Source organism: Lepidochelys kempii, chromosome 3 (genome assembly GCF_965140265.1).
Source record: "Lepidochelys kempii isolate rLepKem1 chromosome 3, rLepKem1.hap2, whole genome shotgun sequence".
Taxonomy (NCBI): domain Eukaryota; kingdom Metazoa; phylum Chordata; order Testudines; family Cheloniidae; genus Lepidochelys; species Lepidochelys kempii.
The window spans coordinates 124,090,281-124,162,369 of NC_133258.1; the positions used below are offsets into that span (position 1 = coordinate 124,090,281).

General features: G+C 43.7%; 2 long non-coding RNA genes across 2 annotated transcripts; both read left to right on the forward strand.

Moving 5' to 3' along the window:
- The first annotated feature begins 14,436 nt into the window (after nt 1-14,436).
- Nucleotides 14,437-42,268, forward strand: LOC140908278 (uncharacterized). Its single transcript, XR_012157822.1, has 4 exons — nt 14,437-14,489; nt 40,528-40,848; nt 40,945-41,004; nt 42,088-42,268. It is a non-coding gene; the product is annotated as an uncharacterized lncRNA (long non-coding RNA).
- Nucleotides 42,269-51,159: 8,891 nt separating this feature from the next.
- Nucleotides 51,160-56,146, forward strand: LOC140908279 (uncharacterized). The gene is made up of 3 exons (XR_012157823.1): nt 51,160-51,240; nt 51,508-51,604; nt 56,028-56,146. It is a non-coding gene; the product is annotated as an uncharacterized lncRNA (long non-coding RNA).
- Nucleotides 56,147-72,089: the final 15,943 nt, after the last annotated feature.

Here is a 72,089-nt window from a genome sequence, read left to right on the forward strand (position 1 = left end):
TTCATTCTTGTCTGAGGTTTAAACTTGCTGCTGCTTGGGATTTTTCCTGACCGGCCCATTCCCCCTCTATCTCCTTCTAGCCTCTATCCCTCACCAAAACATCAAGAGTAGGAAAAACCCACACAGGCACCTTGTTGCCTGCACACTCTTTGTTCTGCACCTGCAAGCACCAAGAGTGGAAAATAGGCAGGTGGAAGCTGCTGTAGTGATCCATATGAAGCTCTATGCTGTGTGGCAATATGCTGAACTGTAGCTATCTGAGGAAAGAGCAGGGCTCTTTTTGGCATCCTTCCCCAAAGAGCGTGCCTTTACTTAGCACTGGTGGCCCAGTGATGGCAAGCGAGAATTCTCTTGCCTTGTTCCCTCCTCAGCATGGCAGGTTAATGTGCTTGGAATCTACCAAGGATGATCTTTGAAGCCTGGAATGTGTTGAGGTTTTCAAGATTTCCAGAGGAAAGCTTCAAATGTTCTTGTCAAGTTTTTCGCTGGCCTTTCTCCTTCCATTTCCCCATCTGTTGTTTCCATGGTTTTGGCTCAGGCTTGGGGCAAAAAGACTGGCAGCTCTTTAAACCAAACCAAACGCCTTTCTAGCTCTATCTTTGAACCGCATGAATGTGCTCTGTGTTGAGCTGCTATGCCTTCTTTCTTTCTTTGCAGACGGAGTTCGGAGGAGTCTGAGTTGCCTTGGATAAAATTTGTGTTTTAGATTGATTGAGTACCCTCCGCTCACTTCCTCATTTGTCATGACATTTGGAACTGCAGGTCAAGAAATCTTGGTCCCTCTGGTTTCCGGCTCTCCCAGCTGCTGGTTCCACCACCCAGTTCAACAACTGGAGTTCTGACACTCCCCAGCTCTCACTGCCCTATAGCTGCCTTGCTCCACTCAGTTCCTGCTTCGTCTCAGAAGCTTCTGCTATGGTGGCCCAGGTTAGGAGACCCCTCCCAGTCCTCCTTCCCCTTTCCTCCCCATACAAACATGGTGCCCCCCACCCCCCCGGTAGTTAGTTCTGAACTCCCACCCCTTGCCTTGGGGTGAAGAAACCTCCTCTTGCCATTGGGGAGGCAGGCATTCATCCAGAAATCACTTGAACACCACCCTGTCACTAATAAACAGGCACTTTTATCAGCAAACAGTCCCAGTGCTTCTGCAACATCAGTCCCTTAGTCAAAGCTCCAGGTGCCTCCTTCCCTTTGGCCTCTCACTGATTCCTGCATGCTCTACAGTACAGGCTCCTAGTGGCCATGCAGTCAGGTTGCTCCCTCGGCCTTCCCCGAGCTCAGCCTTTCAGCTTGCTGTGTCCCTGCAGTCCTTACTTGAATGGCACTGCCATCCTCCAATAGGAGGAGAGAGAGCAGCAGGAAGCAGGGTAGAATTTCTTCCCAGATCCCTAGCCAAATAGGCCCCTGGGGCCATTTGGACTAGCCCTTTCGTGCTGCTGATTGTGGAGTGGTGACTCCATATGAAGAAGCCTGTTGGCTGTAGCAGTAGCCCCAGGACCCCTCACCTTCTTGGTAGCTCTCTGGTCTGGCCATGCTGTGAAGGACCTGGATCTCGCTCCTGGATGAGGCAGAAGGTGGCTGAGCTGATCCCTCATCTGCTGTGGATCACGAACTATCAGCCTTTGTTTCCTGGTTAAATGGGGTCTGGCCCCAATGTCACGTGTCTGCAGCCTGGTAGCAGAACCAAATTGGGCGGTAAGTAAACAAACAAAAAAGTGTATCTGTCTGTCTCTCTTTGTATACTCACGCACACACACACATACTCTCTCTCTCTCTCTCTCTCTCTCTCTCTCTCTCTCTCTCACTTACGCACGTGTTCACTCACTCTCAAGAAAATTATTTTACTGCTCAGAAGCCTCCTGGATTTTTAGACTGCAGTAATAAACGGACATAGCTCTAGTGAAGTCAGTGGAGCAATATTGATTCACACCAGCTGACGGTCTAATCTGTAGATTATATTACGAAAATTTTAAGTACTGAATTTTACTTAACTAAAGGAACTTGGTTATATGAAGTATACAATGTTTCCTTAAGTCTGTAGATCATTTTAGAATGCATCTGTGCTAGGCAAAATAAGAACATAAGAACGACCATATAGGGTCAGACCGTCTACCCAAGTGTTCTGTCTTCCAACAGTGGCCAGTGCCAGATGCTTTAGAGGGAATGAACAGAACAGGGCAATTATCAAGTGATCCCTCCCCTGTCGTCCAGTCTCAGCATCTGGCAATCAGAATTTGAGACACCCAGAGCTTAGGGTTGCATCGCTGATCATCCTGGCTAAAAGTCATTGATCAACCTATTCTCCATGAACGTATCTATTTCTTTTTTGAACTGTTATTGTCGTGGACTTCACAACATCCTCTGGCAAAGAGTTCCACAGGTTGACTGTGCATTGTGTGAAGAAATATTTGCTTCCATTTGTTTTAAACCTGCTGCCTATTAATTTCATTGGGTGACCCCTAGTTCTTGTGTTATGAGAAGGAGTTAATAACACTTTCTTATTTACTTTCTTCACACCAGTCATGATTTTACAGACTTCTATCATATCCCCCCTTAGTCGTCTCTTTTCCAAGATGAAAAGTCTTATTAACCTCTTGCATATGGAAGCTGTTCCATACCCCTAATAATTTTGTTGTCCTTTTCTTTAACTTTTCCAGTTCCAATATATTTTTTCTGAAATGGGACCACCACATCTGCATGCAGTATTCAAGATGTGGGCATACCATGGATATATAGAGAGGCAATATGATATTTTCTGTCTTATTGTCTATCCCTTTCCTAATGATTCCCAACATTCTGTTTGCTTTTTTGACTGCTGCTGCACATTTTGTGGGTCTTTTCAGAGAACTATCCACAATGACTCCAGATCTCTTTCTCGAGTGGTAACAGATAATTTAGACCCCCCCCCTCACTTTATATGTATAGTTGACCTTATGTTTTCCAATGTGCATTACTTTGCATTTATCAACATTGAATCTGATCTGTCATTTTGTTGCCCAGTCACCGAGTTTTGTGAGAGGTCTCTGTCTTGCAAATGGTTGCTGCCAAACATAGCGCTTACTATCATGAGTAGTCCTGTTGAAGTTAATAGGACCAGCTATGGCAGCAATGCACTTAATAATAATTGTTTGCAGGATGACTGAGTCCTAAAATTCTATTGCAGTACTGTTAAAAGAAAAGAAATCTGAAATATCTTGTAATTGGAATAAAGGAGGGGGGGTGGAAGAGGAGACAGAGAATTGTATATTTGTTCCTAAGTGTCACAAATAACTATTAAAATCTAACAAAGAGGATAGACTATAGGAATCCTAAATATAAATAGTGATTCTATGTACCTAGTGAGTTTATGTAAAATCACTGACCTTGATCTGAGGATAGACCTCTTTAACACAATCAATACAGGTGCAATCTGATAAGAACATTCTACTGTTTTATTAAAGTGCATCTAATTCAAAACTCAATAACTCTCACAAATCCTTAATCAGAGAAGACATCCTGGGAGGTATTTAGGTGAGTGATCTTATAATTCTTGCTCTCTCCTTGTTAGGATGGCTTTTTACAGATATACATGTCTGTTTCCTCTTTGCTGTATCTGCAATAATTCTCTCCCTTTATCTGCATGGTTTTGTTGACTGTAATGCGTTTAGCAAGCTTTTCTTTATTTAGAGAGGCTGAGTCAAGTATCAGTCTTTGCTCACCTCATCCCCCAGCACGGCCAAGCTTGTAAAGGGCAGATCTATTTTCCTTAATGGCATACCGGGGCCTACAGACTCATACACAGTATATGAGTATTGCTCTGGAGGAGGGACTCCATTCACACTTCCCTTCTCACCCAGGGTGAGCAGGGCTTAATAAAAATAATCTCTCCAGGTGCCGCATTATGTGACGGTTTAAATAAAATGAAAGCAGAAAGCAATTATTGTGTTTCTGGAAATGATTTTAAATCAAAATGATACATATTGAATAAGACAAAATAAGCACAAGGTGGAGAGCTCCACTTGCACTGTTTACTCTGAGGTAATTATTATCCTTTCCAGGTGATCCTCAGCATGCTCCACGATAACGTAAAAGAAATTGCCATTTGGAACAGTTGAACTGAGTGTTGATTTATAGTCACCGACGTTCACATAAGGCAGATTGAGGGCATTAGGTCTTTGGTTTAAGTGCAAACAACTGCAGACAGTTAGCTATATGCATGGCTCACGGCTTTAGCCCATACAGCACTCCCGGCTTTTGGGTATAGATCATATTTTTTAAAAAATCTAATAGGTTTTCAGATTTAACCTCAAACTATAGGCTATGCACAGTCACAGAGACTCAGGCAGCTCCATGGTCACTATCGCAGCTTTAGGACGGCTGTAGCCTCCACAACAGTTGTGCCCACTCCGGGTGTTTGGCCAGTAGGTTCCCTCCCCCCCCGCCACACACACTACAGCGGTAATTGGGTAAAATTCTATGACCTGTGTTATACAGGAGGTCAGATTAGATGATCTAATGGTCCCTTCTGGTCTTAAACTCCATAAATCTGTGAATCCTCTGCGAGGACTATCGATTTGCAAATAAAAATGGATTAGGATAATTTAGCAATAGAGGCCCTGAATCTGATTTTACTGGTGTAACTTCATTGTGCTAAGATCATAAATGAGGTTGCAGCCAGGTCCAATATAAAAAGTATAAAACCCTGTAAGTAAATTCTTCTCATTGTCACCATCTTCTTCATACTGGTCGTGGATTGTTCCTCACCTAGCAGGTCTGAATGGTGCTTATGGCAATCCAGTACTGTGCAACCCAGTCTTCAGTGGAAAAAATATGTTATCCTTACAGATCTCAAAGCACTCAAATTTGAATCACTGAGGTGTAATTTAAAAACAGCCCCTTCTGGGGTGGAACAGAGCAACTGTTTAGCAGTACCCCTGGTCCTACACAACAGTTTAGGGTAGGATGGGGAAAGCACCATTTTCAAATTGCAATAGACTGAAAGATGGTTGGGAAGGGAGAACAGCATTCCAGATGGTTTATTTTGTCCACAACTACATACGACAAAAAGAAAAGGAGGACTAGTGGCACCTTAGAGACTAACAAATTTATTTGAGCATAAGCTTTCATGAGCTACAGCTCACTTCATCGGATGCATTCAGTGGAAAATACAGTGCGGAGATTTATATACATAGAGAACATGAAACAATGGGTGTTACCATACACTCTCGTTACAATGTGTATGGTAACACCCATTGTTTCATGTTCTCTATGTATATAAATCTCTCCACTGTATTTTCCACTGCATGCATCCAATGAAGTGAGCTGTAGTTCACGAAAGCTTGTGCTCAAATAAGTTTGTTAGTCTCTAAGGTGCCACAAGTCCTCCATTTCTTTTTGCGAATACAGACTAACACGGCTGCTCCTCTAAAATCTACATAAGACAGTTTTATATTAATCTAATACAGCCATGGTCTGTGAACAAGTTCTGCGCTTATGCCAGAGTGGTTTGGCTCTAAAGAATTCCCACCCTGGCTGGAAAATAAGGATACTAGAGATCTAATTAAAAATGGGAGTTTGAGATACACAACAAGACTTTAAACTCCTCTGGCATTTAATGGAATTTGCTGTGGTGCTAAAATAGTATTTCACCCCCCCCTCTCCCCCCGTCATTTTGACATGAAAAACATTAGAGAATATTTGATTTTACTGTGGAACAAATTAGGGTAATAACGAGTCTTTGAGAGAAAAAATCTGCACAAACTGGTACAATCGCATTTAAAATGTGCCTGTTAAAATAGAGCACATACATGAGGAAATGGCTGTTACTTAATCAACAGATTTTTAGTTTATGAGCTGTGGGCCCTTTCAGTGTTGTGTTTGACAATTCTTTTTAACATTAGCTATCTAAACCCCACTCCTATTGTGTGCACTATCAGTCTATATATGTTATGGGTGTGAGGAACATGTGAACAGTTGGACTGCAACTCCTGTTAGACAATCAAGAATTCAAGGTGGTTCCAGAGCTCATTGGGCAGATAACTTCCCCCTATATTTGCTGTTTGACAGGACGGCAGATTGGTGATCTCCATACCACCTGGCAACTAACTACTTTGTTTTTAAGATCTGCTAGATTTTTTAATTTACAAGGCTGAGTTCATTTAATTTCATAGACTCATTCATTGCTAATGGCTAAATTCTGCCCCAGATTGCATGAAGGGTCTCAATTGATTGGGCCCTAAAATATTTATTTGATGATTAGATTTGTAATGTACCCATTGCTCAGATGCGTGTTGTTACTCCATCAGTATTATAAATAAGAGAGATGCTCTGTTGCATGCTTTTAATTCAAGCCTAGATGAGAACAGCTGATGAGAAAATGGCAAGAACTAGTGGTCTCAGCACTAGACTGAAAGCCAGGAACTCCCATATTCCAGTTCTGACCATGACTCTTTCTGTGACCTTGGGCAAGTCATTTAACTTGTCTGCTTCCATTCCTCTGCTTGTAAAATAGAAAGAATCATACGTATCTCGCAGGAGCGTTGTGAGATTCAGTTTGTGGGACAGATTCAGTGACAATAGGGCCTGCTCCAGCTCCCACTGAAATCAATGGAAAAACTCTCAGTGGGGTAGAATCAGACCCGTAATGCTGGGAGGTGTGCATTACACTTCCTTGCACCACCAAGCCCTTTTTGCTACAAGGAAGCTTCACTGTGAGGGAATGGAGGTGGTTTCTCTCTGGCTACAGCAGCTTTAGTTAATGGCCAAAACTTCATAAGTGCCCTACCAGGGAAGTCTGCTGAAGGAATGGATTGAATCAGTGCACTCCTGCTCCTCAGGCCACAGCCCTTTTTTAGGTAGCCCTGACGACTTTTTGGACTGTGCTGGTCCTTATATCTCTCCCCCCCACTCCAGTGCAAGTTAGGCAGTGGCCCTTTCTGCAGCTATAAACTCCCCCTCATCAGACTTTCTTATTCTTTGGTCCTCCACTAGTATTTACCTTCATAAAACCCAAGGGTGAATTTGTCCCAGCCTTTGTAAAGCACTATAGAAGTCTTAAGCACTATTGTTATTTGTCACCTGCTGATTGTGGATGATAATTATGGAAGGTTCTACTTAAGGAAAAAAGTTCACTGAGATTTTGATCAGTTGTAAACAGTCACAACAAATCATATATGCAGTGTTGTTGTAGCCGTGTTCGTCCAAGGATATCAGAGAGACAAGGTGGGTGAGGTAATATCTTTTATTGGACCAACTTGTGGTGGTGAGAGAGACAAGTTTCGAGTTTACACAGAGCTCTTCTTTAGAACTCTTTGTAAGCTCAAAAGCTCATCTCTCTCACCACCAGAAGTTGGTCCAATAAAAGATATTACCTCACTCACCTTATCTCTCGAACAAATCATATGGTCCTTTAAAGTCTGAATTAAGTATGTAATTATGGGTCTTTTTTGTGAATTGGGTCACTTTACATTAAACAGGAATATATGTAAGACAAGTGCAGCAGGTCCTTTTAAGAAAAATCATACCTCCCCGCCCCAGAATGAGAGTGGGAGATATGCCATTTTATTTGGCTAATCAGTGATATATTAATATAAACTAATTAACTGCAAATGTTTGAGCAGTGAACACCAAATGAGAGGGCTTGTTTCATGGCTTGTTCATGGCTGGGATGGCTTGTTTTTATAAAAGCATCTAAAAATAAAAATCAAGAAGTGTGTGTGTGCGCACACTTGCATTTTCCAGTAGTGTTTTATATAAGTATACTACTCTGACTAATTAAACACAGAAATTCAGGCTGTGAACATCTGACAAATTTTTCTGCACTAAACAAGCCTATCATTTAAAAGTCCCATATAAAATCATTATGACTGATACAGTCAATGGCCTTGTGTTTAAATAGATTTCGGTTTGGAATGTGGGTCACTGTGGTGTAGGCTCGCAGGCTTACATAGCATGCAAATGGCAGGCAAAAGAAAACAGTAAATGTGAGCTGCCAGGAGATCTTATAAAGAATTTGCAGAAAATCTTACTCATAAATAGAATGGGGAAGGCAGACACCTTAGTGCAACCTTTGATTATATAGTCACGGTTAGCAGCTGTTCCAGCCAAAAATGCAGGAAGCATTTAATGTAATCTTTCTGTGTAATGTAATCAGACTGTGTCTGAGGGATATCTTAGAATACTCTGATAGTCAACGATTAAGTGTGGTCAAGGACAGTCAAATTGTTTTATTGCACATAACTAGGCTTGGCAGAATTCAATTTTTTAAAATTATTTGGATGGATAATATCGATGTTTATTTGTAAACTTTTTTATTTTTATCAAATTAAATTTTCACAGTTGTGTGAAATTATGAGGGGTCAAGATCACAGATATAAAATATACAGAGTAAATATCTTTAAATCAAACTCTAATAAATTCACAGCCAGCATTTTTCTTACTTTGCCTATCTATACATTTCTATTATCATCACTGGAAATATTTGTTGTCAGTTTGTATGTGTACTGTGAAATCGATGTTTACTGACATTTACCAATACAAATTTAATCCTTCCAAGCCTAGACATAACTTGGCGAAGACCAAGGAAAATGTATGTGAACTTAATGGCTCAAAGCTTTTATTACTTACCCAACAGGTGATTTTTAAAATGTACTTGCTTGCCTTTCTGTCAAATGCAAAGAGAAATAGGTGGCTTTAAATATTATTAGTTGGAAACAGCAAGAGAAAGAACAGCAGTCCTCTGATGTCAGCCTGCAAATTGGTCTAAAGAGGACCTGAAGGCAAACAGAGAGACTTCTAGAAATCCCAGGAGTGCTGTAAAAGATGAGACTAGGAATAGTGTCATTTCATGTAGGACAGCATTCAAATTACGTGACAAATCTATGCAAAGGATAATAACCACACTGTTGAAGAATGCAAATCTGCCCTTTAAGAATATGTGCCTTCCAGTGGGGTCTCAGGAGAAATCCATCTTAGATAACCAAGAGCTGAGGATGCTGCAGATCCCCTGCCTGACTTGTTTAATCTCTCTCTAGTAGAGAAGTCCACAGGAATGACTAAGGAGATTGAGGGATTTGGAAGATGAGCGCACTTGATTTGGGACAGAATTAGTGGGCACTTCTGAAATATGTTTTCTGTCTAAGGGATGGAAGCAGTTTCCAGAACCATCATCTGTTCATCAATCAAAGGGAAGCTAGGATTACATTTTCTATTTCAATTACAGAGTCCAGGGTGTAATGAAAGTGAGCGGAAGCTCTAGCAAGGAATTTTAGTTTCTGTTACAATTCTGCTGACAGAAAAGTGTCCTAGAATAATAATATATTGAGTTTAGATGCTGCATTCCAAAGGATCGCAAAGCACTTTACAGATGGTCTATTGTATATACAGGGTAGCACATCACCGCTGCTGACATACAGTCACCTCTGGAGTGGCCCACAGCAGTTGTTTGGCAACACTCCATGAGAGTAAAAGAAAGAAAGTGAAAAAGAATATGAGGTCCATTTGAAACCGCGGGGAAATGTCAGTGGACAGAATGTATCCATCGAAACTGGAATTTGACCAGGACACTGCAGCTAACACATTACTCTTGTGAAAGTGCCATGCAATGACCAGAAATAGTCAGGACCCTGATTTTTACTCTCCTTGGAAAGACCTCCACCATTACAGTGCATCAAAAGAAGAGCTTTAGCAGGGGCTCAGTAACTGACTGAGAGGAAAGAGTGCCACCTACCGGAGCATCAGCACCACACCTTGCAGCAGTTTGGGTTTTCTCTGAAGGTCTCCTATTGAAACACGGGCCATTCCCAATCCTGCTGAGCTTGTGAAATGTGACAAGATTATCTCCCAGGATGGAACGGCTGTGAGTTAACCATAAACAGGACTTAAATGAAGGTGACCGCTGACTTTAGAATGAAAGCAAATGCAGAGAGTAAAGCATCTGATTTCCGCCAGTAAGATTTGCCCTGTAGTGAATCTGAGGCCTGTAGTGAATCTGAGGCCTTTTATAGCTGGGAGCAGACAGGAACAATGAAGTGCAACTTTTACTCAGATTAATTTTTGCTAGATTATCTCAGGATCTGATCATGATCTTGATTTCTTTCTTGTGGGCCTCATGGATTTGCTCTGTACAGTTAAAGTTCTTTGAGGGGGTTAGGATTAGAGCAGGATTGAAATACGGTAGAGAACTCTGTAATGATACATTAGAAGCTTAGCCAGATAACCTAAATGGATGGAAAAAATGTGGGAGTGTGATTTAGTTGGAGATTAATCCATTGCACCTTGGAAAGGTGTGGAAAATTCTAACTGTTTAGAAAGATGCCCTCTCAGGAGGGATCTTTTAGAGGGGAAAAACACATTTCCTAACCCCCCCCCAGAAAACCAGTTTTCTGGGGGAGGGGAATCTCATGCACTGCCATTCCAGCCTATTCTTTGCAGAAATAGTTGAGGCAATCTGGGGGGAGGGATAGCTCAGTGGTTTGAGCATTGGCCTGCTAAAGCCAGGGTTGTGAGTTCAATCCTTGAGGGGGCCATTTGGGATGTGGGGCAAAAATTGGGGATTGGTCCTGCTTTGAGCAGGGGGTTGGACTAGATGACCTTCTGAGGTCCCTTCCAACCCTGATATTCTATGAAATCTCCCCTGCCATTTTTGGAGAACACATCCAGGACCAAAGAATGAGATGATTTGCCTATGCCTAGACATAGATGGATGTAGCTGGTAGTCCAAAGAGAGGTGGGGGTTACCTCTCTGATGGGGAAAAAAAACCCCAACAACAAAAAGGTCCTGCAGTGATTGGATCTAGGATAGCTATAAAAAAGGAAAGTTAACTGTTCCCACAGAAGGCCATTTGACCTGAAATGGCAAAAATCTGAGGTTTGGGGATTGCTTTTAATCTAGGGCACAAGGGTGAATGAACCCCGCAGGGGTTATGGTAAAATGGGTGTTATTAAAATCCCTCCCTAAATACCCAAATGAGCCTGCAAAAAATTACCAGGAAGTGCATTACAGCCACCTGCTAATCTGGTTGCTCTCCGTCTGTTCTCTAAACAGGAGGTAGTGGAAGAACAGGAACATCATGGATTAAGCAGGCTCCTCCTCCAAGAGGTATTATTACCCAGGGAAGTTGGAAGTCAGAGAAAGCTGGAATTTGGATTTCACCCAAGGGATTTCTCTTGTGCTGTCTGTAGGAAACCTTTGCAAAACAGCCTCTACCTTTTCCTGTATTTCCTTTGGCTGAAACCAGCCTTATTCTTCTGCATGGACTCCAGCTGAAGAAAGGTCATTTCGTCGACATACAGACAGGCTTGGGGATCTTTTACTTTGCTTAGAGCTGGGATGAGGAAAGCCTTTTACTATGCATTTTGACTAGCAGGCTTTGGAGGAAAATGATGTTTTGTATCACTGCTTAGTGGTTGAAAAGACCTATTCAGGCTTCATTGTGGGGGTGGGTGAGCCTCTTGGTGTTACCCCAATATAAGGCACAATAGGTACTCGGTTTGCAGTTTCACTATTTCTAGATGCTGGTTATTTACAGTCGTCTTAAATTCAGGCCCTCGCACCATCCCCACCAAATGAACAGGTCCAACCACATTCTTAGGGGAATGTTGTCTCTTGTGGACTCTGTGGGGTTCAGGAAGGCTCATGAGTCTGCTCATTTGGGCATTCATTTCTAGATTGTCCTGTCTCACAGCACTGTGTGCATCCTCCCTGTTAGAAGAAGTACAGGGTTCCTTCTTTAAAAAGGTGGTGTGCTGCACCCTCTGAGGATGGTCACACTTTTGCAGATATTCAGCACCTTCCTGGCATTAAACCGTCACCTGACGTGACGTTGGTTCTTTCCCAGTGACAGTGTAAAGGGCAGGCAGCACGTGAAAGAGTTGCTGTGAGGTGGCCGAGGGAGAATGAGAGCTCAATTGACTCTGTGTCTCAGTGCTTTTCTGTGTGAAGATTAAGGCTCCAACCGTGTTAACCATCTTCTCTGGAAAAGTCCGAAAAAGGCTGTCGGAGTGCAGTACTTTTATCAGATTATCTCTTTTCTTTTAGAGGTCACAATAGTTCTTAGAGGTTAAGAGAGAGACGGAAGCCTCATTAATTTTGGAATGTCAAGTGAACTCAATAAAGCACCATGGAGATTTTTTCCATAGGAACCTGAAAAGTTGCTTGACGGATGTGAAATCGAGGGAAAGTGTCCTGCTTAGGGGTCTCTGTGCCAATAAGATACAGTGGCAAACTTCCCCAGTCTGCCTCTAGACAATTCAGAAGTGTGTTCCATTCATGACCTTCTCAGCAAGGTTGGTTCTAAACTGGAACTTGAGGCATTTTAAAGAAAAGCTCATAGTCTTTAAGAGATGGAGGATTAAAAGAAGAGACAGGGGTTTCTTCTGAGTCCTGCACTCATGGAGATGTTTGATCAAAGGGCCACAGCTACGAGTCTTTACATTATCTGGACAGATGTTCCTGAAGAAAGGTTTCAGTAACTCTGAAGGAATCTGAAATGGAGCCAGAAGGACTTTGCTGGAACTAGACGAAAGGATTGTTGTTGGGCAACAACTAGTGGTCTTGGGTGATCTTGTTTGTTTAAAACTCAATAAACAGATTTACAGCTTGGACTTTGGTTCAAAGTTAAACAAAAAATAGAAATATAAGAAAGCAGTTAAAGAGGCAAGGTTAAACGTGTGGTTTTCAAATCAAAACCCTTGTTAAACTGGCCTCTTCAAGTGTCCTTGAACACTTCTTTGCTTTGGGTTTTCTTGATGATCTCAGATGGGTTTCTCCTGAGTGCACATAAAAAGTCACATTGTTTCTTGTAGATTCTTCTAGTCTGAGACTTGGATCTTTACCCAAGCTCTATTCTGGAATCAGGTTTGTTATTATCATATCAATATATATCTGAACTGAGCTCAGTGCAGGGATGGAGGGGCTGCTGTCGGGAAGCTGGTTATGGCTCATTGATTCTCAGACAGCATAGCCTCAGTGTGAGTTAAAACAGCGTCAGGGCTGCTCTAAGCTATGTCACTGGAGATCATTTGTCCATGGAGGATCAATAGCTGCGCTCTGCCTCAACCCCACCCTTTCCTCCTGCAGGAGCTAACTCTCCTGGCTTTCCAGCAGGGGAGTTCTCCATTGGTGTGTTGCAGCCAGAATCCATCTCCTTTGTGTTTTTTGTTCAGTACAAAGGGAGCCAAGGGTAATGCAAGATCTAGCCCTTTTGGTTTTCTTTTCAATGTGCATGCCTCTACCTGATGTGAGTAAGGGCAGTCCAGACAAAGTGCTAAGGATCCCCACTGTTGTCCGTTCCCTTTGTTTTCTCTACTGCCTAATCAGGTGGCTGCCAAATGCACCTTTCTTCTACTGTTCCACTAGACCAGCAATTGACAAACATGACAATAAGGTAGCAATTGTTTTGTGAATAGTGATAGGGATCTAGATGGAGACCACCAGAATCAAAGCATCAGTGATATAAACTGGGCCTTCAGAGCGGAGAGGCAAGTGCAATAGCCCACTGCTTCACCCCTGATTATTACACCATCACCTTGGTTCCCTGCTGCTCTGCTGATTGGGTGCAATTGACGACTGTGGAGAAGGCCAGTACAAGGCCTATGCGCTACATATGTTCCAATTAAGCCCTCAAAATAGGGCTAAAGTAGGACTTATGTGGCGCATAGGCCTTGTGCTAGCTTTTTGCACAAGGGTGAATTTCATCCATGGGAACTGTGTTGGTGCTTTCTATGAAGGGCTGCTTCTGAGTGCTAGGTATGTGAAGAAATCTACTGTCCAGACATTGGTTATGGCAGAGCAGAGCTCACTGGAAACTGCTTAATCTATTATTAAGGTAGTTAGGGTGGGCCAACTAAATTCAGGGAGACTTGGGTGAGTTTATTCCTGGAAAGAAGAGAGCGGTAGGATGTCTCTCCAAGCTGTTTACTTGGCTGGTTCTGTCTTGTCCCACTGTTGATGTGTGCATTTGTAGTACCAGTTATTTGCATACACTCCTCTTTTGAGCTCCACAACTCACAGGGATCAGAACTGCCAAATGCAGCAGTGATTAGATTAGCTGGTTCGGTAGGAAATTCAGCATCAAACAAGGACTAGGGTGTGTGTACTTGAGAGACTGGAGTGCATATTGGTCCTGTTGTCAGGCTTACTTTCTGCAAGGAGCCAATTCTTGGAATAACATTTCATAATCTCTGGTTTCTAAATAGCCAGTTTTCCCAGGCCAAATTATTCTGTCCAAGGTGTTTTATTTTTCTTTGCACATACTGTAGAATGGTGTGAAAATAAAGGGGGGGGGGTGAAGGAGTGTTAAAATGACTGTTAAAATTCAGAAATGTAGGAGAATAAAGAGAAAAACATAACCTTCTCCCCCTTCCAAAAATCATCACAGAAGAATAATAATGTTTTTCATTTCCGCAGCACCTTTCATCTGAGACTCTCAAAGCACTTTGCAAACATGGATCAAGCTTTGCAAGTGTCAAGCTTCAGATTGGCAATAAGGCATAAGCTGTTAACACTAGGGGTAAGTAACCACTGGAACAATTTACAAAGGGTCGCGTGGGATTCTCCATCACTGACAATTTTAAAATCAAGATTGGATCTTTTTCTAAAAGATATACTCTAGGAATTATTTTGGGGAAGTTCTATGGCCTGTGTTATTCAGGAGATCAGACTAGATGATCAAAATGCTCCCTTCTGGCCTTGGAATCTGTGAATCTATGAACACTTAAGTGATTTGGGGGAGGGGCATTTTACAGATGAGGGACATTGAGGCAGAAAGAGGCTTAATGACTTCCCCAAAATCAGGCAATCCCCGCCCCCCCCCCAAAAAAAAAACAGTGGCAAAAGAAGGCATAGACCCCCAAGAGTCCTAGCTCCTTATCTACTACCCTAATCATTATACACAGTATATTTTCACTGCACTACAAAAATAGGAATACAAGAAACCAAAAAAAGCCAAAGGAAACACATTTCCTGTAGAGGTGTGAAAAGGATATGTTTGGTCTGAAAATCTTGAACACATTTCTTTTGAAAGCATAATTTATTAAAATAAGCACATGTAATTCTGCAATTATAAATACAATATGTGCATTAAACACATTAGTTAAGAAGTTATGCTTTTAAAACTGCAAATCACTAACCAAGTGCATTTTACAATGTTTTAATGAGCACTTTTTCATATGGTATTAATATCCATTAGCTATGTTAATACAACTAATGCTAATAATGTACAAAGCCATTATTTTGCTACAAAGTCAATAATGGTTGGTAGTGATTTCTAGACTGAACTGCCTGAGAGGGTTTATATTGTGTTTAGTGCAGCGGTAAAAGTACCAGTGAATTTCTCTCTCTCTTAACAAAATTCTGGCTGCTTCCACGGAGGGTAATTATCTGGGTTGGGGTGATTTTGGAGGGGTTTTATGAATCAACACAGGCGCTGGGTAGAAATATCACACAGATGCCCTTCTGTCTTCCATAAAGCAACATATAGGGATATAGGGACATTTACCCTGTTTTCTATTGCTTGCTGACTAATGTTGTACTCATTGTTTCCTTGCACTTGCCTGTCTGTCTGTATCCATCTGTTGTCTCTTGTCTTATATTTAGATTGTAAGCTCTTTGGGACAAGGACTGTCTTTTTGTTCCATTTGTACAGCACCTACCACAGTAGAGTCCTTCTACAGGACTGGGGCTCATAGATGCTATGATTTAAAAAATAATTAATAAAAAGAACTAACCATCTTCATAGGTACACTATGGGTACCTGCCCTCTCCTTTGCACAGGTATAAATTTCACTGTTATGAGATAAGCAGAGGTAGGCCTGACCTGCAAAGTCTGGATTCAAACTTGCCCAGCGTACATGGTGGATGGGCTCTGAGATGGATTCAATGCCAAACTGAAGTCAATGGAAAAACTCCCAATGACTTCCATGGGCTTTGTATCAGTCCCTTGCTTTGAGCTTATCTTTAAGTATAACTTAGATATATTTTATCTAAATGGATTTTATTGGCTAGATTCTCTCTTTGGAACAACTATGATTGTTATTTTGCCGGATAATCTGATGAAATGTAATAGTTGTTTAGTTAGTGGATGGAATGAGGAGTGATTCTTGGGAGAAATTCTACTTGAACTTGTAAAACAATTTGCAGCTACATTATACTGCTTGCTTTAGGAAAACATTTATAAGCTGATTTGCAAGTAAAATATTTTATTATACTAATATTTGGAACATTTTATGCTTCTGGTAAAAGTCTTGCATGATTTTAGAGACCATTCTTGCATTTTTAAAATTAACCATATATCTTGTAAATCAACAGAGAGAAGAAACCACAGTGGTTGGCTCAAATATTAAGCATACAGATTTTAATAATTGCATGTTCCTGTTTAATTTTTAATTTACTTAACCACAGCATTTATTCTAACTTAAGACAACAATGTGCCTGTAAAATGCAATTATTTGCAACTTTTCTCATTTTTGTACAATATACATATACTCCATTCCCCATATAGTTTGTTTCACGTTCTCTAGCTTCTCACAATGTTCTGGCTTTTGGAAATACCCTGCTGTAGGCTGCAAAAGTGAACTTTTAGCCAATGTGTTTAGGAAAAGAATCAGGCTTATTGTGGCATGATTCATTGTCATTAGATCCATAAGATTGATGCGTGCAGTAGAAGCTGTTCCAAGGACCTCATCCATCTCTGGTTCTACCTCTTCAGCTTCTGGCTCTAGAACTATTTTCTTCATCATAAACCGACATATACCCATTGCTTATGTAAGGTTTTGCTTTCAATAAAACCGGTGAATGGGAGCCATGCTGGGAAGGCCAAGATGGAAATCTCCAATCCACCTACCCTACCGTAGGAAGAGGTTTGGGCCAAAACCAGAATTACTAGTTTTTATTCTTAAAGCCTGAGGAAACCATAGCCAACCGAAAACCATACCAATAATAGCAGCCCATGCTGCATTCCCCTAAGACTGAGTGGGCAAGAATCATAAAGTATGGGGTGACCCCAAATGACAAGGACATGAAGCAATTTAGTGTCTATCAAGCTGCTTTTAAAAATTCTATTCTTGAGCTAGTGTTCCAGTCCATACTTGGTTCCCTCTGATGTAGGTGCAGAAGGACTCTTTTGTAGTTTTAACACTATTTTCTGATGCCAGATAAAAACACTTTAAATGATACTAGTGATTTTTTTTCACACCATACGGCTGTTGGCTGCTTCACAACACATCACCACCATCTTGCTCTGGGATTCCCACTGCAAGTGCGGACTTTGGGTCTGAAGAGGCTCTTAGGGTATGTCTACACTGCAATCAGGCACCTGTGGCTGGCCCACACCAACTGACTCGGGCTTATGGGGCTTGGGCTAAAGGGCTGTTTAAATGCAGTGTCGATGTTTGGACTCAGGCTGCAGCCGGAACTCTGGGACCCTCCCTCCTTGCAGGGTGCTAGAGCCCCGGCTGCAGCCTGAACCCAAATGTCTACACTGTAATTAAACAACGCATTAACCCAAGCCCTGCAATCCTGAGTCAGCTGGCGTGCTCAGCCGCAGGTGTCAGTGTAGACATGCCCTAAGAGGGTGGACATCTGACAAGTTGTAATCCGCTCTAGCATTTGTGGAGGCCATAGACATGGTTCTTATCTCATCTTAGACTCACCTAGAGTAAGTCAGAAGTAACTCCATTAGACTCAATGGGGTAAAAGCTGTGTAAATGAAATCACAAGCAGGCTCCAGGTGAGGAAGCTCCAAAATCTTTAGATAGCAGTGTGGAGAGCATAGAGGAGCAGAGTAAGGCTTTGGTTCAATGTCTGACAGAAACCTTGATAATCCTGGAAAAGTAGGTGAGAGCCAGAAAGGTAAAGGTCCATTGTCTTGAAGAACAAAAATCCAGGGCATCTCCTGACATTTAGGAAGGACCTTGATCTCCTAACTCCTAAAATTAAATATTAAAAGGAACCCTGATTTATCTGGGAGGGGTTTACAGGACCCCCTGTAGAAGCGAGAGAATGATGGAAGCATCATTAGTATGATCCTGTCAAATGGGCAACAGAGTAAAAATTCCTGATGTGGAAAAATGAGCTGCTGAAGTAACCTACAAATACAATAAAATTATTCTCCCTGGATCTGAGTTTTCTGCTGTGACCTAGACATGGAGGAAAGAGTTTGCTTCCTGAAATACACTTCTGTCAAAAAAGGAACAGAGTTTCAATCACAGCAAGACCGAGGATATACTTTGGAGACAAAAGGTATATCTTCTGGCATTGGAACTCCAGAAATAAATCCTCTTTGAAAAATTACAGCTGGGCACAAACTAAAGTGCAGCCATAGGAATTGCATACACAATCAGACCAGTGGTCTGTCTAGTCACGTATCCTGTTTTTGCCAGTGGCCAGAATCATGTGCTACAGAGATAATATAGTGGATAATTACACCCTGCTCCTGCTCCCTTTGAAGTCAATGGCAAAACTTCTATTAACTTCAGTAGTGCAGGGTCAAGCCCCTATTGAGCAGTGGGAATCTGAGAAGCAAATTTGGATCCCAATTTTGCAGATGGCCCCTGTCTTCACAATGGGCCAAACCAATTCAAACAACTCTAAATTTTGTGGTGATTGAAATCTGGATCCAGATTCATATTTTGTGGCTTGAGCCATTCTCTAGAAAAAAAAAAGAAAATGAGAGTAGCTTCGTAGACTCTACCCGGAATAAAAGCTGAGTAAATAATTTGTAGCAAATGATGTATTTGGTGAATCTGCCCCCCACCTTTTTATTTTCCCACAAACTATCCATCAGAAGCTCATGGGTTTCCTGCGTTTGTTACTTGTTATTATTTGTGCATAAGTCTTGCTCTGTAGATTGTTCATGAGCAATTCATTGTGAGTATTCAAAAACTGTAACTCCAGTTTCAAGCTGTGATGGCATGTTTTATCAGGTGGTTATTTTTCTGTATCCTGATAGAAGGAACTCTCAGAAACCAGTTTCCAGTGTGAATACTCAACCTTACAAGTTCATTTGCTTTCCTATGTATATTTTTAGTATCATTTCTATTTGTAATAAAGGTGCAATAGACCTGGTAAGAGATTAAACTGTATTATATTTACAGGCCCCAGGTACTTGACAAGAGGTAGGGTTACAAAAGTTTATTAACCTTGTGACATGACAGAGGTCGCTATCTACTAACTAGTAGGTACAGTTACAGCTTCCTCTCAAAAAAGTCGAATGCAACAAACCATAAAATATCATCTTTAAATGAGAGCCTCAAACTAATTCAACCAATTAATAAAACACCGATAGAGTTGTCGGGATGGAAATGGAGACGATGTTATGAATCAGCCTTGACTGATTAGAGGATTATTGTGGCTCTGACTCTGCAGACATCTGTCAATAGCTGCTATCCCTGAACCTGAATGGCTTTGTGATAGCATGACCCCTTGTTCTCAAAACAGTTCCTTCTGCAGCAGCTTATTCAGACTCTGAAGTGGATCACCACTTCTTGTCACCAAAGATGAAGGGTCAGATTCTCTTGGCACCGACAGTTATGCAGGGGTTTCTGTGATTTTTATAGTCTCCCCAAAAGCCCCAATAATGCTGACCGCACAAGAATGGGCAAGAGCTGTTGTGGCGGAATGGTGGCGAGCAGCAGCCAAATTGTTCACAATAGAATAATTTCTGTGACAGGAACAGCTGGTGATGTGACTGTGCCCTCCTGATACTGTAAACAAAACTCAAATATTTTCTTTTGCTCTTTGTGAAATACCTTACACAGATAACAATAACTGTTGTGTCTTTGATATTATGATACAGAATATGGGGACAAGGCGCTCTGCTTTATCAAGCCAACTATATAGGTAGCACTGTGCTCTTCAATCGTGCATGTGAGCTGTCAACATTTTTTTTGGCTTTAGTGGTGACGCAGGCTAAGTAGGGCTCGGGCAGCTACCATAATTCTAAGGTGGCACCAGAATAGTACAACAACTGCTGTGATCACTCACCAGCATGCTAGTCTTGGACTGCCCTTTTCTGGCTGCAGAGTTATTGCTCAGTCATTCCCCTCTGTGCAAAAGGGTTGTCCTTGCTTCTGCTCAGTCAAGTACAGCAGGAGCCTCTCTGTCTCAGATATGCCCCTGATTCTTTTGCACATCTTTTGCTACTTCTGGTGAAAAAGGTTTCTTCTGCACGATGCCTTATGTGAGCTTGGATTAAACTTTCAGTAAATGTATCATTACATTATCCTGATTTTTGGCTCTTCATAAAATGAGCTAACTGTCTGGTGGTTCATCAGTGATTTTTCTGTTTCATGGTAAGCACTGACGTCACATATACAGTAAATTCTTGTTGTATTTTTCTTTGTGGGCGTATTTTCTGAGCTATTTTCATTCTTTTCCATTTCCCTGTTCTTTATTCATATTTTGTGTCCATAATTTGCTGACGGTTTTTAAAAGGCTTTTGGTAATTTGACCTTTAAGATTGTGCCAAAGTGGAAAATGTATCTTTCAAAATATTTATGACAATAAAGTAATAATGCTTATATCTACACTCTTAATTACCAGGATTATCTAATTGTAAATAGCCAAATCCTGGCGATAGGCAGATTATGTGATCAGAAGGCTTTTAGCAGGCCCCAGTCTCAGGATCTAAGTTAAAGCTGATCAGGTTTACATTTAATTCACATGCTGCTTTGCAAATATACTTGCTTTTTTCTCAGAAGAAGAATTTGTGTAACTTGCCACTGAAATAGAGGAAAAGATGCCCATTGAATTAAATGGGCACTGGACGGGGCCCTAACTCCTTACACATTTTCTGCTTGCTTTGAGGTCTGTGTATTCCACTCCTGTGGGGTTTGAAATGTCCCAGGGATTCACACGTTTGGTAGGCCTAGAGTATTGATTTTTACATTGCTAACAAATGCCAGAAGAGTTTAGCATAACTTTCTTTTCTAATTACATAAAAATCTGAGATGTATCAGAGGGTCACAGGGGAGGGTGAACCATGGCCTTTAGGGAGCACAGAGCACAGGAATGTTTCCTTTCATTGACTGAATGAATTATTTTTGGCCAGCCAGCAGGACTTTCCCATAAGGTAGACTTCTACGAAACTAACATCTCTTCATGGGCCAGTCTGAGTGGTGAACAACGTAAGCCACCATCTGTGTGCTTTCTGCTATTTTGTAACTGAAGGTTATTACTGGAGGTTATTACTGCTAGTATTTATGGAATACTCTGTGGGCATGTCCACCGTGCACCAAAACACCGGTGGCTGGCTCGTGGCAGCTGACTTGGGATCACGGGGCTTGGGCTGCAGGGCTATAAAATTGCAGTGTAGACGTTTGGGCTTGGGCTCCCCAAACCCTATTTTGAGTGTAGAGAATTGGTATCAAAGAGAGTGCAAAGCTGAGTCAGGGAAGGGGATAGAGGGATGGTTAGGCATGAGGACGGTGAGAGAGCACAGGCAGTGAGAGGGAGAGGAAAGGAACGAAGAACATGTTCCTGCCGATAAAATTTAGTAGCACCTCGGCGATGAAGGTGTGGAATTTGTGGTAAATGACAGGAAGCCAGTGAAGAGCTCTGAAGAAGGTGATGAGATGGAAGAAACAAGGTGAGAGTAAGATGAGTTAACAGCAGTGTTTTGGATAGATTAGATTCTAGTGCTTCCACACTGCTGCATTCACTTCTCCACTGCTGCCCTCCTTTCCTGGGGTTGAGGGAAACAATTACTTATATATCCTGAAGTATAAAATGCATCTATCCTCCATTTGAGGTGAAAGTGAGAACTACCCCAGCTCAACTCTGGAGTCTCCCCAAAATGTTAGACTCCTATGAGGAGTCCTTTACTTGTCAGGCTTCTAATTTTTAGATACACTCATCTTCCCCAGGTCCAGTGATCGACCCTCTCATAGTGTCTAGCTACATTGTTTAATTTGGTCTTCTCTGATTACTAGCACTGTCCCAGAACAGTGTTGTGAAGCACTCTGAGGCGTACTTGTGTAACTACAGTCACAGAGCACAAACACAGTCATCTACAATAGCCTGCATATATCCTTTGTGGTGTCTGTTACATATACTAGATATACTGTCCAAAATTAAGGGTATGTACCTTCAGAAAGCATTGCCTTGGCTGCTTATGACAGTATAGCACCCTAAGGGCTAATATGAAAAGCAACATAGACAGTGTATTGTAGGTGAACATCTTTTTTTTTTTTTTAATTCAGGGAAGAACTAGTTTGGTTGAGCATGGGTTGGATGACTTTCAAAGGTAAATGCTTAAGGCTTCTTTAGAGGAACTTGATATTGCCTCTGAGTCAGAACAGGCCTCTTAAAGTGCAGCAGGACCAAAAAAGGACTTGAGGTTATGGTGACCACACATCCTTGACGCCCTGGAAGAGTTCCCGAGTACAGGATGATATTTCAGTCCTTTGCATTCCCCAGGATGTCCTTTTGTCCCACAAAGGGCTGACAATGTCAAAGATGAGCCAGAGAAGAAGGGTATATGTCTAATGAACCTGTGTAGCGACCAACTAGTACTGTCCCACTGTGGTGACTGATTGCTGCCTTTCCAGTCTGTCAAATGAAGGAGCACCAAAGTCAGGATGTGAATTCTCATCCTGAGACTGACCCCTCCTGGCTGATCTAACAAGTCTTCAGTGGACTTGGAGTCACTGAATTAAATAATGTATGGGAAGGAATGAGATGGAAAAAGATGCCCAAGGAGAGTTACCAGCAAATAATTCACCAGTACCAGCAAATAATTCATCAGCAAATAATTCACCTCCTTCTGTCTCTCTGTTCAGCATGAAGTGTTTGTTTTGTTTTGTTTCCTTACCTATATGGTTTGTTTAAGCTGATAAGAAGAATCAGAGTAAAGTTAAACGTCAGGGCCCCATGCAGTGATAAAGATTAGAAGATGGTAGCTGCTTGCATTCCTAGTTTGGATTTCCTCTGAGTGGCTTTCTTCATACATTTAATATTATTTCCAGCCAAAATCTTTGATTAAGTTACCTTTATAAAGGCAAAACACTCACTTGTACCTAAAAATCTATCAGATCATTGCAGTTATAAAACAACTACCACAAAAATGCTTGGAAGGTAAGAAAATATACATTAAGATTAATTTTATACAAATAAATGCTTTAAAGTCTGTAAGCTTATGAGGGCCCAGTCCTTTCCTTTGTTAAGTGCAACTTGCATTGAAATAAGGGGGAATTCCACCCACATAGCTGAGGGCAGAATTGACACTTGAGAGCTAAGGTGAGTGTCTACTCCGAAAAATAACTGGCCACCCAAGTACAAGCCTGCCAGACCCTCTAGGTCAGTGGCTCTCAACCTTTCCAGACTACCGTATTCCTTCCAGGAGTCTGATTTGTCTTGCATACCCACAAGTTCCATCTCACTTAAAAACTAATTGCTTACAAAACCAGACACAAAAATACAAAAGTGTCACAGCACGCTATGACTGAAAAATTGCTGACTTTTTCATTTTTACCATATAAATATAAAATAAATCCATTGGACTATAAATATTGTACTTACATTTCAGTGTATAGTACACAGAGCAGTATAAACAAGTCATTGTCTGTATGAAATTTTAGTTTGTACTGACTTAGCTAGTGCTTTTTATGTAGCCTGCTTGTAAAACTAGGCAAATATCAAGATGAGTTAAAGTATCCCCTGGAAGACCTCCCCTTCCCCCCAAGGGTATGTGTACCCCTGGTTGAGAACCACTGCGCTAGGTCCATACCAAGGTGGCTAGCCTGTGCCTCAACGACCACACTGCTATTTTTTGCATGCTAGCTCAAGTGGAGCGAGCACACGTCTGTGTATGTGGGCTGGGAGACATGCTCCCAGGTGCAGTGCAGAGAGACCTAATATAGACACCTTGCTGTAACAGAAATGTGGTGCACATTTTGAGAAATGTGCATGAGACTGCTAACAACATTATAGAACCAAAACGCATTCTCATGTCAAAAGTGGGATTGGTTCTTCCAAATAGCCTAAGCAGATGCCTTCATGAGGCTAGTAACTGTATAACTCATAGAGCCAGCACATAGGTTAGCAACCTTAACTAATTGAGGGCCGGTCCCATAAAATCTACTCATCAGGATAGATTAAGAAACTGTGATCTGAGGCGTTCTCCATGATTTCTGGCTGCAGCGGAGCAAATTCATGGCAGAAGGAATAGTTTGGCCTTGAGAGGGGTGTGGCTAGCGATAGGGTCTTATGCCTTTACCCCAGCCAAGATAATGAGAAAAATCCTGCACACTTAAAATGTGCATGGTCTCTTTCTTTCCAACATGTGTCAATATGCTTCATTCACAGATGGTGTATCAAGGGAGCCCCGATGGCCAGTTACAGCAATTCCTGCACTAATGTGAACAGAGCGTTTGATTTCATGGTTTAAAATAAAATGACCCAAATATAATTACTGAAGCTTATTAATTTATTTGTTATGGGTCGGTTACTCTTCATACGCTATAGCACTTGTTACAGGAAGGGCCAAGAGGATTAAGGCTTTAGTTGAGCACAGTTTGATTCCTATATGAAAATTGGACGAAACGAAGCACTAAATTGCATGTTTTATGATGATATCTTATTAAAGAACAATTCATACCCAACTTTGAGTGCACCAGCTTCATGTTGAATAGGAGCAGCGTGAAAACGACAGCATCGTGAAGGCTACAGTTAAGTCTGGATTCAAGTCCAGCATAACAACTGAAAGCTGTTACATCTCACAGCTATTCATGGCAGATGTGGGCTGAAAGTTTCAGTCCAGTTTCTAGTGAACAAGTGTCTGCATCACTCCTGGCACCTGCACCATACAGGTAAGGAAACTGGCTCCACAGCTGGCCCCAGATTTAGCACAGCTAATGGATTGCACGTGAATGGAGACCCAACAACCATCTTCCCTCTCATGGCGTGTGGGCGTTCCTCCAGGGATGAGGCACACTGAGGTGGCTGGGGTTCTCATTGGCCAGCTCTGTTATTTCTCTGAGGACACCTGGGAAAATTTAGCCTTGCAAGCGTTCATCATTATTTATGAGCACTAAATTCACATTCACAAAACTGAAGAAAAGTTGTTCAAGGCTGGGCTGCTAGCACTGCCTGCTGTTAAGGTTGCTTCAGCTTTGCCAAATTTTAACTGTTTGGGCTGAAATTTTCCACGCTGGGTGTCTGCCTCCGGCTGAATTTATGGAAAATTACACCCAGAAGGATTCAGCTGTTTCTGAGAATGAGATTAAGAAAAATAACAATCCTGTCTTCAGAGCAGGAGTTGAATAGTGTGCAGTAAAGAAGGCCTGGGGCCATACATTGAACAACAAGGAGAGAACAAAATATTGAATAGCTGCTTGTTAAACCATAAGCTCTCCTGTGCCCTCATGCCTATACTTCCCGCCCCGCTCCCCCCGCAAGAAGGTTAGGATGCTGGTGTGCTTGATATCATGCTATCATAGCCACAGGAGATGCGTGTGTGTGGGGGGAGAGATTTCTTCCAGGGTTTGCTGGCCCTGCTCGGTCACATGATGCAGCTGGGCCCCCTCCCTGCATGGCAGCTGCTGGAGCCAGTGAGCTGCGAGCTGTGCCCTGCAGGGAGAGGCAGGAGCAACAGCTGGGAACTGCAGGGAGGGGCCGCTGCTTTCCGGGAGGGGAGACTGAGGGTAAGGGCGGAGCCTACCTTGGGGAGAGGGCATGACTCGCACTGTTCTGGGGGTGGCCGAACCTTTAAATTGCCCCCACCCCCATCAGGTACGGGTCATCTCTGCCCACTACCTATCATGCTGACCAGCATTGTTTCCTTGTGCTCCCCTGTCTGTGTCCATCTCTTGTCTTGTGTCACACTTAAATTGTAAGCTCTTTGCGGGCAGGGACCATCTTTTTGCTCTATACAGTGCATAGCAGAATAAGCTCCTGGTCCATGACTAGGGTTCGTAGGCCCTAGACTAATACAAATAAATAATAATAAGGTGACCACGATCCCACATTCTGTGCACTGAATGAGGCAGGGGTTTTGTGGAAAAAAATAGTATGTAATGCAGTAATTAAAGACTGTATCATAACACATATACACAGGGGGAGGGGGCAAATTAAGATTGCCTATGCAGCCCATGGCATTTCCTAATTTTTGAGTGCTTGATAATATAGCTTTTTTGGGGGTGTTCATATGTATATGAACCGTCTCAGGGTGGTGGATTACCTAGGCTGATGGAAGAACCCCTCCCTTCAGTGTAGGTAGTGTCTACACTGAACCGCTACAGCGGCTCAGCTGCAGTGGCTCAGCTGTAGCGTTTTAAGTGTAGACACACATTCAGTCCCATTGACTTTCAGTTAGACACAGGATCCTAAGCCAACTTGGGACTCTTGAAAATTTTACGTGATATGTACTAAGCATTAATTTCAAGTTGCATTTCCAAATTCTTTCTAATGTTGTATTTTTTTTTACAAGCACAATTATGTGTAGTTCGTAGTGGATTTGTGTGAAACTAAAATGCAAAGAAATGTTAAGCATTTTAAAATATCCTTAACTGTAGGCTTACATATGAAAAAGATAAATAAGCAACTCTTGCCAGACAGTACTTGTTTTTCGTGAAAATCAGAATGTTTTCGTTCATGATCAGATATTTAAGGGTTCCTTCCTTGATGCAGGAACTCCCACTGACAGTGATGGATCCCATAGTATCAATACGTTCCTTGCTTTCCAGAAGCAGTGCCATACTGAGAGATTCCCATCTTTCCATACTGAGGTTCCTTGGCCATCCCTAATCTGTTGTTGTTTTTGTGTGTGTGAATTTTAACGATATATATTTTTAGAAACTGCCATATGGGCCATCAGTTTCATCTCTCCTCCCAACCATTTTGAATAGTTCTGCCATAAAAGACACATACCTGTGGCCTAAGACATCCCTTACAAACCCTCTTCTAACTGCTAAACCTTCCTTAGCCTCACAATGAAAACTGCACCAATGCTAACTACCATGCCAGCTGCTTAACTTTCCTTCTTCCCTCAGTGACAGGTATCCTGTTGCCAAACCTTTTAAAATTCCTCATCACTTACAAATGGAGGGCCTATCATAGCAGAGGAGACTAATAGAGCGTGGCTTGTTTACCCTAGCAAAAGGAAGGCTGAGAGGGAATATGACTACTCTCTATAAATACAGCAGGGGGTAAACACCAGACAGGGAGAAGAGTTATTTAACCAAAAGGACAATGTTGGTACAAGAACAAATGGATATAAATTGGCCATGAATAAATTTAGGCTGGAAATTAGATGAAGGTTTTTAACCATCAGAGTAGTTAGCTTCTGGAACAGCCTCCCAGTAGGAATAGTGCGTGTGTGTGTGTGTGTGGGGGGGCGACGACAACTTAATGAATTTTAAGATAGAGCTTGATATGAACAGGTTTATATGATGGAGTTGTCTGTGATAATAGGGGACTGGATTTGATGAGTCAGGAGGTCCTGTCCAGTCCTATGATCCTAAGATAATCCACTCATCTGACTGCTCAAAAGATCTACATTGAAAATTACACACTTCAAAAGAACTGAGGACCATGTCCAGGAGCACAGGCAAAAAGAAAATGCTGATTATAGGACAATGATCACTAAAAAGCTTGTCCTCCTCGTGCACATGTATAGTGCATGGACAGGACCAAAGGGCTGTCCATGTCTGGAAGAAACTGGCCAGAAAGACCCCAATGGGAGCTCATTTCTAGAATTGAGGAAGGGTGGATGGCTGACAGTATGAGGAAGCAGACTGCTTTGGTCTGCTGATTCTGCTGAAGAGGGGCAAGTTTTTGATGGCAGTTTTTGTGACATGGAGTTTAAGTCCAGAAGGGAACATTAGCTCATCTAGTCTGACCTCATCTGTGAATTAAAACAGATCCCTATTTCCTAAGCACAGAGATCCCACACAGAACACCTCCCAACAAGACAATGAGGATCAGTCATTGTGGACCTGGCTCATATTTGGACAAGTGACCCATCACAGCGTTTTTCAGATCCCTTAAGCCATCTATTTCCCTGTGACTCAGAAGCTGTGCTTTTGCATGGGGGAGACAAATATACCTCTTTTCCCCTGCATGCTTAACCTGTGTGTGATTTTTCCCATTTCCCAGTTACGGAAAAAGAGCAAGGGGAAAATGATCAGCCGCGGTAGAAGTTCTCTCTTTCCCTGCTAGTGTGTGCTACGTTCAGTGCATGGGGAGAATATGTCTGTTACTTACATTCGTTTTAATGGAAGTTCCCTTTGTAAGGCCTCAGTTCAGCAAGGCACTTAAGCATGTGCCCAGCTTTAAGCATGGGAATAATTCTAGTGGCTTCAATGGGATTGCTCATGGGCTTAATGATCGACTTGTGCTTAAGTACTTCAGTGCCTCGGAGCCTAAATCCCCAATATATCAAGGATATTCCAAAATAGATCTGGAGATAGGCCAGCACTGCAGTTCCTGTCTTAGGTTCTGTACTGGGACCTTTCTGTTTGTGTAGCTGTTGTTGGGAGAGGATGGCAACTTCCAATCAACAGCAGGATGCAGGGTTATTTATTGAACCGTTCCATCTCATGTGCTAGTTAACAAAAACCAGCATAATGGTGATAACCTAAAATACATTGATGGAGAAAAACCTTTCTGTTAAATTAAGTGACTGTTCCATTTGTTACAGGATCTGGGCTATTACACACAGCTGGAATGCTTTCTCTAAATTGGAATAAGGATGATGCATTTGTCTACAGCGATAAAATTGAACCCCGCAGGAAATTATTTTGTTGGAATTCATAATGAATTGTAACTAGGGAAGGGGAAGCCAGTTCAGGAGGAAAGAAAAAACTGGCCTTAACCTTCTCCCAGCCATCAGATGGAATCCAAACTTATTTCAAGTTCAATATGGAGATGGACCCTCACCTCATCTCTCCTTCCTCTTGATATTTCAGCATCTTCCTGCCTCCCTGGTGGTCTTCCACTAGGCTATACCAGCTTCCTTCCCTAGAAACTCCCCATAGGCTGGGGCTCCTTCCCAGCCCATAACCTTCAGGAACCACTCTTCCCTCTGTGCCTTTGAAGATCCTGCTGCAATACACAGAAACTCTGGCAGCTTCCAGCATGACTGCTACTGACTTCACATATCACACGTTCTGGGGTGCATAGCCCACTGGAGAGTCCTAGTGGATACCACTTCAATATTGCAAGATTATGGGGAAAGGAATAAATAGAGGTCTTTTGGAGAATGATAGGGACAGGAACCTGGAGGAAATAAGGGCTGTAAAGAGGGAGAGGCACACATGAACAACATTGAGGGGAAGGGGGCCTTCGGTATTTTGGGTAAGTATCTAAATGTCAGGGGAGCCCATGTGGAAAATGGACTATACAGCCTGCAATCAGGGATTGGGTTGGCAATCTGAGGTTACAGCCTGGCCATCAATGGAACAGACAAGTCAGTGGATTCTAGAATCCCAAAGAATGCGGCTCATGTATAAATCTGATAATTTAAAAGTGGACTTCTTATGTAGCAAACTTCTCAAAGGTTGTTTTTCCTGTATTGGGGCATATGTGGCTTCCTAACCAGACCCCACATTAGGGTGCTGCTGATTCCAGAATGCCCAGAGTCACAACTGTTCATTCCAAGTGTTGGCTTGACTCTTATAAGGGGCCAAACAGCCTACATATCAGAACTAGTTCAGAGCCAAGATAGTGTCATAAAGAAGGTAGGGGTGGCCTGGAGACATCAGTGTATTATTGCGTGTCATGCACGTCCACAGAAAAAGATGAGGGTCCACAGTTGTTTTCACCTTGGAATGCTCATTTTAAAAGACTTTTATAAGTAAAATTTTACATTGACATTATATGGTAACCTTGGCTTGTTTGAAACATATATAAAGGTTCCAATTTCAGTAGCCTTTGTGACCTGGGTTGTTTGAATTACTCCTTTTCCCAGCAGGAAAGCCTGATGCTGCATAAAGAATTACAGAGTGCAAATGCAGGCAAAGCCATGGCATACGGGAAGGAGAAGCAAAATAATCTTGAGGGATTCCAACTTGTTTGAAGCACACACAAGGATTCTGATTTCAGAAAACCTTTTGTGAGCAGAGCTGTTTAAAATACTCCCAGGAATTCTAAGCATGCAGTGAGGAATTCATTTAGGAAACTCTGCTTTATTACAGAATACATAAGCATTAACTGGAGCAGGGCAATCAGTTTTCCACATGATGATCTTTGCTGTGACTTCTCCCAGGAGAGGACAGAAATTAGTTTATTCTTGCCCTTTACATTGTGATATTCCTATTAGATTAGGTGTTAAGAATCTCCTATCCATCTATTCTTGCATTTTATGAAAGACCTGATTTACTACTGTGTTACTCCAATTTTATGCCAGTGTAATTCCACTGATTTCAGTTAAATTACATCAGTATTACTCTGGCATGACACGTGGTGAATCAGCCCTAAGATTTTGAGGCAGGCCTATTTTCTCTTGTTAGCCAATGAAAATTTTCCTGGTTCAGTTTATTGATGGTGCATTTCAGTTGTTAAAAATCTTCTTATAAATAAGATGGATAGTCAGTTTGTCCCTATTGAAAAACATCAACTGGTCCTTGTCAGCCTTCACCAGACATTACATTGTGGTGTGGCCCTGCATATAATAGTAGCACCTATGTGTCTCATAAAACATTCTTAGAAAAGCACCTTCTAATTGTCTTACAGTGCCTGGCTGGACATGCTCTAAATCGGTAAAGTGTAACAAAACTCACTGCAAATATTTATTAATGACTTTCCATCACTCAGCCCCAACATAGCTCTGTGCTCTCTAACACTGCAGCATCTAAAGATGTCAATCAGAGAATAGCATGATAAAATATAGTGCTGGATATTCCTGTTCTAACGCTAGATCCAATTCCCTGATGCAATATTAGCGTTTGGGGTGCTATATTGGGTTCCAGGTACGTGTCTAAATGTAGTGGATTTCTAGCCTCGGTGCCTGGTAGTCTAGTGGCAGTGCATTACATTACTATGGGGAGCCTTCAAATTAATATTCTGGCCTTGAGTTGGAGCCGCTGGCATGGCAGGGGCTGGGAGTGCTGTGGATTCTGCTTCACACTTGTGCAAATGGGGATTAACTCTATTAAAGTCAATAGTGTTACACAGGTATGAAACTGGCGTGAGAGGCAATGGCCTAGAGTTCTTTGTTCCTGTACAGGAAGGGAGCCTGCCCAGTGACCCACTTTCAGTATTGCCAACCTCAAAAGTTCAAAAATCGTAAGGCTGGTTTAAAATCATGAGATTATTTGAAAATAATCACTTCGGTGTTCTTTTTATTTGCCTTCTGCATTTTGAGCCTGTAGGATACACTGGGGTCACATTTTTGAAGCTTTCTCCATAGTCATGAGGGCTAGAAATTTACTTTTTCTTTAAGAATGAAGGCTGAAATCATCACAGATCAGCTTGACTCCAGGAGCTGGGGTTTTAAGGAAAACAGTAATTATCATGAGACTCACGACAAAATCGTGACAGTTGGCAACGCTGCTTTGGCAGATGAATGTGTAGCCTACATGCTTTATATGGCAGCATACACGTGTCTCTGTTAAAGAGAGAGAATGGGGCAGCACATAATGAAGTGAGGGTTTATGAATTCTTGCTTGACTTAGCTGAGCTTATGAGGCGAAGATGGTGCCCTACAGAGATCCAGAAATGGCTATTGTGTATGGTGATCCCAAACCCTGTACCATTTTGGATACAGGCTGCAGACTTCTGTTTTACCAGCAAATGAGAGGACCAGCCAGCTGTTAACCTAAGGCTTGGTCTGTTGCTAGCTAGGGAGGTCCCCAGCCTGTTTCTTTGCTGACAGGATTCTGATGTGTTTCAAAGGTCTGTGACATTGCCTCACACACACAGTGTATACTGTGGTCATCACACTTTAAAGACTGAGACATCAACTCTGAGTGGAGATCAGGGGGGGATGTGTCTTGGTGTGTGTGCTGAAAATGTTCTGTTGAAATCTGTATGCAGTGTAGTTGTAGCCATGTCAGTCGCAGGATATTAGATAGACAAGGTGGATGAGGTAATATCGTTTATTGAACCAACTTCTATTGATGAGAGAGACAAGCTTTTGGGCCACACAAAGCTCTTCTTCAGGGCTGGGAAATGTACTCCAAGCATCACAGCTAAATGCAAGGTGGAACAGATTGCTTAGCAAAAATAGTTAGCACGTATTCTAGGGAACCGTTCCAGGTAGAGTGGTCCATTAAAAACTCTATAGTCATAGGACAAATAAGGGGGGAATTAGTGGGTTACAGATTGTTGTAATAAGCCATAAATCCAGTGTCTTTGATCAGTCCATGATTTTTGATGTCCAGCAGAGTTATGAATTTGAGCTCCTGGGCTCATCTTTTTAAAGTGTTGCGTGCAGGTTTCCCTTGAGGATGAAGATTGAGAGGTCAAATATAGAGTGATCGTTTTGTGAAAGTGTTCACCCACAGGAGATAGGCTTGTATTTGTCCTATGACTACAGTGGTGTTAATGGACCACTCTATCTTAAATGGTCCTTTAGAATGTTTAGCATAAATAGTTAGCACATAATCTGTACCACCATACATTTAGTTGTGACGCTTGGAATACCATTCCCAGACCTGAAGAAGAGCTCTGTGTCACTCGAATTTTGTCTCTCTCATGAGCAGACGTTGGTCCAATAAAAAGATAGTACCTCACACACCTTGTGCTCTAATGTTGAAACCTTACATTTTACTATAGGTAATAGAAACAAAAGTGGGGAAGTCTGAATAAGAAACACCAGTATATTTACTGTCGAATAGCTTTTGTTTAAAAGGTTTCAGAGTAGCACTCATGTTAGTCTGTATCTGCAAAAAGAAAAGGAGGACTTGTGGCACCTTAGAGACTAACCAATTTATTTGAGCATAAGCTTTCGTGAGCTACAGCTCATTTCATCGGATGCACGTAGTGGAAAATACAGTGAGGAGATTTTATATACACAGAGAACATGAAACAATGGGTGTTACCATACACACTGTAACAAGAGTGATCAAGTAAGGTGAGCTATTACCAGCAGGAGAGCAGCGGGGGGGGTGGGTCGATGGGAACTTTGTCGTGATAATCAAGGTGGGCCGTTTCCAGCAGTTGACAAGAACGTGTGAGGAACATTGGTGGGGGGGGGGGGAGGAAATAAACATGGGGAAATAGTTTTACTTTGTATAATGACACATCCACTCCCAGTCTTTATTCAAGCCTAAGTTAATTGTATCCAGTTTGCAAATTAATTCCAATTTATCAGTCTCTCATTGGAGTCTGTTTCTGAAGGTTTTTTGTTGAAGAATTGCCAGTTTTAGGTCTGTAATCGAGTGACCAAAGAGATTGAAGTGTTTTCGGACTGGTTTTTGAATGTTATAATTCTTGACGTCTGATTTGTGTCCATTTATTCTTTTATGTAGAAACTGTCCAGTTTGGCCAATGTATACGGCAGAGGGGCATTGCTGACACATGATGGCATATATCACATTGGTAGATGTGCATGTGAACGAGCCTCTGATAGTGTGGCTGATGCGATTAGGCCCTATGATGGTGTCCCCTGAATAGATATGTGGACACAGTGGACAACAGGCTTTGTTGCAAGGATAGGTTCCTGGGTTAGTGTTTTTGTTGTGTGGTGTGTGGTTGCTGGTAAGTATTTGCTACAGGTTGGGGGGCTGTCTGTAAGCAAGGACTGGCCTGTCTTCCAAGATCTCTGAGAGTGATGGGTCGTCCTTCAGGATAGGTTGTAGATCCTTGATGATGCGTTGGAGAGGTTTTAGTTGGGGGCTGAAGGTGATGACTAGTGGCGTTCTGTTATTTTATTTGGTAGGCCTGTCCTGTAGTAGGTAACTTCTGGGCCACTGACATGCAGAGGCTGAAATTGTGGAAAAGCAGCATCACTTGTGTGCCCCCCCCACTATTCCTCACACGTTCTTGTCAACTGCTGGAAATGGCCCATCTTGATTATCACTACAAAGGTCCCTCCCACCCCCACCCTGCCGCTCTCCTACTGGTAATAGCTCACCTTACCTGATCACTCTTGTTACAGTGTGTATGGTAACACCCATTGTTTCATGTTCTCTGTGTATATAAATCTCCCCACTGTATTTTCCACTGAATGCATCCGATGAAGTGAGCTGTAGCTCACGAAAGCTTATGCTCAAATAAATTTGTTAGTCTCTAAGGTGCCACAGGTACTCCTTTTCTTTTTGTTTAAAAGTTATTCATAGTATTCCAAGTGCTATTTACAGTTTTATACTATTTGCAATGTCTTTTATGTGCACTAAAAATGTTTGTTTTACTATGCAAATGTATGGTTCTCTCTCTTTTAAATTGACTAGGAATGTTAACATCCATTTATCATGGTTTTACGTACAATAGGCCTGAGGTTTAATTCTGTGTAATGCTGTCTGAAAAGTCCAAAAAGACAAAACTCTGGCCTGTGTGTCAGCAAAGAGCTAAGCTGAGCTGCAGGAAGAAGAGAAGTGCAATAGTTGAATACAGAATATTGCCTTAGCATCCCCTATCCCCAATAACACCTGGAATAACATCAGTGGACTCTGAAGAAAAGGGAGTCTAATGTGGGGCCTTTTGAAAAGGGAAGGCCAAAACATTGGGAACAGAGGGCTGTTACAGACATGGAGAACTCCCCTAGATGCTGATGGAGGTCCAACTTCAAGTCCTTTTGCTGATTTCTGCAGTTGAGAGTATTAAAATTTGCCTGTACTGCCAGGAAAGGGACAGCTAATGGGAGAACAAAGACTTCCTTTCTCTCCCAAACTGAGGCAATAACGCATGGTCAGGATTAAAAATAAATAAATAAATAACTGGAAGAAAAGCTGTTTGTGAAAGAGGCTGCATATACACCAGTTATTTACCAACTCTGCCAAAATCAGTTTCTTCTAACAGGAAAGAATAAATCTGCTGGGCTAATGTTTCATTTATTAGGTTCCCAGGGAAAATAAGGCATGAGAACTGTAAAGAGGAAGTTGGCAGCCAAGATTGCGGATAAAGACTTGAACGAGCCCTGTGGATCCTGTGGGGAATATGCAAATGCCTTTAATAGGGCTGTGTCATCTTCACTGGAAGCTGTTTAAACATGAGTAACATTCTGAATGTTTGATTGTATGACTATGGCTCAGTTAGATGTTAATCGTGGCTGTAGTAGGTCAGGTGCTTGAAAATAATTACCAGCTGAGCTCAGGGTGTTTCACTGGGGTTTTCAAACTCTTTATTCAATTAACTAGCTACTTCCCTGACACGATGATGAATGGGTATTTTATTTTCTGTGCGTTGCCTCTGCTCAGCTGTCATGTAGGGTGTTTTCTCACTTCATGGACTTTGAGGAATTTAGCGTTATGCTTCCGCCACTTCCAAACCTCTATTGCATCCCTGTCTTGTTCCCTATCTGTGTTAATAGACCCTCCCGCACCTCCCCCATCTCTCTGCCTTTCCCTACCTGTTCCCTCCCTGCCCCTGCATACATTCCTCATCCTTGGGTTAGTCTGCAGGACCTCCAGGAAATCTATTGGCAAGCCCCAGGCTTGACCTCTTCAGATCCACATTCCATCTTGCTGTCAGTATTCTTCTTCAGGCTGCTTTTTACACAACTAGCCAAAAATGATAATACTGACTCTTTAAGATTGGAGTTTGGGAGTATAAAATTATGGTCATTCTTTTTCTTTTCTTCCCCACCCCCCCATGACCGTGTTTTTGTTTCATATGATATTCTGTCTCATATTTTGCTTGCTTGCATTATTGGCCTAGTTAATAGGCAGTACTAATTACGTTAACTGAGATGGTGCATGTATTTTATTGCTTCAGGTTATACACATTGCTCAGTGCATTGAGCGTTCTCTAAATGGATTTTTTTATATATATATTCCTACAGGAATAACTAAACAGAACATTTAAAAAGAGAAGAGAGTGAAAAGATTCCACCATCTCATGCAGGCTGTGTTGGAAATTGTAAATTCTGAGGTTAGTTCTCAGTTACGGAAGCAGTAATCCTTCTTCCAAATTTATATTTAATTCTTCAGTGCAGGATGCATCCATCCATCTATCTGGTTCTTCTCAGCATCTGAGCACCTGACAAAGTCCCCAGTTCTGATATGGTCTTGGCCAGTGAAAATGTTTCTGGGTTTCCTGTTATATATGTCCCAATGGTAATTTATTTCAGGGGCTGTCATTCCTATATGTTTTCTTCTTCTTGCATCTCTTTGCTCCTCTAATGGGAAAATAACATCCAGATAGTTGCACCTCTTCGACTGACTCTCATCTCAGCTTCATCTACCATTCATTCTTGCCTATTTTTCCAACTTTATTGAGAGAAATTGGAGAAATGGAACAGAGATGGTATTTCTCAGGGAAGGGACAGTCCTCATTTCTTGCCCAGTGTGAAGAGAGGCATATTTACTCTGGGTATCTAAGGGAGACTTGGTCTCTGAAGCAGTCTGGCAGGTGGATGTTGATGGTATCACAGGAATAAGCAGATCTGAATGTTGGTTCTAAGTTGTCTTTTCTTTTTGGGGCCTCCAGTCCTGAAATTGGCCTGATTATTTTGAGGTGCTGATCACCAAAACTCTTATTGACTTCAGTAGGAGTTGTGGGTGCTCAGCACCTCTGAAAAATAGCCCATTTTGTTTAGGTGCCTATGCACGAATTGAAGTGCCTAATTTAAAGCTGACAAGTTTGAAATTTTCGCCCTGATGTTTCCATGTTCCTGGTGAAGCTTCCCCAAATGGTTGAGAACTCTATTGACTTGGAAACTGGAAAGAGAGACAGGGATATGCTTGCTAGTCTGTGCCATTCCCGTATCAGCTGTCTTCACTGAAATGATAATAGCTCTATTGAAATTCTTTTATGTTCAAATATTTTATTACTTTCATAAAAACAAACACCTCCCCCTCTAAAGAAAGAAAGAAATGTAACAAACAAATAATATTGAATGGTTGTACAAATTGACATATAAAATGTATATATTATATAATAAAACACTGGAAAAAACTTCATAACATAACGAGCAGAAATAAAAACAAACGTAAGGAAAAAAAGGGGAGAAAACAAGACATATAAAATTGTAATTGGTGAAATGTTATGATAATATGAGTGTAAAAAACACCACAAATATTATACTATACACACCGGATGACTCTCTGTTTTCATGTGAAATTATTACCCCTGTAAAGCTGTTGAAATTCTGCTAGAATTAACTATATATAAAAGAGGCCAGAAATCTGGAACATATAGTTAGTGAAAATTTCTTGCAAGATGTCTCCAGATGTAAATGGAAACTGAAACAAACAAAACAAAAACCAACCACAGAAAAGAACAGCTACTTCCTTACAGTAACTGTGGTTTTTTGAGATGTGTCAGCCACATGGATTTTGCTCTTGGTGTGCATATGCCCAAAGTGTGCAAGATTGGATCCTTCTGGCCAGCAGAGTCTGTGTGGCCTGCAGATTTCTGTTTGCTTAGAAGTGAGTGCCACTAGTCCCGCTAACTTAACCAAGGACTGTAGGACAGGCCTACCAAAATAGACTTCACTAAAGACTAATGTGAAAGTATGGCTTGAACTCCATGTAGCTGCCCTACAAAATTCATAAATAGGGACATTCTTCAAACATGCAGCTTAGACTAAGTAGTGGAATTAGTTCCAAAGTGGATAGGGGGATTTAACTTTGCTAGCTCGTAATGTGCCCCATAGAGACCCTTTTTTGATAATCACCTCTGTGAGGATATTGCTTGGCCCTTAACCCTATCAGCAAAAGCCATGAACAGTCTGGCTGTGTTCCTGGATGGTTTTTATTCTGTTAAGAAATTATGATAATCCCTTTACTACGTCAAGTGTGTGAAGTTTAGCATCCTCTGAGGTTGAGTGAGACTTGGGGAACGACACTGGCAGGTCAGTGGACTCATTCACATGGAACTCTGACACAACTTTGGGCAGGAACTTAGGATGAGGTCTGAGGGTGACCTTGTCCTTATGTATAAAGGGGACCTGTCCTGAGGGCCTGCATCTCCCCTACCCTTTGATCTGATGTAATGGCTACTGAAAAAGCAGCCTTCATCAATAAATGGTATAGGGAGCAGGTTTGTTATGGTCTCACAGTGGCGATCCATCAGTCTTCCAAGTACTGTATTGTGGTTCCAAAAGGGAGAGGGTTCCTGAACTGGCAAAGGGGAAGGGAACATGGATTAGACTCCTAAGGAATCTTGTTACCTTAGGATAGGAAAATACTGTATGACCCTAGATAGGAAGATGGTGCACAGATATCACTGATATAGGACCCTCATGGAACTGAAAGAAAGTCCAGATTTTTTCAAGGCTCTTAAATAGTACAATATTGCTAGAGTGGGTGCTGTCATGGAAGATAGTTGACGTTGAGATCCCCAAATATAAAACCTCTTCCACTTAGGTTTATAAGGTAGCCTAGTTGAGGTATTCCTGGTTTGGAAAACAATGTTTTGAACTTCAGTTGATCAGCTTCTTTCAGTGGATGTCAACTAGAGTGACCAGACAGCAAGTGTGAAAAATTGGAACGGGGGTGTGGGGTAGGAGCCAATATAAGAAAAAGACCCAAAAATCAGGACTGACCGATTTTATGAGACTATCTGAGATAGAGCAGGTGAGATGTGGCGGGGCTGTTTGGAAAGGTTCACCACATCCAAATTCCAGAATTGTCTGGCCCATCCTTGGGCTATCATGGCCGTCAGTCCACCACCTGGCTTCAATTTCATCAGGACCCACAGTATCTTGGGGATCAGGGGTAAGACATACATTAGTCCTGCTATCCAGGGTATGAGCAAGGCCTCTGGCAGGGCACCCAGATTAGAGCCCCCGCTAGAGAAGAGTGCTAGGCATTTGTTGTTATGGTCTGTGGCAAGCAGGTCTATTGATGGGTATCCCACTTGTGAAATATCCTCCGCAAAACTGAGTCCTTGATCAGCCACTTGTGGTTGTCTGAGAAATGGCTGCTGAAGTGATCTGCAAACTAATTTTGAGTGCCTGGAAGATGCAGAGCCAGCAGTATGTTTTGGTGGCAAATGTACCGAGTACAAAGATGAATTGTCTTTTGACAGAGGGAAAATGTCATGGCTCCTCCTTCTCTGTTGACAGAATGCATAACTGCGGTGTCTGTCAGCACTGGAATGTAGTAGCCGTAGAAATGTTGTATGTGAGATGGATAGCTCTGAGTTCTAGGATGTTTATGTGCCTGTGTACTTCCTGACAGAACCACAGGCCCTGAGTTTGAAGGTTATCCAAATGAGTCCCCATCTTTGAATGGAGGCATCCATGACCAAAATATTGGTAGGTAGAAAAGCAGAGAAGGGTACTCCTTGGCACACCTGAAATGAGTCTTTCTACTAGTTTAACAAGGAGAGGACCTCTTGGAGGACTGTGGCCAGAATGCAGTGTTTCCTGGGTAGATATACTGACTGATTTCAACCACCTTTGCATAGTGCACAAGTGAAGTCTGGCAAACTGTCATTTAGATACATGAAAGCATATGTGCCAGAAGTCTAAAGGCGTGCTCGTATTGGTTTCTTTGGGTGAGCATGAAATTGATTGATGAAGTTCACTATACCTTGAAATCTTTCTTGTGGAAGATAAGCTCACTCTCATGTGGACTCTAACATGACTCCTATGAGCTGTGTTTTGAATCAGAGTATGGAGTATAGATTTTTCTTTGTTAACTTACTTTGAGGCCCAGTGTGGCAAAGAGTTAAGGTTATTTGAATCCACTCAATAACCTGTTGGGTGATCTTCCTGGGATTAGACAATTGCTGAGATACGGATGCACCTGACTCCCCTGTCTCTTTAAATGAGCTACCACAACTGCCAAGCACCTGATGAACACCCTTGATGTTCTGGAAAGACCAAAGTGCCAGATCCTGTACTGGTAGTGACATGTTACTACTAGGAATCTCAGGCACTTCCAGGGATCCAGAAATATGGATAGATGAAAATCAGCATCCTGAAGGTTGAGATAGATCTAGTCTTGAGCATCTAACAACAGGATTATGGAGGCCAGTCATCATTCTGAACTTGAAAAATGGCTGATGGATTTTTGAGATGTCAAAGGTCCGGAATAGGACACCAACCACATTTCTTCTTTGTAATGAGAAAATAATGGGAATAAAACCCCCTGCCCTAGAACTCTGGGGGCACGTCCTCCTCTGCTCTGAGTTGTAGAAGGGAGTCCATTTCTTGTTTCAACAGCATCTCATGAGAGGGGTGTGATGCTGGCAGCCCAGATGCCAGCTTTTGCCCAGGCTGGAGACATTACCTAAGAACTGACAGCCTCCGAGCTGGAGACCAGACCTGGTCACCTGTATGTGAGTTTTGCATTAATCTTATCAGAATGTATTTAGTGTTTATATTCTATGAAATGCTTGTACACTGCTGCATGTATTAATCTCACTTATAATATCTATATCCCATTTTATAAGGTAATATTTAAGTGTTTGCAATGTAAGTGTAACAGTGTTTGCTCTGAAACTGTAAACCCTCACAGTCAGGAGAGAAACATTACCAAGTGTGAAATGCTGTTTTGCCACAGGAGGTGTTATCTCCTGCCCAACAAAAGAAGGCCCATAGACACCAGACAAACCACTGTGGAACATCAGAGGACAAAATACTTTGTTGATTGCTCCCCCTTCACCCATGAAGAGGAAATACTGGGCCCATCATCTTGAACTCTGGGGGAACCGGATAAAAATCCCTCACAAGAAGAAACTGCATCTTTGGCTGTTTGAACTCTGAAGGGCCAGAGACTCTAACTGGAAGCAAAAGGTCTCCAGGGGCTGCCTCCTGGGTCTGCCCTGAAAGACACTTTGAATAGACAGATCACTACAACACTGTCACTCATAGGATTTGGATGGTAACTCATATGTTTGTATATGTTTGCTTGCTTAAACTTGTAAATAATTCTGTTTCCTTTTTCCTAGTTACTAAACCTTTGGATTGTTTATTTCAGGATTGGCTACAGGCATTGTCCTTGGAGTAGGATCGATCTAGGGTTCCAACTGATCTGGGGGTAGGTGACTGGTCTCTTGGGATTGGAAGCAACCTAAATGTAGTATGATTTTTGGAATAAGTGACTGTTATCACTAAATCTAGTTTGTCTGGGCCGCAGGATAAACGGGAGTGTCTAAGGTCTGGTCTACACTGGGGGGGATCGATCAATCTAAGTTACTTAGATCTACTCACCGCAGTGTCTTCACTGCAGTGAGTCGACTGCTGAAGCTCCCCCATCAACTCTGCCTGCGCCTCTTGCTCTGGAGTACCAGAGTCGACAGGAGAGTGCTTGGCAGTTGATTTATCGTGTCTGTACTAGTTGGTTTATCGTGTCTATACTAGTCAATACTAGACGCGATAAATCGACCCCCACTGGATCGATCACTGCCCGTCGATCCGGCGGGTAATGTAGACAAGCCCTAAGAGGACTGCCTGTGACTCCATGATAAAACTGTAACAGTGATCCAGGAGTTCATATTTGTTCATGGTTTGGTGAAATCTAATTATAGAACATACTACCAGCAGTGGCAGATTAACACATAGGCGCTGGCCAACTTGGGGGCCCCTGGAAAAACAGATTCCGCAAGCCCCTGCAGAAGGTGTGGGGCTGAAGCCCTGGCCCCGAGTACCCCAAGCCCTGGCAGGGGCTTCAGGAGTGCCGGAAGCTCCTTAGAAGTGGGAGGATTGCTGGTGCCCAAACCATGGCCCCACCCCTCCTCTGCCCCTTCCACCAAGGTGCTGTTCTAGGAGGGACAGCTTAATGGGGGGTGGGGGGAGGCGGAGGCCCTATTTCTGACAGTCTGCTTTGAGGTAGGGCACACACGGTTGTGAGCCACTCTAGGCAGCGTGACACTTCCTGTTTCAACAGTATCTCATGAGAGGGGTCACTGAAAAGGGATGGGGAAAAACGGGAGGGGGGAAGAAGGGCCTGGAATTGAATGCAATACTCCTTGCTGACAATCTCCAAGACCCATAGGTCTGAGGTGACCCCATTTCAGGATTCCTGACAAGAGAGGTGGTTGTCAAAAGGTGGGGATGGCTGGAAAAAGATCTTTGGAAAAACTTTCTGCTGGGCTTGCAACAGTGTCATATTTGCTGCCAGGAGAAATATGCTAAGTATGCCACAGCTGTGGAAGAGGCAAAGGATTGTCTGCTGGGCCTCATCCATCTTTGAATTAAAAAGTTTACTGCCCTCCAAGGGAAGGTCTGTGATTGTGATTTGGATCTCGCTGGGTAACCCTGACGCTTGGAGCCAGAACGATCTCCACATCGCCACAGATGTAGCCATGGTAAGTGCTGCTGTGTCCGATGCATCGAATTCTGCTTTTTCACAAGTGTGAGCTGCCTGTCATTCATTATTGATTTTAGTTCTTTTAATTCAGAAGGAAGCCTGTCCGTAAATCGAAACCTCTTGTCACAGTATAAATAACTCTATTCCCAAAGATTATTTTAGCAGAATATAATTAATAATATTCACAACCAAACGGTATGATAGAAATGAAGATACAGAGGTTTTAGAAGAGACTACTCTAAAACATACCTATTAGAAGCCACTCTTAGGGTATGTCTGCACTGGCAGAGTGAGAGCGCCGGCTGTTACAGCGCCACTCAGAGAGCGCTGAAGGGAAACTGCGGTTGTGTGTTCACACTGGCAGCTGCCTGCGTAGTAGCGTGTTCACACTTGCAGCAGTATTCAGAGCGGTGCACTCTGGGCAGCTATCCCACAAAGCACCTCTTCCTCTTCTGCCGCTAAAGAAGGTGGAGGGTGTTGCGGGGCAGCCTGGGTCCTTTCCCAATGCCCCGTGATGCATTGCTTCGCATCCCAGCAATCCTTGTGCTTCCATCCGCATGTGGCACCATCTTTCAACAGTTTGTGTACTCTGTGCTCTGCCTCTTCAGGCTGCAGGAATGGATCCCGAACTGCTGACCAATATGCTGCTCGCTCTGATCAACACGTCACGAGTGGCAGTGGAGTTATTCCTGACACTACAAAGGCAAGAGAAGTGTGACATTGATCTCGCCACGTGTAATAGCTACGACATGAGATTGCTTGTGGGATTCATGGAGGTGCCGACAACAGTGGAACGCTACTTTTGGGCTCAGGAAATGAGCACTGAGTGGTGGGAACACCTCGTCATGCACGTCTGGGATGACAAGCAGTGGCTGCAGAACATTTGGATGAGGAAAGCCACATTCATGGGACTGTGTGATGAGCTCACCCCCACCCTGCGGTGCAACAACACGAGATTGAGCGCAGCCCTGTTGTTGGAGACGCGTGTGGCAATTGCACTGTGGAAGCTGGCTACTCCAGACTGCTACTGATTGGTCACTAACCAGTTCGGAGTGGGAAAGTCAACCGTTGGACTCATGTTGACCAGAAGTGTGCAGGGCCATTAATCGCATCCTGCTCCGAAAGACTGTGACTCTGGGCAACGTGCATGACATTGTGGATGGCTTTGCACAAATGGGCTTCTCTAACTGCAGAGGGGTGATAGATGGCATGCACATTCCAATTCTGGCACCAGAGCACCTAGCCACTGAGTACATTAATCGGAAGGGGTATTTCTCAGTGGTTCTCCAGGCACTTGTGGATCATCACTGGCGTTTCATGGACATTAACACAGGCTGGTCCGGAAAGATGCATGTCACATTCATCTTTTGGAACACTGGCCTGTTCAGGAAGCTGCAAGCCGGGACTTTCTTCCCAGAGCAGAAGATCACTGCAGGGGAAGTTGAAATGCCCATTGTGATCCTGGGAGACCCCACCTACTCCATAATGCCATGGCTTATGAAGCCATAGACGGGGCACCTTGACAGCAGCAAGGAGCAGTTCAACAACAGGCTGAGCAAGTGTAGAATGACTGTTGAGTGTGCTTTTGGCCATTTAAAGGCCCATTGATGCAGCCTATATGGGAGGCTGGACCTGGTCGATGACAATATTCCTATGCTTATAGCGGCGTGCTGTACACTCCATGATATTTGTGAAGGGAAGGGTGAAAGCTTCACTCAGGGCTGGACCGCTGAGGCTCAGTGCCTGGAGGCTGAATTTGAACAGCCAGAGACCAGGGCTATTAGAGGGGTGCAGCGTGGAGCAATAAGGATCGGGGATGCCTTGAGGCAGCAATTTGAAGCTGAAAGCCACTAATATTTGTTGCTATGCTCAGGAGTGCAGTGCTTGTAATGCTAGGAGGTGATTGTGATTGGTGCGGACGATGCAGTGTGAAGGTTTAAGAAAACTGCCTGTTGCTTTGCAGGGCTCTGTTTGCTTTCAATTACTGGAATAAAGATCGCTTTCAAACCAAAACAATTCTTTTATTAAAAAACAACAATCAGAGAAGAGAGACAGACAAAAAAACCCACATCAGCACTGAGGGATGGGGGAAGGGCGGGTCCCAGGAGGAGGTGGGGTCCCGGGACGGTTAAAGATTTGTGTATGTGCAGGTATCATATCCAACCTTCTCCTTTGGAGTACAGTGCAGTGGGTACTGTACTTCAGCAGGGCTAAACGGCTGGGGAACCGCAGTGGGTACTGGGAGTCCACAGGGCTGGACTGTGACAGGGCAGGAGTGGAATACGGGGGGTGCAGACGGGAGCCAGGAGGTTGATAAGAGTGTGTTGGCAGTGTCTGGGGGGGCGCATGGGAAAGAGTTTTGTGACAGTGGCTGCCGGGGAGGGCGTGTGTGGAGCTGCTCAGTTTGCAGTGTTAGTAGTGCCTGGAGCACGTCCGCTTGGCGCTCCATAACATTTACGAGCCACTCCATGGCTTCGTTCTGGTGCGCTGCGTTCTCCTTTCGATCCCTTTTCTCTCTTTCCCGGCACTCCTTCAGTTCTTGTTTTTTGGCTGCAGAGTGCATCATGACCTCACACAAAAAGTCCTCCTTAGTTCTTCTTGGCCGCTTTCTAATTCTGCGCAGCCGTTCAGCTGGTGATAACAAAGAGGGAGGCTGGGCTCCCAAGGTCACCTCTGTGATGCCAAAATGCAACATTTAACAGAAGCATATTGTTTGCAACACACAGACCACTGATTTAAAACACAGCTACTCTTCACATACCTGTCACTAACTGGCTGACCCCAGGCCAGCACACATGAGCCACAAGACCCCCAAAATGGTGAGTAACCTCAGGGGCAGAGGAAATCAGTGTTCCAGGACCATACTGTATGCTGGGCATGTGGCTCTTGGGGAGAGCTAGCACTGTAGGGGAGGCTTTATAATCGTTCCTGTCCCCACATTTTCTACAGGCTGTGTTCATAATGGAAGATTAAGGGTGAGCAGGGGATCAAGGGAGAGTCTTCTCTAAGACTGCAGCTTCCGCCCTGGCCCTTATGTGGCTCACCGAGTGCAGCAGTGGTCCTGTTTCCGCCCCCCGCCACCCGCAGTGACAGCAGAGTGGCGTGGGAAAGTTACTCTTAATGGGGCAAGAAACAAAGCAGCTCTGCCAAAGAACCTGTAGCAGCATATTGCCCAGTATCTCCACGAGAGTTTTCTGGAGATCTCTTAGGCAGATTCCCATGAAGTCAATCAACACCCTGTTCTGCCACTCAGACTAGGTATGTGGTGGTACGCGCATCATAGAGACACAAGCCTGCTTTCTGCAATCCTCCTGCCCCCAACAACTCGCTTCAGCGATTCCCAAAATCAAAGCCACTTACCAGGGGCCTGCTCTCTTGTTTGCACTTTGCCAAGATCAGACAGCTGTGACTGTCTAGCCTCCTCTGGGGTAGAGAAAAGCTCTGGGCTGCATGCATCTCTGACCTCCAAGTCATCCTCTGCCTCTGGGTCTCCCTCCCCCTCCACATTCTCGTCCAAGATTTCCTCCTCCTGGGTTGGTCCACTCTCGACTGGCATGCGAGCCACCAAAGTATCCACGGTGGCCTTCGCAGTGGAGGTGGAGTCGCCACTGAATATCATGTCCAGCTCTTTGTAGAACCGGCAGCTCATGGGCACAGCACCGGAGTGGTGGTTGCCTCCCGCGCCTTGTGGTAGGCGCTCTGCAGCTCCTTCACTTTGACCCTGTACTCTAATGTGTCCCGGTCATGGTCCCTTTCCGTCATGCATCATGACATCTGTCCGTAGGTATCATAATTCCTACGGCTGGAGCGCAGCTGGGACTGGACAGCCTCCTCTCCCCAAATGCTGAGAAGGTCCAGCAGCTCGGCATTGCTCCAAGCGAGGGATCGCCTGGTGCGTGGAGCAGGCCTGGCCACCTGGAAAGATGTGCTGAGACCGCTGCACGCGTCACTGAGCAAACAGGAAGGGGACTTTCAAAATTCCCAAGGAATTTAAAGGGGGATGTGGGGATGAGGGTTGGTCACCTGAGGGCAGGGCAGTAGAGTTCAAACCAATGACCAGAGAGGCGAGAGCAGGCATTGTGGGACGCCTCCCGGAGGCCAGTCGCAGCGCTGTAATCCACCAGGGTGTCTACACCGGCACCGAGGCGCTGTGCCCCCGGCGCCGAGCGCCGCACGCCTCTCATCGGGGTGGTGTTTTACAGCGCTGCAGCTGCGCAGTTTCTGCGCACTAAGCGGCTTGGCGGAGTGTACGCCTCGGGAGTTACACTGCCGAAAGCGGCTTTAGTGCGCAGAGACTTGCCAGTGTGCACAAGGCCTCAGAGAGTCATATTCATTTTCTCTGATCTTTTCTGGACACAGTTCAGCAGCCTTTCAAATCTAGTGTTGGCATTCTACCTTCATAACTGCTTATTTCCTAAGGTTTTTATCCAGTTGAAACATTTTGAGTTAGGACATTGATTTGGTTCAAATTTAGCTGATGCATCCCTTCTTCCCAAACACAATGTCTAAAGTGATTGGAACTTCTGAGTGATAGGAGCCCTTATATAATAAAGCAGCTCATGGCTGAGGGAAAAAGAGGTTATGGTGGACACTTACTGGGAAGAACAATGCAGTGCTAGAGGAAGCAGCATATGCCAGTTGCAAACGTGCGGCGCCATGAGGAAGACTGATATTCAGATCCAACCTTTAAGTGGAGTTAACCAAAAATCAGAGTGACCATTCTGCAGGAAAGTTCAGTGTTCTAGCATTTAGCTTTGTTCTGGACAGGGGCAAAAAGACAAAATACCGAAACTTCAGAAACAATTTAATTCACAAATGTTAAAACATTTGGTTTCAGCTTTAACATTAGTCTCTGGGTCTGCTTGAGCTGCCATGGGTGTCTCATGAGGCTTGCTGGTCAGAGGCCTAATTAGGGTTGCCAACTTTCTAATTGCACAAAACTGAACACCCTTGCACCACGCCTGCCCTGAGGGCCCCCCCCAGTCCCTTATCTGGGGCCGCACCCCCACTCACTCCAGCCTCCCTTTCTCCATCAGTCGCTCACTCTCACCCACCCGCACTCACTTTCAATGGGCTGGGGCAGGGGGTTGGGGTGGAGGAGGGGGCTTAGGGCTGGGGCAGGGCGTTGCGGTGTAGGAGGGGGTGTGGGGTGCAGGTTCTGGGAAGGAGTTTGGGTGCAGGAGGGGGTTCCGACCTGGGGCAGAGGGTTCGGGGTGTGGGAATCCAGCTGGGCAGCACTTACCTCATGCAGCTCCCAGTCGGCGGTGCAGTCGGGCTAAGGCAGGCTTCCTGCCTGTCCTGGCTCCATGCTGCTCCTGGAGCACAAGTACCATTACATGAAAATCTCTCCTTGAGTATGTCACAGTTCAGGGAAACTAAACCTGTATTTCCCCCAGTGGTCTAGCAAGGGCACCCACTCTTCGGATTCTGGCTCCCTTGTTGTTGACTCTTTTGTATGAAGACCTCATCTCACTCCCTCTAACTAGGATATTTCCAGGCTCTACAGTTCCCTGCCTTGTATTTCCAAGCAAAGACAGCCTGCCTGAACAGACTTGCTTTCTTTTTTCTTCAGAGACCGATAACGGAGGGATTGCTGCAGTTACCTCCCAGGTCTTTCTAGCCTCCTTTATTCCAAAAGTAAAAAAAAAAAAAATGGTGAAAACATATTAAAAGACCCTACACACATGCTAATATACTTACCAGAGTTCATCGTACCATGGACTTTGGCAGGTCCAGGCTTTCCAACCCTACCCAAAGGATTGGGGCCCTCCATGTATCAAGAAGAAGGCCTTGAGTCAGTTTAAACTCAAGCCATTTATCCAAAAGTCCTTTCCTTAGTCTGTGGAGAATCCAGTTCGAACTAGCATATGTGTATCCCTCCAGGATATGACTTTAAAGGGTTGATAACAGATGAAGTTCATTAGCATTCCCCTGCTCCCTACTAGAGAAGGTACGCACAATGCCACAATAACACTGACACAATTGCATTTTTAATACAGTATACCCCAAAGGTATTAACCCTAATTCAATAAGGTTTAGCTTAATTCAATAAAGGCTATCTTAATTCCATACGGTGTGTCCAGGGTATTAAAGGATATTGTTAGCCTGTCACAGCGTGGTCAAAGGGCCTTGAGTGTACAGTTTGCTCAGGGGTGAATTTTGCCTGTCAGCTGGTCCAGCGAGTGGCAATGATGCTGGAGGAGACAGCCTCTCAGGCTCTGTCGTCACTGACACAAAGTTGTTTGGGTCTTTTTTTTTTTTTTAACAGCAAGGTAACTAACAGGGGGATAGCTTTCTAGCTGTAAAATCCTAAGTGGTGACAAGGCACTTGTAGTGTCTACCATGAGGTATTGAAGCAAGGTCAGCACTATACTCCCTGCCCGCAGTTAACCTTGCTTAGTGTACCTCATAGTGAAACTACAGTGCCTTGTCTCCCCTGTGTACTTACAGAAGGATAGCATAGTAAACTAATAGGCTCAATCTGCAGCAAGGAAGCTATAGGTTAGGTATGAGGAAAAAGTTTCTAACTGTCAGGTTAGTCTCTGGAATAAGCCTCCAAAAGAGGTTGTGGAATCATAGAAGATTAGGGATGGAAGAGACCTCAGGAGGTCATCTAGTCCAATCCCCTGCTCAAAGCAGGACCAACACCAACTAAATCATCCCAGCCAGGGCTTTATCAAGCCGGGCCTTAAAAATCTCTAAGGATGGAGATTCCACCACCTCGCTAGGTAACCCATTCTAGTGCTTCACCACCCTCCTAGTGAAATAGTATTTCCTAATATCTAACCCAAACCTCCCCCACTGCAACTTGAGACCATTACTCCTTGTTCTGTCGTCTGCCACCACTGAGAACAGCCTAATTCCATTCTCTTTGGAACCCCCCTTCAGGTAGTTGAAGGTTGCTATCCAATCCCTCCTCACACTTCTCTTCTGCAGACTAAATAAGCCCAGTTCCTCAGCCTCCCCTCATAAGTCATGTGCCCCAGTCTCCTAATCATTTTCACTGCCCTCCGCTGGACTCTCTTCAATTTGTCCACATTCTTTCTGTAGTGGGGGGCCCAAAACTGGACGCAGTACTCCAGACGTGGCCTCACCAGTGCCAAATAGAGGGGAATAATCACTTCCCTCCATCTGCGGGCAATGCTCCTACTAATGCAGCCCAATATGCCATTAGCCTTCTTGGCAACAAGGGCACACTGCTGATTCATATCTAGCTTCTCCCCATCATTGGAGGTTTTTAAAAACAGGTTAGACAAACGCATGTCAGGGATAGGGCCAGGTTCACATGGTCCTGCCACAGTGAAGGGGGATGGACGTCATGGCTTCTCAAGGTCCCTTCCAACCTTTCATTTCTATGATTCTATGAAAATTTGCACTTTTTTTTTCTTAGGGAAGACATAGGCTCAGTCGGAGAAAGGGTGTCACAATTAGGGCAGAGGACAGAAAGGATGAATATTGAATGTTGTATAAGCAGTATGTATATTTGTAGTCTTTAAAATGCTGATATCCAAACCCGCAGTACAGCACGGATAATGTGTACTAAATCACTCTACTATTTCAGTGCTCAATGTGCACGCAATTCTGCCATACTATAGTTTTGCCTCGGGACAGGCTCAGCAAAGGCTTCCTGCACTGGCCATAGGAATATCCACTATTTCTCAGAATGCAGGAGGGAGGGCAAGCTGGTGATTGGGATGCAAGCGGCACTGTATCATGTACAGGCAGAACAACATGAGCAATGAATGCCTCTTCCCCCTTGTCACTGACTGTGTCCAGCCAGGTTTACAGGGTTGCTTCTTAGCAGTTACTACTGAAGCCTACACTTTGACAGCACAGTAAACCTGAGAATGTGGGCTATCCTGTCAAGTATGTCAGCTTGTTTAAAGGTCACTTGCTATCAGGATCAAAAGCATATAGGGGCCTCCCCCCTCCCTTACACACATTCTTTGGGTGGGAGGGGGGAGGCAGGCAAGCACAGAAAAGCCTTTGAAAAGTTTGTATAAACTATGTAATTGGGTGCATTTGCCAAAGCATGGCTGTGTTCTTTGTGAAGGCTTCGCGAAGAACATTACTCTGATTCTTCTGTAGGCCTTCAGAAGTGTGGATCCTTTCAAAAGTGTAGAGTGTGAAGGATTACAAATTTGTTTTTCAAAAGACCCCCAAATACCTGCTGGGTTCACCAGCCCCCTCACCTCTTCTCCCCCCTCCCTCCAGTGGCAGCGCCCCTCTCCCCACTCCCAGCTCTAACTCCAAGCTGCCCCCAACTGGTGCTGTCTCTCCTATGCCTCTCTCTGGGACTCTCACTGTCTCTTCTTTTTTTTAGCTCCCCCCCTCCCCCGGGTTTTTTTATGCAAAGAAAAGTGTAGGAAAGCATTGCCATGGCAACAGTGTCGCAGTGGGCTATTGGAGTTGATGGGCGTTCTAAACTTTTAAAATAATGGCCTCGAAAAAACAGGAAGGGGACAGAGAGAGAGAGAGAGTGAGCGAGCAAAAGCAATGAAAAGTGGGACAAAAACACTGGAAATGCATTCAGCCTGACATCATCACCCTTTCCCACAGTGGCCGTTCACTTGTGAGGCCCTAGTGTTGATTCACTGTCTTAAAGCTAGCTTTCTAGAGCCTGGGGAGACCATCTTTCCCTGCCTGAATGCCTTTTTTGTTGTGAAACAGTGGACTGTTTCTGAAGCCCTGCATAAAGGGCTGAGTAATTCACTTCAGTTGCCAGGAAGTCTGAGCCACTTGTGAGCTAACAATAGTTAACTTTATCTCCCACCCCAAGCTGAAAGTTCCAGCTGTAGGTCCCGAATTCTAATAAGGGCTTCACTCATGCCTCTGAGGTTATGGTAATATTTTACACATCTTTTTTCATTAAGACACAGTCATAGCTACTGTTGAGGCACCGGAGGCAACTCCTGTCGATTGATGGAAAAAAATAAAAAAGGAAAGCAGGAAAATAGCTTTTATGTAAGCCAGACAGACTTGCTGTTTAATTCTAGAATTCTAAACTGATTTGGGAGAAGCAGGAGAACTTAACTTTAACCAATTACATTATACATTTCTGAGTCAAAGACCTTCCGGTTGCTTCAGATTTTTAAAATAGTATCAGTTTTTAGAATTTGGGGTGGTTGTTTTTTTTCTCTGTTCCTGCACAGGAGGGATGATTGGTGATAAGGAGCAGAGTGAGTCATGAGGAATGGAGATGAATTTGTTTGGGTTTCCCTTTTCATCCAGATTTGGATTTCATCCTGCACCATGACAGCACAGCTGAATGCCTGTGATGACACACAACTGTGATTCATGCAGCAGACCTGCAAAGCCAATAATCAGGGTATGTTTTTGAAAGGAGATCGAGAACAGCAATTTTCTTCTTTACATTCCAAAATAGTTGCCTCCGTGAGAATTAATAAAACCAAATTCAATGTGGAAACAACCTCAGATAACTATCTAGGCTTCTAATATTTGGTGATTTAAAATTATTTGCTTATTTCCCACTTTCAAGTAATAGTCAACAAGACTGCACTTTGTTTCAGTGCCCCTCTTTACATTTTCTTGTTGCGTATAAAAGACAGCAGTATTCAAACAGCTCTTTTGTGCCTTTGGCTAATGCTTCTTCCCCACTGTGCCTTGAGAACTAGCTATAAGAATGCTTGGATGAAAATAAAAACACAATTCTTTAACCTCCACTTAATACATTATTAATTTTAAAAATTGATTGAAGGACATATGCAATATTTGTGAAATAAAACAACACATGCTCAGTACATCTCCTATTTAAGGTAACACTGTGTCCTTGAGCTGTACAAAGGACTCCAGCTGATGCCAGAGGCAGCTGTTTGTGTTGTGGATCAGGTCACTATAAGCAAATGCATTGTAAATAAGTTACTTGGCCTTTTGGATAAGATTAAGTGCAGTAGGATGCACCCAACCCATGTACTTATTCTCTACACCAATACTGACTTGGACTCTTAATACATTCCATGGGTGGTGCACCTGAGCCCACTTATCCACTGACAGTTTAAAAACTCCCACACCCCAATCTGGATCTATGGTGGTTATAATATGTATGTACCTGGTGAACCTTGTAACCGATACTTGCAATCCCCCATAACCCAAGCCTGATCCCAGATGTACAGTACCTTCCCTCTTAACTTGTGTAAATTTGATTTTAAACCTTAACTTTAATATCCAATGTGACCTCTATCACATTGGATATTAATATCAATATAATATCAATGTGACCTCTATCAGGGGAGAATACCCTGCCTTTCTAGGAGGATGGACTGAACACTTATGCTGATCTTTTTCCTCCCTAAGAGCTGTGATTTCTGATCTTCACTGTGAGTTTGCCTTGACTAGGATGAAAAGCTGGTTTTTGGACTGTGCTTGCTGACGTTTAAAAAAAACCCCAAACCCATCTTTTTATCTTAGTCAAGACAAATCCTGTGAGAGAAGCATCAGGCACCACAATCATATAAACCACAGAAGACAGACAGAAGGTTTGGGGGAGAGTCATTTTATGCAAGATGTTAATCATGAAATAACTTTAAAGGCCTTGAATCTACTCCAATGCTTGCAATTGAAAACACTGATCTTCTAGCAGGGCAGCTCCTGGAGCTCTCAGAGCTCTGTCACTCCACATGACCTGAAACAGGTGAACTGAAGCTGACTGTATTAAGTCCCATCTGAATGAAAGGAATTAACTAGCTAATAATTCTCAGTGGTAAAAACAGAATGGCTAATGTACATATGATGAATGAAAAGTCATCCATTCCTCTACACTGCAAAAGACTTCAGAAATCATGACAGGGCTTTACTGTCCTCAAATGATCATTTCACTTAACTCTTGAGATCAGGTTTAGTATATCATTGTTGGAAATGTATATTCATATATAATTTTACTTAGCCAGTACATAGCACATTTTACAAAGCACATTGCAAAAAATGAAGTGTTCCTTATGACTTCCCCTGTGAAGAAGGAACCGAGCATTAGACTTTATTTCCAGAAAGGAAAATGGAGGGCGAGAGGTTAAAGTGACCTGACTGAACCTACAGAGAGAGAGAGATAGTGTCCAAGCATGGATTAAAACTCAAGAGTTTCGGACTCAGTAGCCCATGCGTTTCTCTGTGAGGGCCTGATCCTGTGAAACACTGAATACCCCTGATTTGCCTCACTGGCTGCTGTACACCCCAGGATAAAATCTTTCAGGCCAGATTTTCAAAAGTGCTCAGCATTTTGAATTCTTTGAAAATGTGGCTGTTTATTTAGGTGACTAAATGGGAGCTGAGCTCTTCTGAAAACTGTGATCCAGTTATAGGTGCTGAACACGAAAATCTGACCCTGACCTCTTTTGAAAATGTGGCAGTTAATGTATATTTTTACTACATATCAAATGTGTCCATGATACCCTTTTAATCAACTCCTATCTCCCAAACTATGGTACACATTTCAAGCAATTATGTACCTTTAAACAGGGTGACTCTTTCATAGAAAATAACAAATATTTTGTGGAACAAAAATCACCCTACACTTGAAAACATTGGGATTTTTCTGGAAAATTTTTGAGGAAATCAAGATTTTTTTTAAGATCAGATATTATATCTTGTTTTGTGAGAAATAAAAGTCTCAGCAACTACCTTGAGACTGGCTCTCTCCATGGCATATTTTTTACTTTTTCTTTTTCTTAGTACTTCTACAAAGCACTCCTTTTGATCTCAGTGCTCTGCTCTGCTCTTCGCTCTCTGCTTCTAATGCTTTGCCCTCTGCTTTTAGTGATCTTTCTTTCTGTTTCCAGGCCTGGTCTCTCACTCTGAGTTTCCATTATTTAGTTGTTTTTCCTCTTGCTCTGCCACCTGGGTTCTGCCTCTTGCTCTCATTCATTTTTCTTCAAAGGCTCCATTTTTCTGTTTCCTGCCTTTCCTATTGGATCCAATCCTCTAGCTCTATTAAAAGATTCCTGCCCCAAGTCTGAGCCATGCCTCTCAGGATTCTCAGATTGTCAGGGGCCAGTTTGGCTCCTGGCATACACTATATCTGCCTCAGCAGCGATTCTAACTTACTACCAGGCTTTTGCCATCCTCAAGGGATGATCTGGAAGCCTGAAATAGGTAAAGCACAATTCATTCAAGCCATAGCCTCTGCCTTTCCCAACAGACTCCTGGCAAGCCCCTATATTGGAGACTGCAAGGTGAGGGACGCTGTAGGGTCACTGTGCTGGCCCTACACCAACCGGGGAGTCCCTTTACACCATGGAATTCTTATGTGGGAAGATCTGGCTGCTTTCCATCATTTTTATGTCTCAGGAGTGGTGAAAAGGTACCAGAATGCAACCCACGATAGCGGCTTCTAAGTTCATGGGTCTAAGTAGGATTGTAAGACTGGAAGGGATCTCAAGAGGGATCTCATCTAGTCCAGGCCCCTTCACACAAGGCAGGATTAAGTATTATCTAGACCATCCCTGGCAGGTGTTTGTGTAACCTACTCTTAAAAATCTTCCATGATGGAGATCGCACACCCTCCCTGAGCAATTTATTCCAGTGCTTAAGCACCCTGACATTTAGGAATTTTTTCCTAATGTCTATCCTAAATTGCCATATCTGCAATTTAAGCCCATTGCTTCTTATCCTATCCTCAGAGTTTAAGGAGAACAATTTTTCTCCATCCTTCTTGTAACAACCTTTATGTAATTGAAAATTGTTATCATGTCACCCCCTCACTCTTCTCCAGACTACACAAACCTGATCTTTTCAATCTTCCCTCATGATTTTCTCTGGACTTTCTCCAGTTTGTCCACATCTTTCCTGAACTAGACACACTACTCCAGTTGATGTCTAATCACCACAGAGTGGAGCGGAAGAATTACTTCTTGTGTCTTGCTTAGAACACTCCTGCAAATACATCCCAGAATGATGTTTGCTTTTTTTGCAACAGAGTTACACTGTTCACTCATATTTAGCTTGTGATCCACTATCACCCCAGATCCCTTTCTGCCCTATTTTGTATGTGTGCAACTGACTGTTCCTTCCTAAGCAGAGTACTTTCCATTTATCCTTATTAAATTTTATCCTATTTACTTCGGACCGTTTCTCCAGTTTGTCCAGAATCCATATAATTTTTAATTTTAATCCTATCCCCCAAAACACTTACAACCCCTCCCAGCTTGGCACTGTCTACATACTTTATAAGTGTACTCTCTATGCTATTATCTAAATCATTTATGAAGAGATTGAACAGAACTGGACCCAGAACTGATCCCTGCGGGATCCCACTGCAGAACAATGCTTTGCTTTCAGGTCTGAGAGTAATCTCTGCTCAGTCAGAAACAACAGGGCACACTGAGCAAACAGGACTGACTGTGTGAGAGCTCAGAGCTGAGGAATGGCACATGGTGTGAAATGTGTGAGACATGGAATTTTGACCCCACTCCAGTTTTGAAAATGTTAGAAGTCGCCCTGATGAAAGATGATATTTGGGGAGACAGAAGGGGAGGGGAGTGTTTTGTCTTTTTAAATCAGACTCATCTTCTAGGAGCAAATATGGCCTTAATAAAACCCCAACGGGTAATGGGTCTGATGCAAGCCTCAGTTACTTCCAGATAATTCCACTGAAGTCAGTAGCATAAACCCTGCTTGTAAAGTTTTCCTGTTCATTCCCTTGGCCTGATTCTGATCATGCACCAGTTTTACACTAGCGTAACTCCTTTGCACTCAAACTATGCAAAGCCAGTTCTGGGGACTGCAAACGTTTCTTTCAGATGGACAGGCTCGCAAAGTGACGTGAAAGCTGCTGGTGGGTGAAAGGAATGAAAACCAGAATAAGAGAGTGTGATATTTCTCAGAACCAGACTGCGGACACTGCAGGAAGTTGAAGGAACACAGCCAAAATGAAAGGTAGGGAGGAAAAATTGTGGCTGTAGTGAGTGCAGAACAATTACAGTGAAAGTGCCAAGAACAGGCCTGTCTTTGAATGGTTCAGGCCAGGGAATAGATTTTGCTGCAGGGCAGCAGGCAGCTCCTGTTTTTTGTTTTTTGTTTTAAATGCTCATCTATCTGTGTAAACAGCCTGAAAACTTCACCTCTGTGTTGGGAGATGTCACTTAGAATCAAGGCACTGGTTCCGCATTCAAAAACCTGATGTTGATCATGTTCCTTCCCAGCCATTCTCTCGAGTTGTCTTTTGCAATGGGATCTAATTTTAACCACATCTCCGTCTTCATCCTTTAGGAAGTAGGAAATATTAGTCACTACATCTGATTGGTTTTACTGTTGCTTACCCCAGGGCAGCTTGTTTGGCTTATGAAAACCAGTGTCAGTTGACATTGTCATCCACATGGCCAGATGATTACGAGTAAAAGCCTAGCTATTTCCGTTTTAACTAGACAATAAGGCGCAGGAGCTGATAAATGCTGAGATAGGATAGAGGTTTTACAGAGTGAAGGGTTCTCATTAGTTTCATGCCCCCCGCCTCGCTTATGCTGGTACTGTCTTTGCCACTGCTTTTTATGATTTTTATTAACAGATTTTTGTCAGAAGAATTGCCAAACTGGCAAAGATGCTGCAGCTTAATAGTATGCATATACCTCTTTTACAGCTCTGCCCTTGCTCCTTTTCAAACATTCTCCCTTCATGTAACGGAGAGGCCATTAACTTGAGTGAGACAGAAATTGTTTTTGCAATGCGGTGGTTTATGTTGATTTTTTCAGCCCAATTCCTATTATTATTATTATTTATGCAGGACCAGCAGCATGCTAAGTGCTGTGCAGCTATACCTGAAGACAAGGTCTCTGCCCCAGTGGCATTAGAGTCAAAAGTTCAATCTCCCCAGTGATATATTTGAGAGAGAGGGTGGTCTTCTAAGTAAGGCACTGGCTTGTGATGCAGGAGATCAGCGTTCAACACTCATCTCTGCCACAAACTATCCGTGTGACTTGGGGAAAATCCCGCCAGATGGGCTTGCAAAACGGCAGAGCGTTTGAGCATCCCAGTCTTAATCTCGCTGTGCTGTAGCTTCAGCACCAATAAAATGGGGATCACAGTGTTTCCCTTGCCTGGCTCTTCTGTTTAGATCTAAGGTCTAAGGGCAGGAACCAACTCTTATCATGTATTTGGACAGTGCTTAGCACAATGGGGCCTGATCTTGTTTGGGGCCTCTCTGTGCTGCCACAATATTCGTGATTAAAGAAATACATGCATTCGTTACTCTGTCACCTCTCCCATCAATTTCACTGATTGGGTCCTAAATAAACATAGGGACAAAGAGTGAACTTTCACTCAGTTTTATTCTTTTCTCTTTAATGTTTGCTCTTTCTTTTTAAAGAAATAAGCTGTGCTTTTCTTTCATTTGAGGATGAGTATTTTAGACTAAACTGCTAAAAGGTCAGGTATGGTTTCAGGGATCAGGTGGAGGTTTTATATGCTTAATCCCATTTTTATTCTTGTTTTTCTTAATATTTTTTGCAGCATCAGCTGCTTTCTTGGAGGTGAGCTTGAGAGGAAGTAAACTCAAGGCAAAAGAGGAAATGTAGAGATGGGTAGTGTGTGTGTGTGTGTGCGAGACAGAGCAATTTCAGATTGGGCGGGCTAGCTGGCTTGCTGCATAAGGTGCTTTCAGGTGCAATCTCAGGTCATGTTCCGTGTGTCCTACAGTTTAGTGTCGCTTTGGTTCCTTGTAGCCGCTGCTCCAGAGGAAAATACACCACATGCAATCCAGCACAGACAACACTTGCTGCTATCAGGGGATGGGCTTTTCTACTCTAATGCACACACCTCTCACCCTGAAGAACTGTAGGGATAAGGGAACTGAGCCATTCTGGGCCAAGGCGTGGATTTTCCTCTTTCCATGTGGAAGGGGCAAGGTCTGTCACCTCCACAATATCATTCCCATGTACTCCGCTCCTCAGAAGGACCTCTGCAGGTGTTTAAGAGGAGCTTCTCCATGCTGGGGGATGGTTCTTCAAGGTGCTACAATGGACCGCCAAAGCCAGGGAGGAAGGGCTATGGAATCCAGTGTTTGTTCCATGGAGAGGCAAATGCTTTCACCTCCCCTGTCGATGAAAAGACTGGGTGAAAATTCTGCGAGGTTCATTTTGTGCCATTTTCTTCCCCTCTTTCCCGTACCGGAGGGAGCAACCTGGCCCTCAGCTAGGGGGAGACACTGATGGTGACTTGATTACAGTGCATCTCTTCATTGGTCTCATTAACCAAGCCATTTTTTCTCAGCAGCTATTGCCATGGGACACTGGCTCCTGTGAGCCCCACCACAGAGCTAAAACAGCAACAGCGACACCCGTTCTTCTGCTCAGCAGTTCTCATTGCCATGTGCTTGAATGAACCACTCGGTGTGTGCATCGGCTTCCTATAAACAAGCCCTGAGCCCCACAGGGAGCAAAATGCTGGAAATGGAGTGGGCAGGGCCCTGACCCCACCCACCCTCTGCACCTGCTCACAACAGAGCTCAGATGCACCAGGCAGAGCAAGCTGTTCCCAATTCCGAGCCCAATGGCTGGAGCAGATTGTACACCCACTGTGTGCACTGAGCAGTTCCAGGAGAGTCTGTGCTTGGCTGAGACACAGTCTCTTCGCTGCTCCTAGAGCAGTGCAGCTGCATCCCACCCCCACCGCCCCGCCCACCACAATCTAGCATCTAGATTAGAGACACTCAGCGACTTGGGATACCCCACCCATATGCTTCACTGGACCCTGACCTGAGGTGCAAGATCTGAGTTTCCTCAAAGCTTAGCATTGCATGTTCAGATTTGGGGGTTTGTTCTGGCCTATTAAAAAAATAGGGCACATCTACGAAGTTTGGTTTTGGAGCCAATCTGCCCCACAGTTCATGAGTGGTAAAATCTGAAGTTTTGGTCTGGATTGATCTCAGACCTTAACTGAAATACAATCCACAATCTGAGTCCCCCTCCACATTTCCTCCTGACCTAGCACCCTTGGAGACGGTAAGCAGTAATGTAAGGACACTGGAATTTCTCTGGCTTACCCAGCTTTTGCTCTGTGAATAAATAAAGGTGTTTAATTTCTCTGAGCTGTCAATCCCTTAACCTTCAGGTTTGTTAACAACTTCTCCCTCCTATGGTCTATTTAATGGAGAAGAAGCCAGCACTTTCTACATTTTCTGAGAGATAAGCAACTCATTTAGAGCCACAAATAAGATCATAATTTGACAGGCAAAATGCCAGGGAAAATACAAACAGATTTCTCCCTCCCAGGCCCTGAATATTTTAATGATTCTTTTCTTGTTCTCCAAATTATATTTCATTTTTGCTTAATTGCAGGATCAGGTCAAGCCAAAGCTGTCGCTGTCATGCACCATCCATATGTTTTGGGTTTTTTTTTAACCTTTCGGCTGCCAGTGTTTTTCCATTTTGCCAGCCAAATGAACACAGCTCAAGAATGCCCATCAGTATCCATGCCCATCAGTATCCGTGGCAGCCATTGGATTACTCTCCTGTTTCACTGACCTGTAGATGGATGTGCCCAGCTTGTCCTTTGTGCAAGAAGCCAACATCCATAGGGTTGGAATAACAAGTATTCAGGACGCAGTATTTGCTATGAAACTTATCAAAGGGAATTAGCTACAGTCAGGGCCAGATTAAGACCTTTAGAGGCCCTAAGCACTGAAAAGATTATGGTGCCCCACCATATGTAATTCAAAATAAAAACAATACTATACCATAAAACAAAATTTTATTTTTCGAAATGACAAAAATCTTACATGTATGGTGAAATTAAAATAGCTTCTTTCTAGATTTTCTGATTGCAAAATTCCGGATAAGTTCATCGAAGCTGACTTGACGAAGCATGTCCGCTTCCATACACAGTAGGGAAAGTGAATCTAGTCTGTCCTGACACATTGTTGTTCTCTGAGGGTTTTTTATGCTTTTCAGCTGAGAAAAACAGCGTCCTGCAGAGTAGTTAGTAATCATCAATGTTAGAAAAATACGTAGTGCAATCTCTACATTTGGAAATACACATTGTACTCCATCTTTCAATATTGTGTCATGAAGATCAATGTGACTGAATTTCATTTTTCCTGTTTCATTAAATTTTGCATGCATATAACAGTGGAACTGCCGTACTTCTCCACAGAGATTCATGTTCAAGTCAACAGGGTATGAGTCAACTTGCTTTTGGGAACCTTGTGAATATTGTTCGTCAGATAAGTCCATATTGTTTAGAAAAGAAAATCTACTTGATACTTCTTTGTACACTTCACCTCTCCTCTTCATATGAGCTTGAAGTGTATCAATTATAGCGTAGTAAGTCGATACGCAAAATTTGTCTCCAGGATTCAATGCTGTTTCTGTTGCACTGCTATCATTTGCTGGTTTTTTCCTGATTCGCTTGTGGGACTGGGCTTCTTTGTAGTTAGTATCAGGCAAGATATCTTTTGATACGTCTTCAAATCTTTCAAAATCATTCCTCAAAGTGTGTAAGTGGTCTGCTAATGATTGACAGAGGTCTGCACATGTTTTCAAATCCAGTTCTTTTTCTTGGAGAGCTTGACTTGTGTGGTAGAAGTGTTGTAAAATTTCAATCCACATGGTCAACATGAACACAAACCCTAGTTCTTGCATCTTGTTTGCAATGTTTTCTGCCTCTCGTATAGTTTCTCCCTTTTCTGATTGGTCTTCGGCTGTACTTTCTAATGCATCCACAATCTTTGAGTAGGACTCCAGAATTGCACTTGTAGCCACTGCATGTGCCTCCCAGTGAGTATTAGAAAGAGATTTCAACACACGATCATTGCTCAAATATGTTTTAAGAACTGCCCAACGGTGTGTTGAGGCAGAGAAAAATGTATGAAGTAACTGGACTGTTGAGAAAAAACTTACTGCCACCGGACAACAATCAACAGCCCTGCAGCCAAGATGACTGGGAGAGTGCGCAGCACATGGTATGAATATGGCTTATTTGTTCTGTTCGAAAAGCTTCTTCTGCGTTCCTTGATAACACCCTGACATGCTGGCAGCGTTGTCATCAGATTGACCCCTGCACTTTGAGAAATCTACTTTGCAAACTTGGCACAGATAATGCAGTACTTGATTTGCCATTTCTTCACCAGTGTGGCTTTTCAGATTGAGGAATGTTATAAATGACAGGATCTGATTTCCTCGCATTATTCCGATCTATCTTAGTAGGAAGCCCCCCTGGTTTAGGTGGGTATAAGTAATAAAAAGAGAACAGAAAAATGGGGGAAGAATGTGTCGTGGAGTGTAAGGAAGTCTAACAAAGTTCTGATTTTTCCCATGATGACTACTTCGATGCTTTTTTAAAAAATATCAAATACCAAATTTTTTCAAAAAACACCCCTCATTTTTTGGTGCCCCCCTGCTTTGCTGGTGCCCTAAGCATGTGTTTAGTCTCCCTATTGGGTAATCCATCCCTGGCTACAGTAAGTGAACAATAACTTTAAATGGCAGGGCTACAAAAAGAACCAAGGCTGATAAAGGCAAACCAGTAATTACAATATTAGTGGTGTACACACACTGACTTTCTAAACCATTTTAAAATTAAATAATGCATTGTCTATCCACAATGCCTTCTAGTCAAGAAGCCCAACAGGCTTTACAACTGGAACCTGGTTGTACCCTAGGCCAGAGCATCCCCTCCAATGGAACGAACTGTGCGAGGGGCCTCCGGGGGAAGAAATCTGTTCAAGCTAGCCCTTCTCTGATGGTTCTGTCAGGGTGAGGTTGCCCCCTCGACAGCTAGGCTCTGGGGCCTTCCCCCACCAAACTTGGCAATCCAGCCTTGCTGAGGCCCTGTGCTTTTGCCCTTGCTTGGTCACCCCAGTGCTCTCCACTCCCAGAGTCGGGGGTCCATGGGAAAAATAATATAGCCTCAGGCTTTATTGTTTCTGCGGCACCTCCATGAAGTGGGATGGGGAGATGAGGTATGGCCTCACTGGCCCCTGCCCTCAGTGTCACCACTTTTGCCATCTAGCACCCCAAGCTTCCTAGTCTGGATCCATGAATCGTTGTCTTTGGCAACTTATGACACATCTCATGTGCCATGCACCCCCACATACACCCAATGTGTCATACATATTTGTGAGGAAGAGTCACCCTGTGAGGTGTGTATTATTAGGCCCATTTTACAGATGGGCACACTGATGCATAGAGGATTAAGTGATTTGCTTAAGATTACCCAGTACATCAGAGCTGCAAATACAACACTGGAGTCCTAACTCCAAGCGCCTTATAACCAATAGGCAGCACTTTCTTTCCTAATTATGTTCATAATTCCCTCCCCATCAGAAGGAAAAGAACTCATTCTATGGCTAGTGTATTTGATTAGTTTGTTTCCAAGGTGAGATGCCAGCTGTGATTATTCTATCTAACTAGTTTAAAATACTAATTTCAAATGACAAGACGTTTAAAAATTGGGATTTTCGTCACAACTGGCTTGAAGGGAGAAGAATCGTATATTTGATTTTGCTTAGTGTTCATACTGGAGGAAATGGACTCCAGCCTTGCTCTTTAATATTTAATAAAATGTTATTAATTTTTAAAAAATAAGATTTCATTTCTGATTTACCCCTACCTCCAGAATCCCAACAAAGCTTATCTAGTGCTGCCAATTTTGCACTGAGGTTTGCATTTGGTCTTGGGATCTTTTAAAAAAAAATATATATTTTTTTAATCTCTGAAGTGCTCGAAACTGAAGCAAAGCATCTCAGAGAAGTTGCCCAGCATTGCAGCACAGAGACATCATTTCAGCAGGAATGGCCAAAGTGATTGTTTTGGTGCAAATAATATAATGTGATCCACACGTATCATTTAGGCTGTGTTTCTGCTCCCACTGAAGTCAATGGCAAAGCTCTCCACAGGAGTGGGAGCCATCGGTCAGTGAACAGCCCGTAAAGTCAGGCTGGTCTTGTGCAGTGACTGCCCAGTGACTTTACTGCACGGCAAGTTAATTGCACGGTAATGAATTAATCTTGTGGTGATGAGGTGCATGACTCAGGCCAGGGCTTCAGGGATAGTTCAGGGTTTGGGGAGCAATAAAAGCAAATCACTGCTCCAGTGCAGAAGGGAATGGCACTGCTTAGATAAGCGGTGAGTGAATCCTGCAGCAAAATCACTGTTCTCTTTAATTATACAGTTGGGAGGACTGGGAACGGCACCTTGGTGCCTCTCAGCTCCGTTTAGAGCCTATTGCTAGAGCCCAAATGTTACATGGGCCATCCATGTGCCATGCACTTATTTCTGATCTCATCCCTCAATGGGAAGAATTTGGGAGGAAGGAATTAAAACCCAGTAAATTCTTGTTTGTGTGAGGCTGGCTGAGTTCTGGGCATAAAGCAGGGACTCAGAGCTCACACAAAACAGCACAGTTAGCTTCCTCAAGCGGCTTTGGATGAAAGAGGAACACTTGTTTACCGCTTCTGCAGGTGGCAAGAGTCCTTTATATCCAGCTCTGGGCATAAAAATAATGAGCTGGTGAATTTGTTAATTTGCTGCCTGCTCTTAGTTGTCTAAATGGTCTAGCTGGATTTTGGTTATCATAATGAGTCATTGAAAAAGCAGGTTTGCTTCATGGATGGCTATTATTTATTTATGGTATTACAGTAGCACCCATTGGCCCCAGTCAGGTTTGGGGGCCCCCTTTATGCCAGGTGGGTGCTATACAAATGCATAAACTACAGCGCTTCAGCCACTTTACAGCAGCACACTCCCTTGAACCTGGGCAACTGGGCATCACGCATAACGCACAGTTGCCTGAAGACTGCTTTAATATGCAATGGCTGCCAATAGTCCACCATGGGCCAGTATGACAAATGGGCATTAGTAGGGCATAAGGATGCACCAGCCATGACCCTTGTCCTTAGCTCTGACCTTACAGAAGGGACAGCAGTATAGAAGCCACAATGCTGGCTCAGGGACACTAGAGGATCCCCCTGTACTAGAGTGAGCCTCCTGGGGTTAGCTACGTTGTGACATGGAGGCCACTTTGCACCATTAGTGAGCTCAAAGCAGCTGCACTGCAGTATAGCAATGGTTTCATTCTCTTCCTTCAGGACAAGACAGGAGAGCTAGCTGGAAGTTTGCTAACAGAATGTTTATCCATTGGAAAATTTAGCTTCATCAGACACAAACCATTTAGTAGAAGCATTTCTATTTCAGTGAAACGTTTCAGAAAGAAAACAGACCCCAGAACAAAGCATTCAACTAAGATTTTTCTGTTGCAAAACAACTGTTTGTTTCCATTTAAAATTTTTTATAATATAAACATTTTAAAAAGTCAAAATTGAAAGGAAACATTTCAGTTTACCCAAAACAATTCACCCCCCCACCCCCGAATTTCATTTGGTGGGACAATGTGAAATGTTTTGGTTTTGTTCTGTTTTAAATGGGAATATTTTTGAAATCGCAACATTTCCCAGGCAGTGGACAATCTAGCTCCTCCTCAGTGGCACAAATCAGAGATAAGCTGCCAGAATTCTAAAAAAAGGCCCCCACACCATTTCCTTCAATTAGCTGGTAACAATCGTCAGGTACCGTGCTCCCTGAGAAGAAAGAAGGCCTCAGTGGAGTGACCTTAGATTCATTGTGGAACAGCTAGGAGAATTTGGCCCAGGACTATAACAAATGCAGTCACAAATGAATTGGGAAGCTGGTTGTGTTATTCCTTCATGTACAAAAGCCAAAGTAGGGGCCCAACTCGCATCCTGCAGGATAGGATTAACTGCCATTGACTTAAATCACCTCATGTGTGGGTGAGAACAGGGCCCTGTAGTAGAAAGCCAAATATTCTCTCTAATCCTGGATTTCTCTTACTGTGAGTCACTGAGCTGATTAGAGTATAATATTCATATATCTATTTTTCTATTGTGGGCAACCAACGTTTTCCTGCAGCACATAGTGGGGAATATAGATAATCAAGTCCAGGCCTTCTCAGTTTTGAAGGTGAAGTAGCAAGTCTGGATGTGAGATATTACTCATATCACACGGTGGGGTCTTGATGAAACAAACAAATCTCTAAGAAAAAACAAAACACCTTTCTTATAGAGGGAATTGCCTGCACAGTTATTTCCAGCTTGCCAAATCTGTGTGTAATCTGTCATAGAGAATTAAAGAAGATATAATATTTCTGGATCCACCACTGGCCTACACATTTAAATATTGCACGGTAAAGCAAGGTGGCTCTTTTTTCTAATCATCAGCATCATGTGTCTTTCTCCTGTGCGTCCCCTGATTCTGCTTGTTGTATAAATGGATGCTGTCCATCAAGGACACTCATCCCTTATCTCTTCCTCTTGAGGGGTGGGGTGGGGTGGGGGGATTCACTCATGGGACAAGAGAAAGCACCACTCAGCTGGCCAAAATAGGTTGCTATTGTAACGGGGATTTTTTTAGTCTATATTCTGTTTCCCTTTTGTCGTAAGGTCTAACTAGGGTGCACGAAGGGCTAATGCAGAGAACCTTTTCAGTCAACTTCAGAGCTACTAGAACCTTGAATTCAAAAAGACAAACCAAAAAGCTGTTGCTTTTCTTTGTCAAACCCAATCACATTGACACAGCTGCAAAACCGAAGGCCCCGCACTTCATTGACATGAAACCCAAGAACAAACTGCAGGAAATTCAAAGTTTAGGCTGATGAGCAGCCCTTAAACCGCCCAGTTGTGACTCGATTATTGAGCCAATAGACACTAACAGCTCTTTTGGAGCCATTACAGTCTCTAGCCTAAATACATACTTAAGACCTTTCTTTAAAACCCTCAATTATTGATCTGGCAGCCAGTAACAGGTCCCTTGGAGCTCTTACCATGTAACTGTCAGTGCTGTGGCTGCTGCCCATATCCATGAAGCCTGTATGCGAAAACCACCTTGTTCTACAAATGTTACCACAGAACTTGAGGCAGGGCCAGATTAAGGGAGCGGCTTTAGGGGCTGCAGCCCAGGGCTCTGGCTCATGGGGGCCCCCACAAAAGTAAATCACAGGCAGCAATCTCTGGGCTGCTGAAAGGGGCGCTCAGGCAGGCTGTCTGCCTGCCATACCCCCACGTTGCTCCCGGAAGCAGCTTGCTGCTGGCACGTCTCTGCGGCCCCTGGGGGGCACTCGGTGGCTTCATGCACTGCACCCACCCCCAGCAGCATCCCTGCAGCTCCTGGCCAATAGGAGCTACAGGGGCGGTGCTCGCAGGTGCAGGCAGTGCACAGAGACCCGCTGGCTCCCTTCCCCCAGGGGCCAAGAGATGTGCTAGCAGCCAGCTGCTTCTGGGAGCGGCATGGGGCTATTGCAGGCAGGCAGCCAGAGCCCTGCTGCGCTGCTGGTTGGGAGCTGCCTGTGGTAAGCACCGCCTGGCCAGAGCCTGCACCTCACCCCTGCTCCAGATCAGAATCCCCTCCTGCACCCAAACTCCCTCCCAGACCCCAACCCCCTGCCCCAGGTCAGAATCCCCTCCTGCACCCAAACTCCCTCCCAGGAAAAAGACTTATATACAGGGGCCCCATAAAATCTAAAAGCCCCGGGCCCACAGGAGCGTTAATCCAGCCCTGTCTGGAGGATTTCTTCTTCCATATGAAGTCACGCTGTCTATATTTTGTTGCTGTCCCCACCCTAGCCCAGATACTGTATCAGATGAAGGCACACCATGGAATAAGGACCTACAGAAGTCAGTTTGAAAACTGAAAAGGAGTACTTGTGGCACCTTAGAGACTAAGTGAGCTGTAGCTCACGAAAGCTCATGCTCAAATAAATTGGTTAGTCTCTAAGGTGCCACAAGTACTCCTTTTCTTTTTTCGAATACAGACTAACACGGCTGTTACTCTGAAGTTTGAAAACTGTTGCTCAAATTCTGTCCTCAGCCCCAGAGTGCACCCTGCTGGGGGGTGGGGGCATAGAAACCTCAGCAAGGGCTTCCTTAGGCTTGGTCCTTGCGGGGGGGAGAAGAGGGGGTAGCATTGCTCCCTAAGTTCTGCCTCCAAGCAGCATAGATCTTTCAGACCCTGCAAGAGGCGAGGGCCCTGTCCCTCAGAGTTGCTCTGACATCTCCCCTACTGCTCCCTGATATTTTAGTTCTGTTGGGGCCATGCTGCTAGGGCTTCTCGCAGTGGTCACTACCCCCGTAACCTCCTTTAAAGCAGGGCTTTCCTAAGTGCGGAGGGCCGGCAGAAGAGTTAATGCAGTTCCAGTCTGTGTTATTCCCTGCCAGATTTTCCAAGTGGCTTGGAGGGGGTCAATGCACGCTCCCCACCCCCGCACCTCTAGCCTCTCCCTTCCTGCTCCTGGCTGCCTTCTCCTCAGCTTTGGCACTCTAGTTCCACAGCTGGAACGCTGTGCGGTCTGTGGTAGCAAGGGAATGTTTCCAGAGATGCCTGGGTGGGGTGGGGATCTGTGCGTCAGAAACCCTCAGTGTAGATAATACCCTCCAGACATGCTGTCTTCCATGTATGCCAGTGTAAATGCAGAGAAATCTCACTGACTTCAGTGAAGTTAGTCTGTATTTCTAGTGGTGTGAGCTCAAAACTGGGTCTGAAATAATTTTTTTTAAAGTAATGGCATGCAGCAAATAGCTGAAATTCCTGCATTTCCATCGGCTCGCGTGAAAAGCACAAATATCCCCTGAGCAGTCTGAAAACAAAACACCATCCAGGCCACATTTTTATGGTTGAGACAGCTTCTGAAAATAGGGTGTCATGAGGCACTGGCTGACTTATGGGCTTTAGAATGAGATACGGAATCTTTCCTCCGTAGGTCACTGGTTTGAATGTGACCCGGCACGGCAGTGCTTGAAAGCTGCTGCCATCTGATGGCAGCTTGTTCTCCTATGTGAAATGAGTTTTGGGCCTGGGCTTGTCCCCAGTGGGCAGATGTCCGTCGCTCAAACACCACCATCCCTGGTTGACGTTCTTACTGGGAGGCTCAGCAGAAAAGCCAAGGGCTGACTAGGCATAAGACTGAATTACTCTCTCACCCCCTAGACGAGATCACTACAGTTCAAGGGCGAGGTCTATTAGCAGGCAAGAGTAGGGTCAACTTGCACGACCTCTGCCCCTGCTCTACCTCCTCTGCGGATTGAGGGTGTCAGGCTACACAGCTATCAACCTGGCACCATTCACAAACATGGACATTGACTGCAGGAAGACGGCTTAGAACAGAAGCTCCAACGAGCTAATGGTGCAATCAGCACTGTCGTAAGGATGGGTAGAATATTAAGGTGCCTAAAAAGAGCCTTTGAAAAGCGTCACTCCTACTCACCAGGCTACGGCAGTATGTGATCAGCAGCATTGTGTGTGTCACTCACAGGAGGGTTGCACGTACAATCACTTCTGTTCCCTCTGCCTGTTCTGTATCACTTTCCTTGTTCCATGTTATTTGTTTTATGTTGGTACTGTCTACGCACTTAAAGAGATTATATATTTTTCCCATGGCATAAACAAAATGACTTGCATTTCACAAGGAGAGTAATGGTAATGAGAAGTCAGGCTTAGAGGGGAGTGATGGTAAATTTTATAGCAAGGAGAAATAAATCTTCTCTCTTCGACTTGGACTAGCTACTGCATTTACTTACAAAATCATCATTGCTCTTGCTTTATAGAAGGTGAATGGGCCCATGTGGTACAGTGGGTAATTTTGCAGTGGGCAGCATTTACTTCTGAGCTGATGGCAGGAGTTCAAAGTCAGTTTAAAGCAAGACCCACGTGCATGTAATTTAGTGCTCTTCAGAGACTGATGTCAAAAACCACCCTACAGCTCACCAAGGTTTGAAAAAGTTACAGTGCAGAAAGATGAGGTAACAATTCTTTTGAGTCCAGCCAAGCTTAAAAAGTCCCCTCTCCCCACACCTCCCACCTCCAGTCAAGGGACCGGAAGCAGTTGTGGGAGGTGTTATTAACAGCCCTAAACTGCTGCTCCCTGAAAAGTGATGAGCATTAATTTCCTTTTGTTCTCAGGGAACAGCATACTGTCTGTTGCCACCGTGTATTGATTTGCCACCCAAATACAGAACAGTGGCAGCTGAACCATGGCATGAGAATAGCATTAAGATGTGTTATGCACCATAAATAAACCGAGATAGACAGCCAGAAAGCGCTGGTAATCACTGCTTTGATGTAGCATGAATTATGGGGTGGGTGGTGGGTTTTTTTTAAAAGGCGGGTTGTGCTTGTTTTGAGTCAGCTGCTACTGCTCGGGGAAGAGACTGAATCCCGTTCTTCATCGGCGTATCTCCACCTTCACGCTGACTGCTGTTGGCCCTTGATTCAGAGGAAAGCGATCTCTGCCTCTACCTCGGGTTCCCTTTATAGTCCTCTCCTCCTCTGCCCTGCAGTCGCAGCGGGGAGACTGGAATCTTGGCCCTCTCCCAGGAGCGGAATTGAGAGGCTCCTCCTGCCAGCTACCAAGGGTTCCTGTAAAAACACCCAGGCTACATCATGACCTTCCAGCAGCAGCTTATTTAACCCCCCCCCCGGGTCTTGTCTGCACGACCATGTTTCTACTGCTGCCCCACGGTTGCACTAGCGCTGGCAGCACTAGTGTCGACAAGGCTCCCACAGGGTTGTTCACAACCATGTCGTCTAGTCCCACCCAGACCCTGAACCCTCGTGCTCCCACCGTAGCTCACACTGGCACAGCTGCGCCTGAGCTCGGCTTCTAGTAACTTTCCAGAGCCGTTCTTTAGCTGGCACAGCAAACTGCTTGTTTGGAACAATCTGTTGTCTCCTCCTAACACAGTAGCAAGGCAGCTTATTAAAACAGCCTCCGATCCTCTTTGTGGTCCTTGCACTGTCATTTTACGTCGAGCAGACAGTTGTTTTTTTTTTAAAAAATGGCTTGCTCTGAATAGCCACAAATGTATCTAGAAGTGCATAAGAGCTGCGAGAGTTGGATGAATTCTCTGACCTTATGATAATGTCGGTGCCACAGAGCACCACTAAATGCCAGAAACTGCCTTCCCGGCTGCAACTGGCTACATAATAACCCCTGCAGAATGTGGGAATGTTCATCCTGCCTGCTGCTAGTGCTCTTAATGAACTGTGTAAGCAACAGCCTTTCTTTAGACCTGTGTCCGGAAGCGCCCTCTTGTGGTTTGAAGTGCTCAACCTGCAACCACATTTTCAGATGCAGTTCAGCAACTTTGTCTCATTCAGCTGGGGGCGCTTCCCTAAGCCCTAGAGTTAGAACATCACTAAATGGCTCATTCGTCTAATGCCAGAGACCTCATTTATTATCCGAGAGGGGAGCAAATAGTGCTGCTCTTTTTGGCTTTCTTTCCCCACAGTTGTTTCATAAAAAGGGGCACGCTTAAGAAACCATAATTCGGAACAGCTACAGTGAAACGCTGGCAAATCTTTAGTTCACTTAGCTCTATAATGACTGACCTAGATGTTCAATAATGAATTATGATTGCCAAGGGTAAAAATAGTTCCCGAGACTGTGTTATAACGCTCAGCACAATATACCCAACTAAAGGAACAATTTTAACTAGATGACAATGTTTTTTATTGCTATTGTCACTGGAGAAAGTGAGTGTTTGTTTTACTAGCATTTTGTGGAGCGGGAGGGTTATGCACTGAAGTCTTTATACGCACAAGGATGGCAATACATAAAAACAGCTCCCCTGGGAGGGAGATGTCAAGGCTGCTTTCTGGCTTCTTTTGCTGGCTGGAGAGGCTGATCCATTACCCAGCCCCTGTTCCCACTGGGAAATGTTGTCATGGATTGGTTGGTTGGGAGCTGGTGGTTTGCGCCTCTTCCACTGTCTAAATTAACACACAAGCACTGTAACACAAACACCTATGCTAGCACTGAGTTAAGGGTGCGAGCTTTCCCCAAACAACAGATGTAATTATTAGTACAAATATACCATGAATCCTGAGCTGTTTTTCACTACTTTTAGGAATCACTTCCACTTTTACATACTATTTCAGTTAACACACTCACAGATATCTAAGAATAAGAAAGCAAAAGTCACCTGGCAGTTTTAATTATGGTCACAACAAACTATGAGTTGACCTTTAAGTGCTTAAAATGTATGCACATGTTTAACTTAAAGGTGGTGACTGATTAATCCCATTCCTATTCACCAACACACAAGCAGGTGCGTAACTTTAAGTACATGCGTAAGTGATTTGCCAGAGAGGCATCATTTTACAACTTTTCTCATATTTCTGTTTTGGCTTATAGGACTAACTTCACAAGAGGACTTCGGTACCCAACTTAGCTGGCACTTTAGGTGCCTAAATTCCAGAATCAGGCCACAGTGGACTGCACAAAACCTCAGCTGGGCTGCAGCCTAAACCTGTAGGCATCTAAACTTGCTCAGTACCTACATGCAGTAAAATTTCCATAGGCACCTGCTTTTGCCTCTGAGCATGTGTGCTGTGGCCCCCACACTGGCTATCTGGATGCCTAAGCCCCAGAACAATTCACAAACTGGGGGAAGATAGCCGTTCCTCTGCCCAACACACCTGCAAGGCCCAATCCAGTAAATGTGGCCAGACCTCACATATTGAATGGTGAGCTTATCTACAGTGGTGGTGGACCTTCCTCATAACTTTTAGCCTTATCTTTTGGGTACCCATGTGGAATGTGGGCAACCTCAGTTCAAAGCCACTGGGGCTGGGGATGGAGCATGAAAGAATTTGAAGTGGGATTGCTATCCCGCAAGTGAGTCCCCTAACCCCAGGGCTCTGGGCTATGCTCAGGTGGGGCTTTCTCAGTCTTGCCTGTTGAAGCTGTTCCATTGTGGCTAAATAATGAAAAAGAGTAATTGGGCCAGAGAGAGAAAGCGCCCCATGCTCCAATGATGACAACTTCTTTTTTCAATTAGTTAATCCACATGGAACAGCTTCAAC